The 72,089-nt window shown below is 30.7% G+C and overlaps 4 protein-coding genes across 4 annotated transcripts; 1 reads left to right on the forward strand and 3 right to left on the reverse strand.

Annotated features, from left to right (window-relative positions):
* Nucleotides 1-15,185: 15,185 nt before the first annotated feature.
* On the reverse strand, nt 15,186-18,504 carry LOC139089146 (gamma-aminobutyric acid receptor subunit beta-like). Its single transcript, XM_070638587.1, has 7 exons — nt 18,371-18,504; nt 18,087-18,169; nt 17,111-17,399; nt 16,963-17,045; nt 15,887-16,024; nt 15,545-15,829; nt 15,186-15,485 (listed from the first exon to the last, which is right to left on the reverse strand). Exons 1-7 carry the CDS (start codon nt 18,433-18,435, stop codon nt 15,334-15,336), a joined length of 1,095 nt encoding a protein of 364 aa, XP_070494688.1. The 5' UTR covers nt 18,436-18,504; the 3' UTR covers nt 15,186-15,333.
* Nucleotides 18,505-18,907: 403 nt separating this feature from the next.
* On the reverse strand, nt 18,908-21,289 carry LOC139089101 (sodium channel protein Nach-like). The gene is made up of 7 exons (XM_070638535.1): nt 21,170-21,289; nt 20,879-21,110; nt 20,666-20,813; nt 20,068-20,457; nt 19,601-19,718; nt 19,432-19,541; nt 18,908-19,083 (listed from the first exon to the last, which is right to left on the reverse strand). The coding sequence occupies exons 1-7, from the start codon at nt 21,259-21,261 to the stop codon at nt 18,923-18,925; spliced, it is 1,251 nt and encodes a 416-aa protein (XP_070494636.1). The 5' UTR covers nt 21,262-21,289; the 3' UTR covers nt 18,908-18,922.
* Nucleotides 21,290-36,971: 15,682 nt separating this feature from the next.
* On the forward strand, nt 36,972-48,691 carry LOC139089127 (uncharacterized). Its single transcript, XM_070638566.1, has 4 exons — nt 36,972-37,158; nt 40,445-40,692; nt 47,355-47,528; nt 47,646-48,691. The coding sequence occupies exons 1-4, from the start codon at nt 36,972-36,974 to the stop codon at nt 48,009-48,011; spliced, it is 975 nt and encodes a 324-aa protein (XP_070494667.1). The 3' UTR covers nt 48,012-48,691.
* A 16,792-nt stretch (nt 48,692-65,483) lies between these two features.
* Nucleotides 65,484-67,640, reverse strand: LOC139089158 (cationic amino acid transporter 3). The gene is made up of 4 exons (XM_070638606.1): nt 67,171-67,640; nt 66,999-67,046; nt 66,302-66,930; nt 65,484-66,136 (listed from the first exon to the last, which is right to left on the reverse strand). Exons 1-4 carry the CDS (start codon nt 67,634-67,636, stop codon nt 65,585-65,587), a joined length of 1,695 nt encoding a protein of 564 aa, XP_070494707.1. The 5' UTR covers nt 67,637-67,640; the 3' UTR covers nt 65,484-65,584.
* Between the last annotated feature and the right edge of the window lie 4,449 nt (nt 67,641-72,089).

The following is a 72,089-nucleotide window of genomic DNA, read 5'->3' on the forward strand; positions in this document are numbered from 1 at the left end:
AACGGATTTTTATTTCTTTTTTAATTTTTTCGGCATAGAAATCTTTCTTTGATCAATTTTTACGACAAATTATTATTTCGGAAAGCTACAAAATTGAATAAATGGGTTAGGAGTGAACAATTGGATATACAATTTAACAAAAAAAAAAGCTAAATGTCATCATCAAATGGATTTGTATAAAACGAGATGAAAATTTCTGAAATTATAAATTTCATGACTTAGAAATATTTTGAAAATTCAAATTTTTAACAATATTTTTCAATCGTCATTTAAAAATTTGAAATTTTGTAATATGTCGAATAGCACAAATCACCAAATGGATCAAAAATTCGGAATTAGGCTGGTATGACTCTGACTCTGATTCGGTTTTAATTCGGTCTTATATCAGGACCATGTCGGCCTAGTTCGAATTTTTGGATTTATTAATTGACTTGTGCTATTCATGTATTTCTAACTTATTTGCAGTGTTTAGTAAAATTTCATTTTATGGTGACATGAAGCTTATTCCTCTCGAGTTAAATAGATTGCAATTATTCGAACATAAATCAAGGTATGAACTTGGATTTTTACGAAAGATAATGATCAATTTGATGACTTTTAATCACTTTGATCATCTTTCCCCAAGCAATACAAATGAAGAAGGCTTCGCAAAAGGTATTTCCATTGAGAAGGTTTCCTCATTTTTGTTGTTCGGAAATTCAAAATCAAAAAATCAAAATTAAAAGAAACAAATTTGAGATGTGAGAGAAAGAAAAAATTATTTTTGTGGCATAAAAGTGGAGATAAAGAATGAAACAAAATTTTTTAATGAAATTATGAAATAAAAAATATTAAATGAAAAATGGAAACATGTTGTACAAATTTAGAGCAAGGACGAGTATAAAGTTGAAAATGGATTACAATTTTGGAGAATGTAAATTTAAGGAATTTTGATTTGAGAGATTTTAGGAAAATGTTTTGGCGATAATTGGGGTTGTTTGATATCTGCTAAAAAATAAAAAATTAAAAAATAAACTTTATCCTTGAAGATGCTCAGAGAATTCCAAATTCGTGTCGGTAATTCAAAAAAAGCAACTAATTTGTCTTGAGCTCATCCAAAATTAGAGTCGAATTCAAGGTTCAAAATTCATATATTTTAAATCAAGTTTAATCCTATAAATTGATATAGAAAGTAGTTTAAGGTCCGTCGGTCGATTGAAACATACCTACCTAAGTCAAAACCTTGTATTTAAAATCTTAAAGATCAAAAATCTTCAATCTACATCCTTCAAAATTGTAACGCAGAACAAAACAAAAAGTAAAAATTAGGATATAGAATGAATGGAAATGGAAGTTTAAACGAAAGAGATTTTTTTCTATAGACAATAAGAAGAACATTTAAAAAAAAAGTTTAATACACTAAATCAATGTTTTTTGGATGTTTTGTATAAAAAAATGAAGTTAAATATCAAAAAAGTAATAATAATAGTAATACTATTAATAAATAATAAAAAAAAAAACATTAATTAAACTCACGATGTGCTTATTTTTTCAAATCAAACGTGAAAACTTGTGTAAATCGTCCAGTTTTTTTACAAAATGGAAAAAATTAAAAAACGAATCGAATGAACTATTATTGATGATATGAAATGAAATGCGTTGAGTGAATGAATCGAGTCCTTATACCTTTTTAAACTAAATAAAATATAGATGTCTACATGTCTTTCAAATATTTTATTATTTATACACGTGATGAAGATAAGAATTAAGTGAAAAAAAAAAATGATAAAAACTTTTTATTTATGATGAATTTGTAAATAAACTTCGAAATGTGAGAAAAATAAAAAATTTCTAAAGATTACCATTAATGATGAAAATCAAACGTGTGATATGCTAGAAACGACTTTTTATTAAAAATTATGATAAGTAAGAAATTTAAGAAATTTTTAATCAAAAAAAAATATTTGTTTTCATCTAATTAAAATGAAATTCGATCGATAATTCCTTATTCTATAAAAATTCAAATATTTTTGACATATATTTGGGCTTAGACGAAAAAACAGTTCCATTTTCTAAAATCACTCAAAAGTTTAAAAAACGACTTCTGTTAATTAATCTGAGTATCAAAACACAAAAAAGCAACATAAATACAGCCAATTCCAGTTCATTAATTAACAAATTAAGCTATTAATTTTAATTTTTTTCGAATTTTTGTGAATATTTTTGTTGTTGTAAACACAGAAAAATTTGTATGGAAAAATTCAAAATTTTCTTAACGTTTTTACAAAAAATCATTAATTTAACTATTTTAAACCAGTTTTTGATTAACTTTTGACATTTTACATTGTAGAGCATTGAAAAATGAACAAGTACAACTAATTTTTGTACCATAGAACTCGTTATTCATAAAATTAAAAGCATTTTTGTCCAAAAATTCAGATTAAGTAACAAATTTTCAGTGTCAGAAATCGAGTTTGTTTTTCAAATTTTGGCTTAATTATAGTGTTTTATTTAACATATTATACATCAAAATGTTTGTTTTTTTGGAACTATACAAGATAGACTATTTAAATATTACTTTAAATATCCAGGAAAAGAGAAAAAAGCCAATTACATCACATTTCTGACACTGAATTTGCGAACGACTAAGCCCATTTAAATCAAAATTCTTACATTCTCAAATACTTAATTGTTCCTGAATCGAAATTTTGAATTAAAAATAGCAATTTTCTTCTTTTTGCGATTTTAGGTCCACAATTCCTTTTTTGTCCTGAAATAAGCAATGATTTTGATAGATTTTTAATATTTTTCTATAAATAGCTTAATTTTAAATTGCAGCTTGAAATCGACTTGAATTTCATATGGAGTCGAGTCAACTAAAGTCGAACTTCCATACAAAATCCGAGTCGAGTTCAAGCTCTGCTTTTTAGATATTTTTTAAAATTTCATAAAATTCTAATTTTAATTCCAAAAAATAAAAACTGCACAATGGATACTTAAAAATTGCACATTGACTTTTCCCACACATTTCTCTCATAAAACAACCTGTTTAAATTTTTCAATGTGGTCAATTTTTCCAATAAAAAAATCTAAAAAAAATCATTTCCCTACTTAAATTTAAATTTAAAATCTTTAAAAAATGCGAAGAAGAAAAAAAACTGTAAATCGTGAAAAAAAGATGAAAAATAATTTTCATTTCTCTTTTGTCTCTTGGAGGGTTGTAAGACTTAATAAATTTAAATTTAAATTCATTCAAAAATGATGAACAAAATTAATTAATTAAAAAAATTCAAAATTTAAGACAAAAATTTACGAAATATAAAAAATTGTAAAAGAACGAAAAAATTTAATGTAAAATTGTAGAAATTATTTATTCGAAATTTGAAAAAGAACAAAATTCATTAAAAAATTATGAGAACTAAAAATATATATAATTTGATGTTGTGGCCCGCAAAAAAATTATAAAAAAATTAATTAGAAAATCTTATAGTGTTGATCCAGTAAAAAAAAAATTAATTCTATTCATTGGTATCACAAGCATAAAATGAAAATTTGAAATCATAAGTTTCACACAAAAAAAAAGATGTTGGCAAAAAAAATATTTATAAATATTAATAAAAAATTGCTTTCAGTGTTGTTTAGGTGAACTTAAATGAAGAAAAAAATATTTAAAATATTTAGGAATATTTGAAAAAAAAAATCACACATACACACTTAATAAAAAATTAAGAAAAAAAATTACAAAAAAATAAAAAATTTAACGAAAACAAAAATGAGATGAGAAAATGAAAAGAGCCATATTGATGGAAAATTATTTTAATTTCTTTTGTTTTCTTCAGAGTTGGTGATGTGAAAAGTGGTTGAAATTGTGAATTTATTGTTCTAGCATACAATCAATTTGAAACAATTTTTTCAAAAAGAAAAATTCTTAAAAAATTTAGATTTTTACAATTTTTGAGTTAAAAACTAAAAATTAAAATTTTCTAAGATTTTTACGATAATTTTGAACTCTGGCTTTCGTATTTTATTTACATGTCCCTAGTCTTGATTTTAATTTGAGATTTATTAAGAATTTTTAAAAATTGAATTATTAAAATTTAAAAAAAAAAAAGATTTTTATTTATTATGGATTTTAATAATTTGAATTAAGTTTTCCAAAAATAACTTTTCAATGCTTTGTCATTTCTTAATCCCAATTTACACAATCAAATCCTCTAAAATCACCATCAACCAACTCTGACCCTCTGTTCTGTACATACAGTAACTTGTTAACTAAATCTTTGTTACTCAAAAAAATAAAGTTTTATTTAAAATGGTAAAAATCTTAATTTTAAAGCCTTCAACTCAATCAAAAACTAAGAAAAAACTTGCAATATGCCTGCCAATTATTAAGTAAAAAACATGAACAGATATACCGAAACCATAAAGCCGTACCAAAATAAACAAAGATACAATAGACAAAAACTACATAAGTGGAAATTTAAGTTTAAGATGAATTTAAAAAATCGATTGATGAAAATTATATTTTGCATATTTTCGATGAGAGATTTTTGGGGTTTTTGTAGAGATATTTAAGGATATATAGTAAATTTGAATTAATATGATTCAAGTTTAATGTCTGAGCTTGATGCTCTGGTTTTAGAAGAGTACATGCATTTGTTTGTCGTTATTAACACTCTGGAAACCCAAGGAAAATAGAAATGGTCAAATATTTACCTCCAGACCGACTTAAATAAGGCCCAGAGAGTTACCTAGAAATTTTTGAACGGAGATTTTGAGATTTTTGTCTCGAAAAACTCAAGCAAATTGAATAGTTTTGTCCAAAAAAAGGTTAACAATTCCTGCTCTATTTTTAGGTCGAATTCCATCGAATCTGGTCAGTAGCTAGAGTAATGCTGGCCTGGATATTTATTTATCATTTGGACATTTCAATCAACTTTCATCCAAACAGGGATCTGGATATATCACAAGTCAAATATTCCTTGACAGAGTCACATTCATTGAAAATCATCCATGACTTGAAAACCACTTTTATAAAAATTAGTATTTCTTAAGGTGGGAACTCTTATAATTAAGAGAAATAAAAATTCAGCAACTGCTAAAAATCCTTAAAAATCTCTATAAAAGCTTACAAAAATCATATTCACACCAAATTTTCAATTTGGGTGAATATATTGTTTTTGGTCTACCATGGAAACCACTTTTTTTGATTTGCTGGATTACCCTTGGGGAATTGCCCCATATAGTTCCTAGCCAAAAATCTGTGCCTGAGAATACCAATCCAACAGTGAAAACCGCATCTCGATTGGTGCTTCCAGTGCCGAGAAATCGCAAAAAAACGCTTTCTGTCCTTTAGTTAGCAAGTTAGTTAGCAAGTTAGTTAGCAAGTTAGTTAGCAAGTTAGTTAGCAAGTTAGTTAGCAAGTTAATCGGCTGGATAACTCGCTTCAAACTCAATATTAAGACTTCGGGTTTTTTGCATCTGATAGATATCGGTTATGGCAAGAACTGATTAGTTTTTGGAACCATAAGATGCTTCCAGTGAGGTACATGATGCAAATAACTGTCATTTTTTGCAAAATTATAGCCGATTATTCCAAAACACATTTCGAAAAAATCATATTTTTTGATCATTTTTTCGATGTTACACTGTGTAACAGTGAAAAAATGACCGAAAAAATATTTTTTCAGCACTTGTTACACAGTGTAACATCACTAAAATTACCAACAACCACTTTCATATTGCACCAAATTTTCAATTTCGTATTTTTTGACCATTTTTTCGATGTTACACTGTGTAACAGTGAAAAATTTACCAAAAAAATACGTTTTCAGCTCCGGTTACATAGTGTAACATCAAAAAAATCACAACAAGCACTTTCATATTCACACCAAATTTTCAATTTGGGTGAATATATTGTTTTTGGTCTATCACTGAAACCACTTTTTTTGATTTGCTGGATTACCCTTAGGGAATTGCCCCATATAGTTGCTAGTTAAAAATCTGTGCCTGAGAATACCAATCCAACAGTGAAAACCGCATCTCAATTCGTGCTTCTAGTGCCGAGAAATCGCCAAAAAACGCTTTCTGTCATTAAGTTAGCAAGTTAGCAAGTTAATCGGTGCGATAACTCGTTTCAAACTTAATATTAAGACTTGGGGTTTTTTGCATCTGATAGATATTGTTTGTCGCAAGAGCTGTATTGTTTTTGGAGCCATAAGATGCTTCCACTGAGGCACACGATGCAAAAATCTGTCATTTTTTTGCGATTTATAGCCGATTATTCCAAAACACATTTTAATTTCTTCATAAAACCGAGAGTTTTCGGTTTTTTTGAATAATTCCGAAAACGTCTAGAGATATTAGCACATAGTTTATGTATGCAAAATTTCAACTCATAATAGTGAAACCACTGACCACCAGGGCTATATGAATGTTTTTGTTCGATTCTCCTATTGGTGCACATATAATGAAATTTTTTCTGCATAGGTAATCTTCTATAGCCTATAAAAATCCAACTGCAAAATTTTTAAGATCTAACTCACTTTATCATATTCACACCAAATTTTCAATTTGGGTGAATATATTGTTTTTGGTCTACCATGGAAACCACTTTTTTTGATTTGCTGGATTACCCTTGGGGAATTGCCCCATATAGTTCCTAGCCAAAAATCTGTGCCTGAGAATACCAATCCAACAGTGAAAACCGCATCTCGATTGGTGCTTCCAGTGCCGAGAAATCGCAAAAAAACGCTTTCTGTCCTTTAGTTAGCAAGTTAGTTAGCAAGTTAGTTAGCAAGTTAGTTAGCAAGTTAGTTAGCAAGTTAATCGGCTGGATAACTCGCTTCAAACTCAATATTAAGACTTCGGGTTTTTTGCATCTGATAGATATCGGTTATGGCAAGAACTGATTAGTTTTTGGAACCATAAGATGCTTCCAGTGAGGTACATGATGCAAATAACTGTCATTTTTTGCAAAATTATAGCCGATTATTCCAAAACACATTTCGAAAAAATCATATTTTTTGATCATTTTTTCGATGTTACACTGTGTAACAGTGAAAAAATGACCGAAAAAATATTTTTTCAGCACTTGTTACACAGTGTAACATCACTAAAATTACCAACAACCACTTTCATATTGCACCAAATTTTCAATTTCGTATTTTTTGACCATTTTTTCGATGTTACACTGTGTAACAGTGAAAAATTTACCAAAAAAATACGTTTTCAGCTCCGGTTACATAGTGTAACATCAAAAAAATCACAACAAGCACTTTCATATTCACACCAAATTTTCAATTTGGGTGAATATATTGTTTTTGGTCTATCACTGAAACCACTTTTTTTGATTTGCTGGATTACCCTTGGGGAATTGCCCCATATAGTTCCTAGCCAAAAATCTGTGCCTGAGAATACCAATCCAACAGTGAAAACCGCATCTCGATTGGTGCTTCCAGTGCCGAGAAATCGCAAAAAAACGCTTTCTGTCCTTTAGTTAGCAAGTTAGTTAGCAAGTTAGTTAGCAAGTTAGTTAGCAAGTTAGTTAGCAAGTTAATCGGCTGGATAACTCGCTTCAAACTCAATATTAAGACTTCGGGTTTTTTGCATCTGATAGATATCGGTTATGGCAAGAACTGATTAGTTTTTGGAACCATAAGATGCTTCCAGTGAGGTACATGATGCAAATAACTGTCATTTTTTGCAAAATTATAGCCGATTATTCCAAAACACATTTCGAAAAAATCGCGGCCTCGCTTCGCTCAGCCGCAGACAGTTAAGATTATTTCTTATCATCATTTTCTTTAAGTAAAAAATTAATCATTTATATATGTGTTTTATCCGTAATATTATTATAAGTTTATAATATGATATGGCGGAATGTACTCGTAGGAGAGTAAAAGTATTTCGCCCTTAGGTCATGTGTTCAAATCCTACAAGATTTTTTTAAATTTTTTTTTTTGAGGTTTTTTTATTGTACGCATAAACTTTGCCCAAAATATAAATAATAAATCAAGTAATTAAAGATATCATAAATAGAAATTTATGCCAAATTTTAGTTAGCAAAAACTATAGAAAAACTGACCGTTAATTTTGTACGGTTTTACATGAATTTGTATGGTTTTCAGCACTCGAAATTTGAATAAAAATTTAACGGTAAAAACACAAAATTTTCATTGTTAATGAATCAATTGATATTTACTGAATTAATCATATATATTGATATAATACCTAAAATTTATTAACTAATTAACTGTTAAAATCAAATTGTATCTTTAAAATTCATGAAGAAATCATTTTTTTGTGATAATTTTAAACAGTTTTTGGAATTTCAAGCATAAGTGCTAAAACGAATTCTCGATCCGTTTACGTTGGACTAAAACATGTGATAAAATGGACTCTCTTTGGAATCAACTAACAATGAAATTTTGAGATTCAGATCCCTTCTTTTTCACGCATAGCAGACATATGTATGAGTCTATCGAGCAAACTTTCGTACAGATTCTAATGTGATCTACATTAGTACTGTAATCTACCCAAGTCAGGCGCGCGAAGCTCAGCCCGGCTCGTATAGTGATCTATATAAGGACTGTAATCTACCCAAGTCGGGCGAGCGAAGCTCAGCCCGGCTCGTATAGTGATCTACATAAGGACTGTAATCTACCCAAGTCGGGCGAGCGAAGCTCAGCCCGGCTCGTATAGTGATCTATATAAGGATTGTAATCTACCCAAGTCGGGCGAGCGGAGCTCAGCCCGGCTCGTATAGTGATCTATATAAGGACTGTAATCTACCCAAGTCGGGCGAGCGAAGCTCAGCCCGGCTCGTATAGTGATCTATATAAGGACTGTAATCTACCCAAGTCGGGCGAGCGGAGCTCAGCCCGGCTCGTATAGTGATCTATATAAGGACTGTAATCTACCCAAGTCGGGCGCAGAGCATTAGAAACTGCACTTGTATCAAAATATGTTGGCATGAGAAGAAAAATAGTTCGAGCGAAGCTCGAACTGAAGTAGTTCGAACGTAGTTCGGACTTGATTGAGCGAAGCTCACAAATTTTTGCGCCCTGAACGGAGCGAAGCGAGTGAAGGCGTGAAAATTTTCCCAAGCATTAGAAGCTGCACTTATATCAAAATATGTTGCCATGAGAAGAAAAAAAATTCGAGCGAAGCTCGAACTAGAGTAGTTCGAACGTAGTACCCAAGCATTAGAAACTGCGTCCAAGCGAGGCTCGAATTATCACATTTATTTGATAAATCTATTATTTTGTTCAAGTTTTTTTTTTAATTCTTACTTTTCTGATCTACGTATGGTGTGAATATTCCATGAAGCGTGATCCGCTTCATTACTAGTTTACCATTGAAAACAATATGCTCAATAATTTTTAATGCTTTAAACGTATGCCGTGCAACAACATAAAACTAAAAACAAAAATTCAAGCTAAAAATGTGAAAAAATCTTTGTTGATTAATTTTGAATTAAATAAAAAACGAAACTTTAAGTTACCAACTTCCTCTTCTATACACTATTACAACAATACCATTAAAAATGCTTAGTGAATTAAATGAATAATGAAAAAAATATTTGAACAACTCACACAACAAACAACAAAGCTCAGGAAGATTTTATTAATGAAAAAAAAATATACCGTGAATGAAAAATAAATAAAAATCTAAAGTAATGAAAAAAAATTAAGGAAATAAAAAAGTTTTTTCAAAACAGATGTAAAATTATTTTATCAGATGAAACATTTTAGAAAGTATTACAATTTTAATTCAATTTTTTTACAGAAAATATTTACAAAAATGATGAAATAAAACTTAAAACTTAAATAAACAAGCCACAAAAAAAATGCAATAAAATGGAATGATTTTGATGTTAATTTTAAATCTAAATTTACAAAAAAAAACAAAAACGAAAACAAAATTTCAAAATTGTAAATTGATTTGCAATACAAAATGTGAGAAAAATCTATTAAAAACTTCATTTCCTATTGAATTTGAATGAATAAAAAACATTCACAAAAAATCACAATGTTTGATGAAAAAATGAAAAATTATGAAAAATTGATTCAATTGAGAATAAAAAAATGAAAAACTTGGATGCAAAAAATTTAAGGAACGAAAAAAAAAACTATTGATGTAAATTTTTAATTATGAAAAATGATGAAATAAAGGTTATTAAAGCAAAAAAAAATTCTAAAAAAATCTAAAAAAATTCCTCTAATATTTCAGTTTCTAATCAAGAATCAAATTTATCACAAAAAAATCCTTCTTAAAAAGAAATCTGTTCAGTGTTTGTATATCATCCAAACTTACCATCAGCGCCATCTATGAAACGTTTTCTCAATTAAACTTCAACTTGCATGATTTTAATCAAGTTTGAGTAGAAAACAATAATAAAAAAAAAATTTCGCAATTAGCAACTTAAATTTAATTTCTGCCGAATACATTTTGTGCTTTTTGTAAACGGAGAACGCCTGTGTTGGTGAGTCTCAGAACGTTTGAGAATACAAAAAGTACATTTTTTTTCATTCATTTTTCTTGGGTTCGAATCCCGTCAAATCCAAAAAAAGTAAAAAGAAAATTTTTGTTTTCATACAAAATCACCATTTTTTGAGCATTTTTCACTTTTTCTCGGAGCAATTTGCATTAAAATATTTTTTCTCCGATGCACAAATGAACATGAAATCATTCTGCACATATTCTGCCTTCATGAAAAATTGTGTAACACTGCGTAATGCGTAGAAAAGAATAATAAAAAAAAATTTAGCAATTAGCAACTTAAATTTAATTTCTGCCGAATACATTTTGTGCTTTTTGTAAACGGAGAACGCCTGTGTTGGTGAGTCTCAGAACGTTTGAGAATACAAAAAGTACATTTTTTTTCATTCATTTTTCTTGGGTTCGAATCCCGTCAAATCCAAAAAAAGTAAAAAGAAAATTTTTGTTTTCATACAAAATCACCATTTTTTGTGCATTTTTCACTTTTTCCCGGAGCAATTTGCATTAAAATTTTTTTTCTTCGATGCACAAATGAACATGAAATCATTCTGCACATATTCTGCCTTCATGAAAAATTGTGTTACACTGCGTAATGCGTTGAAAAAAATAATAAAAAAAAAATTTCGCAATTAGCAACTTAAATTTAATTTCTGCCGACTACATTTTGTGCTTTTTGTAAACGGAGAACGCCTGTGTTGGTGAGTCTCAGAACGTTTGAGAATACAAAAAGTACATTTTTTTTCATTCATTTTTCTTAGGTTCGAATCCCGTCAAATCTAAAAAAAGTAAAAAGAAAATTTTTGTTTTCATACAAAATCACCATTTTTTGTGCATTTTTCACTTTTTGCCGGAGCAATTTGCATTAAAATTTTTTTTCTTCGATGCACAAATGAACATGAAATCATTCTGCACATATTCTGCCTTCATGAAAAATTGTGTTACACTGCGTAATGCGTAGAAAAGAATAATAAAAAAAAATTTCGCAATTAGCAAATTAAATTTAATTTCTGCCGACTACATTTTGTGCTTTTTGTAAACGGAGAACGCCTGTGTTGGTGAGTCTCAGAACGTTTGAGAATACAAAAAGTACATTTTTTTTCATTCATTTTTCTTGGGTTCGAATCCCGTCAAATCCAAAAAAAGTAAAAAGAAAATTTTTGTTTTCATACAAAATCACCATTTTTTGCGCATTTTTCACTTTATCCCGGAGCAATTTGCATTAAAATTTTTTTTCTTCGATGCACAAATGAACATGAAATCATTCTGCACATATTCTGCCTTCATGAAAAAATGTGTTACACTGCGTAATGCGTAGAAAAGAATAATAAAAAAAAAATTTCGCAATTAGCAACTTAAATTTAATTTCTGCCGAATACATTTTGTGCTTTTTGTAAACGGAGAACGCCTGTGTTGGTGAGTCTCAGAACGTTTGAGAATACAAAAAGTACATTTTTTTTCATTCATTTCTCTTGGGTTCGAATCCCGTCAAATCCAAAAAAAGTAAAAAGAAAATTTTTGTTTTCATACAAAATCACCATTTTTTGCGCATTTTTCACTTTTTCCCGGAGCAATTTGCATTAAAATTTTTTTTCTTCGATGCACAAATGAACATGAAATCATTCTGCACATATTCTACCTTCATGAAAAATTGTGTTACACTGCGTAATGCGTAGAAAAGAATAATAAAAAAAAAATTTCGCAATTAGCAACTTAAATTTAATTTCTGCCGAATACATTTTGTGCTTTTTGTAAACGGAGAACGCCTGTGTTGGTGAGTCTCAGAACGTTTGAGAATACAAAAAGTACATTTTTTTTCATTCATTTCTCTTGGGTTCGAATCCCGTCAAATCCAAAAAAAGTAAAAAGAAAATTTTTGTTTTCATACAAAATCACCATTTTTTGCGCATTTTTCACTTTTTCCCGGAGCAATTTGCATTAAAGTTTTTTTCTTCGATGCACAAATGAACATGAAATCATTCTGCACATATTCTGCCTTCATGAAAAAATGTGTTACACTGCGTAATGCGTAGAAAAGAATAATAAAAAAAAAATTTCGCAATTAGCAACTTAAATTTAATTTCTGCCGAATACATTTTGTGCTTTTTGTAAACGGAGAACGCCTGTGTTGGTGAGTCTCAGAACGTTTGAGAATACAAAAAGTACATTTTTTTCATTCATTTCTCTTGGGTTCGAATCCCGTCAAATCCAAAAAAAGTAAAAAGAAAATTTTTGTTTTCATACAAAATCACCATTTTTTGCGCATTTTTCACTTTTTCCCGGAGCAATTTGCATTAAAGTTTTTTTCTTCGATGCACAAATGAACATGAAATCATTCTGCACATATTCTGCCTTCATGAAAAAATGTGTTACACTGCGTAATGCGTAGAAAAGAATAATAAAAAAAAATTTCGCAATTAGCAACTTAAATTTAATTTCTGCCGAATACATTTTGTGCTTTTTGTAAACGGAGAACGCCTGTGTTGGTGAGTCTCAGAACGTTTGAGAATACAAAAAGTACATTTTTTTTCATTCATTTCTCTTGGGTTCGAATCCCGTCAAATCCAAAAAAAGTAAAAAGAAAATTTTTGTTTTCATACAAAATCACCATTTTTTGCGCATTTTTCACTTTTTCCCGGAGCAATTTGCATTAAAATTTTTTTTCTTCGATGCACAAATGAACATGAAATCATTCTGCACATATTCTACCTTCATGAAAAATTGTGTTACACTGCGTAATGCGTAGAAAAGAATAATAAAAAAAAAATTTCGCAATTAGCAACTTAAATTTAATTTCTGCCGAATACATTTTGTGCTTTTTGTAAACGGAGAACGCCTGTGTTGGTGAGTCTCAGAACGTTTGAGAATACAAAAAGTACATTTTTTTTCATTCATTTCTCTTGGGTTCGAATCCCGTCAAATCCAAAAAAAGTAAAAAGAAAATTTTTGTTTTCATACAAAATCACCATTTTTTGCGCATTTTTCACTTTTTCCCGGAGCAATTTGCATTAAAATTTTTTTTCTTCGATGCACAAATGAACATGAAATCATTCTGCACATATTCTGCCTTCATGAAAAAATGTGTTACACTGCGTAATGCGTAGAAAAGAATAATAAAAAAAAAATTTCGCAATTAGCAACTTAAATTTAATTTCTGCCGAATACATTTTGTGCTTTTTGTAAACGGAGAACGCCTGTGTTGGTGAGTCTCAGAACGTTTGAGAATACAAAAAGTACATTTTTTTTCATTCATTTCTCTTGGGTTCGAATCCCGTCAAATCCAAAAAAAGTAAAAAGAAAATTTTTGTTTTCATACAAAATCACCATTTTTTGCGCATTTTTCACTTTTTCCCGGAGCAATTTGCATTAAAATTTTTTTTCTTCGATGCACAAATGAACATGAAATCATTCTGCACATATTCTACCTTCATGAAAAATTGTGTTACACTGCGTAATGCGTAGAAAAGAATAATAAAAAAAAATTTCGCAATTAGCAACTTAAATTTAATTTCTGCCGAATACATTTTGTGCTTTTTGTAAACGGAGAACGCCTGTGTTGGTGAGTCTCAGAACGTTTGAGAATACAAAAAGTACATTTTTTTTCATTCATTTCTCTTGGGTTCGAATCCCGTCAAATCCAAAAAAAGTAAAAAGAAAATTTTTGTTTTCATACAAAATCACCATTTTTTGCGCATTTTTCACTTTTTCCCGGAGCAATTTGCATTAAAATTTTTTTCTTCGATGCACAAATGAACATGAAATCATTCTGCACATATTCTGCCTTCATGAAAAAATGTGTTACACTGCGTAATGCGTAGAAAAGAATAATAAAAAAAAATTTCGCAATTAGCAACTTAAATTTAATTTCTGCCGAATACATTTTGTGCTTTTTGTAAACGGAGAACGCCTGTGTTGGTGAGTCTCAGAACGTTTGAGAATACAAAAAGTACATTTTTTTTCATTCATTTCTCTTGGGTTCGAATCCCGTCAAATCCAAAAAAAGTAAAAAGAAAATTTTTGTTTTCATACAAAATCACCATTTTTTGCGCATTTTTCACTTTTTCCCGGAGCAATTTGCATTAAAATTTTTTTCTTCGATGCACAAATGAACATGAAATCATTCTGCACATATTCTGCCTTCATGAAAAAATGTGTTACACTGCGTAATGCGTAGAAAAGAATAATAAAAAAAAAAATTTCGCAATTAGCAACTTAAATTTAATTTCTGCCGAATACATTTTGTGCTTTTTGTAAACGGAGAACGCCTGTGTTGGTGAGTCTCAGAACGTTTGAGAATACAAAAAGTACATTTTTTTTCATTCATTTCTCTTGGGTTCGAATCCCGTCAAATCCAAAAAAAGTAAAAAGAAAATTTTTGTTTTCATACAAAATCACCATTTTTTGCGCATTTTTCACTTTATCCCGGAGCAATTTGCATTAAAATTTTTTTTCTTCGATGCACAAATGAACATGAAATCATTCTGCACATATTCTGCCTTCATGAAAAAATGTGTTACACTGCGTAATGCGTAGAAAAGAATAATAAAAAAAAAAATTTCGCAATTAGCAACTTAAATTTAATTTCTGCCGGATACATTTTGTACTTACAAGGCTTAGTAATTAAAACATCAATTTTAAAGTAATTCATTATTAATCTTTATTAAAAATTAAATTGTCTATATTATTTAATAATTAGTGGGAAAAGTTATAACAAATTACAGATTTAACATTTCATAGCTTTAGTCTTTAACGATGTACTTTTCTCAAATTATATTATTTATGTGAATTTATATGCGATCAACTTTTATTTTGAGCTGTTTTTAAAATAACAAAGAAAATATATTTTAGGGTAAATCATACAATTTTAGATCCTGAACAGTAGAACATCCAATAAATTATGTTGAAAACAATAAAGAATATTGGATACAAAATGCGGAATATTTTATCAGCACATGGTGTTTTTGTGGCGTTCTTATAATTTTCAGTGTTCGCGACGAATGCAAATTCTAGAAAAAAAAATTCATTATTTAATTAAATCCTTAGACATCCTTAACACTATACTCACCAATGAGTGCCAAAAAGACAAGAGTCATGCAAATTCCAGTGTAAATATCCAAAGCTTTAGCATATGATGTTTTTGGGACATAAGTATTGAGACATTGAAGCTCAACAATCAATGACAAAAGTCCAACAATGCACATGACGAGACGAATATTCGAAGCATTTTTGTTTAAGAAGAAACTGATATAAGCCATAATTACGATCATGTTACATGGAATGTAGATTTGAACTAAATAATATTCAATTCCTCTTTGGAACTCCATTGCCAAGGAGATTCTTGAGTAATTTCCTAAAATTTCAATTTAAATTATTCAAAAATTTACTTCAAAACTCCAACAAATCTCACCATTGCTAAGCGAAATCAACTCATTTGAGGTATCAACATTGCTAACTGAGAACAACGGTAGAGTAATGTCACTGTTTACACTAACCGAGCTACTTCCATCGCGCCAATAAAAACTAACGTCATTCGCATTATGACCGTCTACAAAATAAGAAAAAATAAAGTTTTTGTAAACAACATTAACAATGAAAATATATTTTAATAAAATGAATGAAAAAAGTCATACAAAGATAATTTGTTAATTTAGTTAAAGTTCACGTAGATACGAAAAAAATAATATTGCATGCTGATGAATTTATTTGGTTGGGAATGTGAATATTGAGAAAAATATTTGTAATTATTCAAATGAGCTAAATGTATTTAGATTTAAACAGCATGAAATACACGAAAAATGGTGTCCCTGGATAGAAGTGACTCTAGCTAGGGTTCCTATTCCACGCTAGATTTACACTGGCCTGGTGCACTCATTGCAACCTTTTTAATGCCGTGTCTTTCAGGATGAATAATATCTAGTTTCCTAGTCTAGTGATCCTAAAAGATCACTTTGTAGCTGTTGTTTGAGCTTGATTTAGACAACATCAACGGATGGTATGGATCACAATTCTTATTTTCAGCCAGCCAAGTAAGAAAGCTTAAAGATTATATGTGTTTTATGGATTCAATTAGCACAAATGGGTTAATCAATTCCAAAATTGTCATTAGACCAACGTGACTATGTCATGGTCCAGCATTTCGAAATTAAGCCGGTTGCATCTCAGAGTCACGCCATCCTAGAGCCGGTTTATGATCGATTAACTAATTTGTGCTACTCAAATATTGTTGTAGATAAGGCCAAGTGTACACTCCGTTTTAGAACAATTTATTCTACTACACATACAGTTTAAAATTATTTCTCATGAATCCATTAAAAATATTTGAAGTACTGGGAAACTATCTTACTATTTAAACACCCACTTAAATTTTCATTACTTATGTAACATCACTAAACTGTGTAAATTGCTAATAAATTGCATTAACCATTTTGTTGTTTGTTTGTTCTTTTTTATATGATTTATCATGCTGCTTTGAATACTACTTACAGCTTTCCATTGGAATCGTGCAAGTTTGTTTGTCCATCGGATATTTAATGAAGTTCATTGAACATGAAAATGTGACACTTAACCTGCGAAAAATAATGATCATGACATTAAATTTCAAGTTTTTTGCCTGAAAATATCCAAAATTTACCTCAAACTTTTAACGACATTTCCATTATAATCGATCCTCACAAACTCATTCTTAGTTGTGATTGTATGCAAAAATGATTCCTTTTCGTTCACAAAAAATGTGTCAGGGAACCAAAGTCCTCTTCCATACTCATATCCAGGTGTAATTGACACAATAGATTTTCTAAATGCTAACCTTGGATCATTCCAATATTGTCGAAAATAAAAGTCCATTGTAAACTCCATATCAGATTCCGAAAATGAATGAATCGACAATATGTGCATTGAGACTCCAACATTGACAGCATTTTCTAAGCAATTTTAAAGAAGTTCATGAAAAAATAAATTTGTCTCAATAAAAGATAAAGTTGACAAAATTGTCTTTTAAGTCATAAAAGATGATGATGATAATGATGAAGAAGAAGAGTGAATAAGTATAAGGCATGGACGCTGTTTGAAGGCTGTGATGTGTCGGTTTGCTGATTGTGATTACATTATTTATTAAAGGGCAGGGGTGTAGCCAGAAGATGAGATAACAAGGAAGTTCGATCAGACTGAAGAATAGAGACCCTTCTTCTTAAATATACCCCTGCTAACGGACTTCACGAGCTAAAAAATTCAATTTGACACACTCCTATCAAGCAATGAACATGTTCACATTTTAGTAAATAATGCTCAATGTGAGTATGCTTATTGACTATTATAGTAATTGTTTGCTGTCAATTGCAACTTTTGGCTGGCTTGACTATGACATGGTACCGAATTAAATCTGAATCTATCTCCAATTTACTGTCTGAGACTTAAAGGTTGCACATTCTTTTACACATACCATTATGCTACCTAAAATATCACTTTTATGGCTACACACTCCCCAAAATTAATCACAAACCCGCTTTGCAACTCCAAACATTGAAAAATCATCAAAAACTCCAATATCTAGTGTCCATGCCTCATTCAAACATCTTCGTGATCAAAAAAATCTTTGTCATTATTCTTACTTCCATAATTTGGCCTTACTCGTTTATCATATCCTTCCATAAGCGAGTCTAATATACTTGATACATTTGAGTTTTGCTGTGCGCTAATAAAAACAATAGAAATTCACAAAAAAAAAATATTAATATGAATAAATAGTTTTAGTTGCTTCAATGAGATAATGAGCGATACGATTAAGTTTAAATGAAAGAGGGGAAATTTCAAATAAGTCATAAACATTATTAAATCTTATAATGGATAAATTGTGATTAAATTAAGCTCAATTAAATATTTATCATAAACTCACCTAGCATTGCTGAATAAAAAATTTGAAAACACAATTATTGCAATTATTATTTTAAAATCCAACATCCTGAAATGTAGTCTTAATTGATGATATGCTGAGAAGATGATCTATCGCGATGGAACTGTCACACTCAAATAAGCTTGTTACAGCTTATGATACTCAATTTTATATTTTATTTGATAGGAACAAATCACACTCACGCGTGAGAGATACGGTGCAACGTATCACATTATTTATTATGTATGTGAATATCTCAATTTGTATCGTTTAAATTGTTATGCTTAATATTATTTCTAATTTTTTATGAAAACCGTTCAACGTTTTTTAAAAACATTTGTGAGGTTTTTGTAAAGCTTTGGTGAATTTAAGCTGCAGATTTTATGATAAATCTTTAGATTTAAAATCCAGTTACATATAGCGAGCCAATATTAAGTCAATAAAATATAAAAATGCTGAGTAATGCTCGAAATAGAAAAGAAGCTATTCCTAAATAAATTGGTGTTTAAAAGCCAGTTATACACCCAGCTTTAGGCGCATGTAAGATTGAAGAAACTATTTTTTCTCATCATTCTTATTAAATTTTGGTATGACAGGTCCAACTTGAAAAATTCTCTTGTAGTGCTTGATCATCCGAACAAAGATGAAGAATAGAATTTCACACATGCTTAGGATGCTCATTCCTAGACAAAGAGAAAATGCACCACCAAGATTGGCTGCAAAAAAATTAATGAAAATAGTGAATTATTTAAATAAGTTTAAATATATATTATCTTCAACTGGGTTTAGTTTAGGTTCCGTCCAATACAGCGTGTTGGCTAGAGCAACGTTACATCGCTGTATTAACGGGAAGACTTGATGTGGCCCTAATGGTGTCGTGACGGATGATTTCGAAACATTTTTAAAGCAACTCGTGCGACATAAATGAAGAAGGATTAGTTACGAAGTTTTTAATGCTCGACTAATGCTCAAATCAAAGTAGTCTCTAGATCATCCATATAGCTCCATATTCCGGGCTTTCTTTCCGACTTCTTTTTTTGAGACGCTCGGATTCTTCTACTTACATAATAAGGATATCCATGACATAACAACAATCTTTTTGTTTGCAGCAACTCTTTGTCCACCAAAAAATATACGAACGACGAATTCAGTGTCCGTTATGTTAGTGTAAGTACTAAAATAAATTAATCCCTAGATTCGAATATCATTTGACATTAAAAATACCATACTTACTATAAATCATCAATTGCATGGTCTAACTGATCAATATTCATTTTGAATGATGTCGTTTTATAGACAACATCTGAGCATGATGGAAAGCAATGGTCACATTTTGCTGTTTTAAATTGAACTAGAAATATTGGCAAAAAAATTCAATTATTTTGATGACTTTAGGAAGATGTGCTCAAAAAATGTTTCTCTAAAGGCAATGCTCGAAGCAAGGATTCTCGAGATCAATACCAAGACTTCGAAGTATCAATCTCGAGCCTTTGAAGGATTTTTCTTCTTGTCTCGGTCTAGGTACCGGACTTAGTCTTGATCTCGATCTCGGTCTCAGTTCTGGTTTCTGTTCCGGTCCCCACTTCGATCTCGACTTTAGACTAGAAAAATCATCAAAGCCGAGACTTCGTGCAACATTAGCTCAAAGTCGACTGGGATTCAATATGGATCAGGCGGAATCAGGTCATATTTCAACTCACAATAATTATCCACCATACACAATATATCAACAGCTCGGCAATTCCTCAAAGTATTTGTTTGATTTGATGCTCTAGGTAAATGAAATGGATGACATTGACATCTCTGATGTATTTCATCTCTTAAGCATTCCAGCATACATTCTGGTTGTCGATAATTCAATTTTCCTTTGTCAGCAGGAATAATGCATTTCCGTTGTGCGAATGGCAACACCAAAACTTGGCTAGAACATGACGAATGAATTGGCTGAATGTCCACAAATGTCTCCTTTTTCAGGTCAATGTATGTAGTTGGTGCACTTTCAACAGCAAAATCATTTGGATGATGAACAATCACAACAAATCCTTCAGAATAAATAGCACCTGAACGACCGTCACTTGCTTGTGGACGTCCTGTAAAGGATAAAGAATTGATGCTTATTAAAATGCATGAAATTCCTGGAATGGATTCATTCAAACGAAATTAATGGAAGTAGGATAAATTCTTAAAATAATTGGATAGATCATAGATACATGAACGTAGTTCCATTCACAATTAGCAACAAAAAAGTATTTCACCATTGTCGTAATGGATTAGCAATTAATCTACAGATCAACCCACCAGTGCCAACAACGCTCAATCCTCCATCAATTCCAAATGTATTTGCTTTAAAAAAGTCAGCTGTTGCTACTGTATTCGGATGATAATTGAACGAGCAACAAGCACCTAAATATGAATAGGATTCCTCGAACTTCATGTATGGATGTTGCTACAGTAAAAATGATAGACGTAGACACAAAAAATTAATTAGGAGACTAAAAATAACTTTCGTACCTGAAAACATGGAAACTTTTTTCCAGCAAATACACAAACAAGCAAAAAGTCAGCACAAACAGTTCCAAGTTTATCGATTGCTCCCTTAACAGTCAAATTATTTGCGTCAAGGATTGCATCAATCATTTCCAAATCTTCTATTCGTGGGACGATCCATTGTCGTTCTGTGAATCCAGCTAATAATGGCAATATCTCTAATGTGTATTCAGGCGTTGCACCAAGTGGAAATTTTCTATGAAAAAATTGTGTTAATTATTAATGAAAATAAACATTCTAGAAGCAATAACCTACGCTGATCTCACAAATTCTCTTGACTTATATTCCATAACATTTTGTGGATGACAGATTGTTATCCCTGGAAATGGAATCTCATGAATGGACATTGGGGATGCAATTGTAACTCGTGTAGGTGAATCGAGAAATCGTCGATATAATAAGTAGATTAATACAGCAGCAAATGACAATAATGATAGTATAATGCAACTCCATAAAATTCGTTGAAATCCATGAGTTATGAAACGGCGTAAATAATACATTCCATTTACTTTTGTTATTGCTGCAAACTCATAAAATGTGTCAATGATTACATTCATTAATTTTTTAATTATTGTTTCTTTGTGATACTTTTTAGGATCAACGAGGAGGACATTGCCAGGCTTTTTTGGCTTCTTTAACTTTTTATCCTTTGGAATTAAAATCTTTTGCTTTTTCTTGATGAGTCGTTCTTCGGACCAATTGCGAAGGAAGTCGAAAGGTAGTTGTCGCTTTTTTGTGAGTAGTGACTGCGATGTTTTCTGTTTTTGGATTGCTGATTGCTCATTAATTTGAACTTTTGAAGTTTTAGTGTGCTGGGACTGTTGAGGGTTCTAAAATGTTAATTATATTAATGCCTAGTATTGAACTAATTGAGCAGATAATTGGGCAAATGATGATTGTGTAGTTAACTATTGATTTTCAAGCTAATCCTACAATATTCTAATTAATACAGTATGATGATGATTAGTAGATATTGATCCACTTTGAATCGAAGGGAGTTACTAAAGCAATTGAACTGGCTTTTGTTTCTGACTGAAACAGCTGCTTCCGGTAATTTCTTTTTTGTTGCTTTGACTCCTACATATATAACATTCTCTGTTATTTTAGTCTGTACGCATTTTCTAATTTTTAGCTCTGTTGCTATGTTTTACGCAACTTCAGGATGAGATAACAAAAAAATTATAAAATGGAAATTTGAGCCATTAATCCAGTAAAATTAGTGTTAAACTTTCTTCCAATAAGAATTGATTTATTCAGACTAAAGTCACAAAATTTGTATTAAACCACAAAATATTTAAAATTATTTACAATTATTCTAAATTTTCAGTGTTAAAAATCAGTGCTTAATTACCTGAACAATAGAGTTCGAATTTTGATCTAAATTTGTATTGCCATTTCCAGTTGAATCTAAAGTTTCTTGAGGATTAACAGCATTCTGAGCTCCACTTACATCTCCAATTATCCCAGGATTGTCTATTTTAGAAACTTCAATCCTCTTCTGCTCTTCCACCTTAGATAATTTTGCCTTGATGACTCCAAACATGTCGATTTAAGACTTTTCAACATTTTCGGAATGTCCGGTCTTTTATACGCCAAGAAACTATTGCCATTTGCGGTAATTATGCTCATAAATGATCGTTAAAATAAATTGCATATGATTTGTGTTTTCTCTGAAGCTTTTGAAATATTAATGTGAAATGTAATAGTCTACAAGGGCTTAAACATTGTATTAATTTTAGTTGTATAGAATTTTTTGAATTGGGAGGTTCACATGATGAAATATCGAAACAAAATGTGCTTAAACTTATCAAGTCAGCGCTTGTAAATATCTAAAGTCGTGACTTACAACAAGGGAATCAACAAGGTGATTTGCAATAGACACCGTTAAAGTATTGGAATTTCCGTTTTTTTGATGTGAATTTCAATTTCTTGTGATTTTTTATGAAATCTATTCATGCAAGTTGAGATAAGACATAACTTAAGTGAGAGTGGATTTTTCATTTTTGTTATTCAGTACCAGTCTTTATGACTCGAATTGTCATGGATGTAGATCAACCAAAAGTTCCAAGTACTAAACCTCAATGTCAAACGCCGGAAATTCTTGAGACTTTGTGCGGAAAATCCAAAATTTATTTTGGCTGTGTTACAAAACATGTATAAAAAGTATAAGAATCTGTGAGATGCATTCGAATTCAGATTTCTCTTTCATTAACTGTACACATGGATTTCGTTTTTAGTTTATTTTTGGATCAGACATATGTGAAATTGAACGCATATAAATTCGAAGAATCTTGGAGATATAAAATTTCTGTGATCTGCATTATCAAAATTGTATTTATATTCTTTTCTTGAATGTTTTCATCACATGCACTGTTGCTCAACTTGATTAATTAATTAATTAAATCATAAACTATTTTATTTTTATGGAACTAAGACTAATAGACTTTATTAATTTATTTTCATGCAATTTTTATAAAATTAATAATTTTTATTATTTTCAATTATTTCTATCAAATTTATAAATTGATTGATTTTAGCTTTAAAAAATCAGAGTGTATGTCACATTTTTTTGTAATCATTAAAAATATAATTTTTAAAGATTTTTCAAGAATTTTCTAAATTTTTGAAGAAAAGATTTTTAGATATTAACTAAATATTGAAATGGAAATTAGTTTTTAAATTCTAGAATGTATTTAAATTTGAGCTGTGTGAAAATTTAAGGATTCTACTCCGATCGACATTTAAATGCATACATGGAGGCTTCCATTAGCATAAATAAAAGAGTTTTACTGGACCTTCAAAAATTGAAGTCTTTTTTATTTGTGCCGCTTGTGTGAAGATTATAAATACAAAAATATATTTTAAAATTTGTAAGACTTTTGTAAGACATGTGATCATTCTTGAGTCAAAATTCTCCTAAGTTTTTTATTTTTTGAAATTTTTGTTCATTTATTCCTGGCGAATTCATTATAAGTTCTATAAATCGAGACCAAAAATTCCCAGTCAATATTATTCTCAGTCTCGTTCTTGATCTTAAAAATTTGTCGAAATCGAGATTTTGGGAAATTTGGCTTCAATACAAATTAATTTATAATTCTAAGAAAGTGGCAAGAACCCAAGCTATACAGAATCTTCACGACTGAGAATTAACTCTCTCTAACAGGCAAATAGATTGCACAGAAAGACCACTACGGAAACTAAAAGCGATCTATTTCTCTGTTGTCTGCCAGGTTTTACGAAAAATTTATTAAATTAATCATAAAAACCCAACTTCTAAAATGTTTGAGATATTCCAAAACCTGAAAAGAACCATCTGAGAATCAGAAAAAATTAGTCGCAAACAAATTTTTACCGCCTGTCAATTTTTTTTAACATATTCAAGCAACTCAATTGACAAGCACACAGAAAAATAACAAATTTGTAAAACAAATAGAAAATAGACTTAAAAGTGCTAAATGTCTGTAAGTGTACAATTCATAATAAATGTCACAGTTTTTAAAACAACTCTTAAAATAAGATTCTATACTGTCTTTTAAGTTCTTCAATTTTATTGTCAGTTTTGCTGAAATTGAGCATGTTTTAAGGTCCATTTCGGGTAATACGCTTGGTTCATTTGCCATGCCATATGATATTTTTGCTAGCTATTACATCAGCTGAATATTGAGTCAAATAATTAAAAGTAACTCTAGGAAATCCAATACAAGCTATAGCAATACAAGCAACAAGTTCTTAAAAATACCATACATATCCATATCCACTCATTCTCCATATCAAACCTGATAATGAGAGATTTTTTACCACATGTTACATCACTTCTGCATCACGAGATATGTAAATGAGCTCTCAAAATAAAAATAACAAAAGAAAGAAAAAAATCCCAATTCGAGCTGTATATTGAAGAGTCATAAGACAAACGTGTTTTTGCTGAGAGTGAGACAGTAACTCTATCCCATAGACATCTCGAAAATATATTCTCTTTGACTGTGTAGAAACTTTTTTTCATTTTTTTGAGAAAAATTCGTGTATATTGTATTAATTTAGTTCAGTTTTGTTTTCAGCTACAAACTGAAGCGGTGAAAAAAAAAATTTATTTCGTTGATTTACGGCGAGAAATTTTTGTGAGGAAATTTAAAAATACTTTTGTTTAATTTAGTGTCGTACACGGAGTGAAATTTTAAAGTAAAGTTTTGAGAAAGGAATTTTCAGACATATTTGGAAGTGTGATAAAATTTTGGAGAGGATTGAAGGCAGTCCAGCAGCAACAGCAGCTGTTTGTTTAAGTTTACTTCAAGTTAAGGAGCAATTCATAAGGTGAGTCCCCAAAAATTCATAAAAACTCTTGAAATTTTTCAAAAAATCCCAATCAAACTCATTAAGCAACTTAAAATTCTCGATCAGATTCCAAGGTCAATGATTTTTTTATTCAAGCACGCTTCAAGACTCCCAAATAATTTTGCATACGCTTTGTTGGAGAGAAGTTAAATTAAAAAAAAAGAGAAGAAAAAAATCCACAATGACGTCAAAAATTGACGTAGTTATTTCTCGCGTATAATGCGCAACCGGCGTATTGTATTTGTATTTCAACACTGAAATGAATATTTCAATCATATGAGCAATTAAGTCTAATTAAAACCAATAAAATTAAGTACTCACAATTGTGAATAACTTTTTTTGTGGAATGAATGAATGAAAATTAAATAAGTTTTGAATAAACTTGAATTATTTATTTGATGAGCTGGCAATATTTTCATTGATTTGAATAAACTTAAAGGTGTCTCTCACAGATTTTTAAAGTTGAATCACCTAAAACAAATGAATGAATTTTTGAATAAATTAAACAATTTTTGGGTATGAATTGGAGAAATATTTACGGATAGTCTATTGATTAATATTGACATAATGTTTAAATATTAAAATCTTCTCTTTTTGTGGATCCAATTAAAGTTTAGTATCATTTACAATGTGTTTGGGATTGTTCGAAACTTATGTAACGTCTAGGGGGAAAAGGGTTTGTAATTTTGTTGCGGAGACCAAATTTTGGAACCATGCAGTTAGTAACTGAGTATCGTGAAATCAAAATTGATAGAACTTTGGGTATCCGAACTACTCATAGTTAGTTACGAAGGTCAGATCGTGTGTTGGGTACAATTTCATAATATTGGGTTCTTCAAGGATTATATATGATATTGTCTTTCTGATAATAACAAAAGATTAAAAGACGAGTTAAAAGACCTTACCAGACTGAGTAACAAAACGAATCATTTAAAGAAAACCCCGATGAATATCAAATGGTTTTTCAGTAATTCTTAAGGAATTTTTCAGTTAATTGTTCACCTTAGTCAGTCAAAGTATTTAAGGCCTTTTATGGGTTTCTAAGTTAATATGGAGTATTTTTTTGATATACTTTGTCAATTTTTTGGTTTACAGAATCAACTTGACTTTTAAAAATTATCCAGAAATTTAAATAAGCAATTAAATACAAACTATGCATTTAAAATTTTAATTACCATATAATCTATATCGGCAGTAAACGTGATACAATAGATTATTATCTATAATTCTATAAAACATTCACATTGAAATAGAATTTCACTTTGACCGTCAAACATAATACCACATATTTTGGTTTTTACATTATTGAAAATTACATCATATTAAAAGCGTGCACAAATCTCGTTCACATGTAGATAAGAGAACGAAGAGAAAATAATCTCTAGAGCGTCATGTGAACAATTTTGTGGGTGATTACACCAGATTCTCAGTTGACCAATCAGAAATATTTTAATAATACCGAGCAACACGATACAGGAAATTTAGTTTTTTGCCTCAAAAATGGGCTGAAACTAGCTTTTTTAATCAGAGCAGTTTTTTTATGTTTCATCATTGACATAGTGATGTAGTGATGCCCTAATGCACTCTCATGCCGCCAAGAATATCATGAACCGTATGCCGTGTGTGGTTTCAATCGAGGCTTACAGTTTTTTGAAATTAATTATTTTTTATTTTATTAAAAATTTTTCGTTCAACTACTCATAAACATGTGAAAAATACTCCAATGGTGAAATAGAGAGAATAAAAAATAAAAAATATTTTAATGATGATAAGAAATTTTAATGTTTTATATAGCGTTTATAAAAACGATTGCATCGTATGGTTTTTTATGGGAGTCTCCAAATTATGTTGAAATTTTTTGTTATCAGTCAGCTGAATTTCACTTGTATTTGATACACTTTTCTCAGAAATGGAGTTTGAGAGGAATTCCTCAATGTTTTTGAATGTGATTTTATAAATTTGAATGTTTATGTGTATGCATGCTCGACTATATTGTCCATTTGCATATTACAATATTTTGATTTACAATGTTTATGAATCTATATTTCTATGCAGAATCGGGCAGATTCAAGAATTCGTTCTATCAATATTCTATTGGTAAGATAATCTTGTAGCTCTCGTTTCAAACTTTAAGTACTAACTTTAATTTTTTTTTCTTGTCCATAATTCTCCTTAACCTCCATTAAATGATCGAAACTTAAGTAGTCATCGTCCATTAACACTATCAAAACTTCTGAAAAGGCACAAATATAGAAATGGTAGGATTTTAGTCAACGAATTTCGAGTTATCACACCAAATTTTAGTCTTATCGATTGCTCCATAAGGCATCTAAATGGTTTGCTAATGAAGTCTTCACTCATAATATGTCAAAATTTTGATTAGAGGGTACAAATAATAGCAACAAGTTTTAGATTGTATGGACTCCGAACATCATTTCAAATGTTTGATAGAGGTGCAGTCGTAATCTTTGTGCACATCATTATCGCTAAAATCTATTATTCTAATTACTTAAATTCATTTAAAATCATCCATGGCAGCTAATCCTAAAAAAAAACAACAAATCTACCTCCACTTGTTTTGTGCAATGAATTCAAAAATAACAACTTTTCTGACGCACGTTGGTTTTAACGAGAATTCATTGATGATTTATCCAAATTTTCCAAACAATTGCTCTTCACTAAAGTCAATACCTCAGTCAATACAATATTACATAAATCAATAGAACCAGCATACTTCATGAATCATTACATAGCGTATTATACACTAGCTATTTCAGGTGAACATAATACATTGTGTGAAATATAAAAAAAAACGTGAGCGCAATAACACATTTGCATTTCATTCATTAACTCAAATCCCCCTCATTCATGCGGATACGAGAAACCAGAAAGAAATCAAGTTCACGAACAAGTGACGCTTAAATGAGAGAGAAAATGAGAAGAAAAAAAAATCCCCAGCTGTTGGTATTGTATAGCAATTACTGTTCAAACCATCAACAACAGCTATGAGTCATACGATTACAGCACTAACAACCTGTAAAGCTTATTTTTATTTCCACTACGCCAAACTCGACAGACAAGCCTCTTCGAACGCATGTTGAGACGTTTCAAATCTCACGTTTTTGACGTCATTTTAAAATTTCATTCATAAAAAAAATATTGAAAATGTTTGTGTTTCATTGGAAATATGTGTGGCTATAAATAGATTTTAGTTAGCACGTGAGCGATTGAGTGTTAAATATGCGAGATGAATACTGACCTAGGCGAATATTTTTGGCGTTTGAAAATATGATAAGAATTTATTTTGAATTTCAATGTGGATTAAGATGAAAAAAAAAATAAGAACTGACTCAACATTTTAAAGAGCTTAGTCAGAAATCAGCTTAACAATGAGGATGGGAAGGGTATGCGTGGGTCGCCAAGATGTAGGAAGGGTTTTTGGGATTTTTTCATGTAAACCCCAAACAACTTGAGGAACCTTCCCCAAAAAAAGGAATTTGGTGTGTAGGTTGACCCCCAAAATCCCCCCGACCTTGAATTCGTCCCTGCCACTTAGTGTATCTTCATTTCTTAAAGATGAATCAGTTCTGTTTACTGCACAACGATGATGTAAGAATCATAAATTCTCCCGATTAAATAATCCACGATCTTCAAGTATCTATGGCTCACAGAAATATTTTAAGCAACAATTTCCTTAGAATTTTTTCTTCATCATCCGTCCAAAATGAAAATATTTAGCCATGAAATTTTTCTCTGGTGAGAAATAAACAAAAACAAATCCGTAACGTGAAAGAAATTGTTCAGATTTCAATCGACTATGATTCATTTTTTTGGCGCAATGTTGTAGCAGTAAACAAGTCATCATTAAATGCATTCTCTCAGCTTGATTGAGTCGACTTATAAAGTGATTCATTATGCTTAGTCTATGACTATCATGAAAAGCTTAATTAATAAGGAAAACCGCATATAATTTAGATAATAAAATCACATTTTCTAATGATTATTTTGGAAAAATGTTTCTGATTGTCATGTAGCATATTTGATGAGTTAATTATCTCTTACTTGCTTGCTAAATTCGCTGGCCGTATCATCTGTATCATCTGTGATACATGGTCTCTCTCAGTTGAGGTTTAAAACGGACTCTATTGTTGCATATTCTTTGCCAATTGCCAATCCCAAATGCTTCCCTGGCAGTGAATTATCAATCATCTCTAAACCAAGATAGTTCAAAATACTAAAAGACAAAGCTAATGCTTCCATATTACAGAAAGATTACTAAGGTACCTTAAAGAGGTCACTTTACGTGTTAAGGAAATTTCCAGCAGAAATGACAAATTTCCCAAAAATATGGAGAAACCTAATTCCTTTCAATGCTACTTTTTGTATGTTCGTACGATTAAGAAGTTCTTGAAGGATAGAGCCAGCTTTAGACGCTCTCAATGGTCTTTCGAGAGTCTCAGTCAAGGGAATAAGTAAAGTACGTCAATATTCAAAGCAGAAGACATATTAGTAAAAATGAAATATTCAAGATTTTCCTTAAAGTTCATACTCATCCCTTTGGTGACTAAGTACATCAAAGAAATTATTTACTTTTTAATAGATGGTTTTTTGGAATTATGAATATGTGTCATTCAAATTCATCAGCATTACCTTAACCACAGTAAAAAATTAACTAGTTTTCTAATAAATCCAAGATTCCTTAACATCAATACTCAATTTAAACATCAATAATGAGTCACCTGCAATAGACACATAAATGCATTATTTAGTAAATACCTCAGTGAGCTAATTTTAAGGTCATAAATTTTTTCACCTCACATGAGCTGCACATGATACTTTAATGAACGTAAATTGTTTTTCATTACACGTTTATTCCGATTTTGTAATAATTTTAATCGATACTAATTAAATTTGAGGTGTCATATGGATATTAATGAGTAATACGTTAATTGTCTGTCTGTTTTCATTCATAAATTGTGAATTTGTTGAAAAATGGCATAACAGTATGGACATTTTTTAAAATGTATAATGACAGTTAAAAAGGAACTCACATGAAGCTCCTAAAAGTTCCTGTAATGAACAAGCAAAAATTTTCTAAATTTGTGATTTCACATACTGGAATTTCCGTTTTTTATGATGAGAATCTTCCATTAACTTTGAACTTGAATTACGTAATTTACTACACAGTTGTAAATTATTGAGCTTAGAAAAAAATGATTGGACAACTACCGTATTGTTAAACATTATTGAACAATAAACAGCCGTAATCATCGATTAAGAAACATTTTAATAAAGTTAAATAATTTCATTAAGTTTATCTTTTATTCCTTAGAAATTTTCACTTTTTAAACTCATTGATGAGATAATCAGATTGGAATCATTCTTCGAAATAATAATATGATGATGCACGAATGTTTTAACCCAAATACCAACGTATGCTCTTTACTTTCTTCACCGTAATATATTCGTTTATGGGAATTTAGGTCATAAGAATTAGGATGTATTTCATAATGTGTTAAATTGGCTAGATGGACAATTCTTGTATTGAAAATTTGATTTATTAGAATTTCGAAAAAAGATTAATTAAGAACCCAAATAGCACAACTAGTGTTCACTAGGGAACCGCCTAACAGACAGAGAGGCAGCTTTTAGGTACTGTAGTAGTCTTTCTGTACTAAGAAAGGATGAACTTTGTCTATTAGGATGATCCAAGAGTTGATAAAGTTTATTATGGCAACATTGTTCGTACCATAAAAAGTCTCACTGGTAGGCCAAGCTTCGCCTTACTTTGTAGAAATTATTCTTGGCAAAATGATTTTGCCCCATATAAAATTCTCAGCAAAACGTTTTTGCCCCATAGGATCAAGATCTATGTCTGTCAATGTGTTCTTTAACCATTTGCAAAGTCAGATTTAAAACCATATTTAACAGAGCTTCTACAAGTCTTCTAACTATGATTCTATATGACTTGGTTTTAAAATACTAAAACTACAAGTGCTGTTGAAACATCCTCTAAAATCCCCAGCCAAAAATAAGCTTATTAAGCTTCCACATTTGAAACATTCTTATTAAGTCATAAAAATTTTGGCACTTCTTAGACAAATTGATATTTATCATCAATGATCCATTGACAAATACATACTTGAATTGGGATTTCCTCTCTCAAAATATAAACTATGACTTTATTACGTTAAGGAATGAGATATGATTCGATCAAATTACGTATTCATGTGACAGTCCCAAAATTGTGTATAAAAACCGGTTTTTTGGAGCATCTTAAATCTTTGAATGGAATCGTCCAGAAGAAAATATCGTAAAATTGACATTTCCAATAACGTAGATGGAATTCCATTACGGTGTTTAAGCTTTATACTATAAAGGCTTTACGTTTGTCTTTTTGGTTCCTAATCCCATGACAATGAATGTCTGAAACTTAAACATTTATGTAATTTTGTCAGCAAATTCATCCTAAAATTAAAATTTTCACATTTTTTCGAATTTCACCATCAACTGCAATAGATTTGGTAAGTCAGCGCCAAACGTCATTCATCATTTCAATGGTAACCACTTCACTTTTTCAATGCAATTTTTCCTCTCTTTTTTTGTGCAATTTTTATTTTTTTTTCTATTTGCACTTTACGTGGTCATTATCGACCCAGAAACAGTAATCCGTTTGCGATCATTTAGGAAATACCTGAAATTCCTCTCACATAACGTGGATTTTATTTGCTTTCTTTCTCTGCATTTTTATGAATGGCTCACATGATTTGTCACTGAATTGACGTCCTTAATAACCTGAGCTGCAAGAAAAATGACGTCAAAATATTATGGTCGATTGGCCTTTCACATGCTCATTCATTTGTAATTTGTTGGTGTAGAGAGCCTTGTAAATAATCAATTGATAATTAAAGCATTAAAAATAAAATTTTATTACGGCTGATGCAGCGTTGTGTAGTGTGGAACTACACGTACGATTATGGCTTATTTGGTTTTACTATTGTGGTCAATGTTCGGTTAGCAACAGCGTATTTACAGTATTGATCCAATGTATTCTCTCTTCTGTACGCAATTTAATAAAATTCCAAATTGATGCGTCTCTTCTAAAGAATTTTGACTTCAAATTCAATGCGTAAATTCGGTCAGTCTTCTTCTAAATCAATGATGCGCATTCTCGACGCTGAGACACATAGGTGTGCCCCAAAATAACCTCAAGCATCCCATTAATAATGTCAAAAATTGAAAGATTCATGTTTAAAATTCAGAATTATTTTCACCTTAGTTTGAGCGTCATACCTGACGTGATAAATCCTAAACACGTCCTTAATACGTCTTTAGAAAGAAGCTACTTTCACAGATTGTGTCACGAGCTACGTTATAATAATCTTGGCACATAAAACACATGACTTTATAGGATGACGACAAATTTTGCGCAAGCATCTTCAATAGATTGACCGTCATGGATCTGTGGTTGAGTCATAGAAATTCAGACGTTATCCTGACTAGCACAATGAAGTGCCGATGGGTTCTGATGAAGACATATAAAGGTGCTATTTAGGAATGTTATTCAATTCACAAAAAGTTAAATTTCGAAAACTTCCTTAAAAAATATTTAAAAAATTCACAAGAAAGGAATTTGTTCCTGTCCATATCATATTTAAATTTTTAAAAATGCAAGACCCGATTTTGCCGGCACTATATTTAATGAAGACTTTGTAAGACAATAATTTGTGACAGTAATTGCTACTTAATTAAAAACTTAAATTGTTAATCGTGCATTACAAACGAAATTTTTATGTTCATTTAAAAATTAAGTTTAATGCTGTAGTTGGGTGTCTGATTCAGTATTTAGTTATGAACAATCCCGAATAGCACAAATTGGTTTATCGATACAAAATTTTTTCATGGTGCCAGATTTAAGACACTGTGTCTAAATTCTGGTCTTGGTGCCGGATTTGGGATCGAGTACCGGATTTGTGAGAATAAGCTAGTGTGGGGAACGGTCAGCTTCAATTCTTAGATTTTTGGAAAAAGAAGATAATAAATTTTCATTTGATATATTTGCTTTGAAAACGATGAGTTTCTGTCCTTATCAGTCATTTGATTCTTCGATGTTTTATATTTACGACTATTTATTTTGATAAGATATTTCATCAAATCATGCCAAAATAAAAGATATTTCATCAAATGATATCAAATTAAAACAAAGCAATAATATGCTGACGTATTATGTTGGGCAAAATTCAGTACTGTGATTTATTTAATTTTTTTTTAATGATAAGAAAATGTCGTGTAATTAAAAAAATGTGATAACAATTTTTAATATTTTATTGGGAGTTGTTCATGAGACCGACCGAAATTCGGCCAGATTCATCATATTTTGATCGAAATTTAGCCAAATTTTAGGAAAGTCGGGGCAGGAATGATCTTAATTTATTCGAAACCTTGTTGTGAAAATTATGTTCCTTGTTATCAATACCCGATGGACACAAGAGAAGAAAGCTCCACCACGGAGCTGTTAAGGCTTCAATAAGCCTCCGTTTGGCAATAATGAAAGGGGTTTACTGGAGCTTTTTAAAGTTCCGTGGCAATGCTTCTAAAGTTCCATGACGGAACCGTCTCCATTTGTTTTGCTCGGGACAGTCGATATGAAAATCCATTGTTAATTATTATCACTTTTTTAAAAAAAGAGAGACCTGCTCAAGAGTTGCTAAAAATAAACTCTTGAGACTTTAATATTAAACTTAATTTCTTAAATATTACATAAATATTATTAAAAGTTAATAATTTATATCATGAATTGCTCTTGAGGCGTTTCCATCTGACGTAGAAATTCACACGAAAGAGCCTAAAATTCTCAGGAAATAAGGCCAATGATATGCATAATATCTCGTCATTACACGATACTTACTTTATTAAGTGAGTTTATGAGACAACTTACTGCACATTTAAATCGAATAGGAAATATCACGTATGGAGATGATTATTGCTCTTTTACATGGTTGCAGATGCGTAAAGCTGCACGTTTTATTTTATTGTTAACGACTGTGAGAAAATTTTGGTTAAAGTTACATATTCGTTTTGAAAATTATTCAAAATTTGAGGAGTCGTTAACTTATTGCAGGCAAAAGTAGGAAATCGTATGATCTATTATATATATTAGAGCTTGGAGCTTATTCAGACATAATGGGGAAAGGGTGGTTTGGGAGGATCCAAAATCCTACCAAAGTGATCTCCATTTGATTCACGGTGAACTGTGAAATGTGATATTTCATTATGAATTTTTGCTCTAAATTGAATTAATAAAATCAAAAAACACAATTAATTAAAATGTTTTTGATTTGATTTGATTGCTCAATAATGATAAAATCAAATTTTATGGTTGCCTAGAAAATAAATTACCAAGTATGCACTAATAGATATCACATGCCAAATGGATGTAATGTTATTTTCGCAAAAAAGTCACGGATATATTGAATGAAACAAGTTAAGAGATGGTAATGAAATTCTGCATTAGAAATTTTTGAGGTGAATTAGGAAATTTTTAAATGATTTTTTAAATGTTGTGTTGAGAACTGTAAATTTTGTAAAGTGTGCATCATTTAAAAAGCTTTAAAAATATTCTTAAATTTGTTGGAATTCAAAAAAGTTTTTTAAACTGTATTTTTATGAACTTTTGAAATTTTCTTGTATTTTTAATTTTTTTTAAATTTAAAATTTTTTGCAAAAAATTAACTTTCATTTTTTTCAACTTATTGAATTAGTTATAAAAATTTAAAATTTAAGAAAATAGTCGCCCGGGAAGAGAACTAAAGCCATGACATCTTGCTCTAGTTAGAGCACCGAAACATGTCGAGACATGAAATAAATTTAGAAAATGAATTGAAAAATCTAAAAAACGCAATTAAAATTTTTAAAAAACGATTTATTAAATTTTTAAAATAAATTAAATGTTTTATTTTAAATTAAATTTTTGTCATAAGTATGTAAAATAATGTTTAATGAATTGAATTTACGAAAGTTTTGTACAAATTGCGACGGAATTTTCGCTCTGATAATAAATTCACCCATGTTATTACTATTGACGGGTCATCGGCGCTAAGATGCTTCGACGGTGATGAGAATAAGAATTACAAATGTTGAAACCATTCTGTATTGATTAATTTGAATTTTTTGGACGTATGCAGATTTAATTCAAATTTTTAAAATTTGCCTAAATCAATATATATTTATCAGCGTTATTTATTTGAATTACCATTTTAAGTAACAAGTTGACTTCTTGAAGATGAATTTCATAATGCACTGTAATTGTTAGTTACGAAGAAAATTAGTGGAATGACTTTCTTCAAAAGTTTTTATCAACATAAATATTTGATTGATTATTAATCATAATATTTTTAAAAAAGTCAAAATATTTCTATATCAAATCAATTAAAAATTGACTCCATTAAGGTAAAATTTTTGTCAATTAATTTTTGTTACCTACACGACTATTCCATTCATAATAAAAGGACATGAGACATAAGATAGAAACTAGAACAGACAAAAAGTGAAAGGAATTAAGAAAGAGAGAAGCAATTTCATTGATTAATGTATTTGTGAATCAATTTTTAATTTTTTTTTTTAAATTTCCCACTTTACAAATAATTATTTTTCTACCTAACCATATCTCATATTGATACCTAACATCTCTCTTATTGCCAAAGGCAAAAGTGTTAAGGCAGAGAAAGAGAGACACACGATGCACGTGTGTATGTGTAAACGAAGATGCGACGATTATTAATAAGATATCAAAATAGATAATTAAATAAAACTCGCATATTGAACACGATGTGATTTGCTAATCGCATAAATAAGACATGTGTGTAAAAGACATAAAGAGAGTTTGATGAGAGTATGGACAGCAATTATATCTCTCAAAACTGGACATATCGACGTCATTCATAAAAAGAGACGAATGCTAGCATATCGACTGGTTAGAAATACTATAATACATCACAAAATCATAAAAAAAAAATAAGACAGAGAAATGCGATGCTTACAACAACAACAATACTGTCAACAGCATTTAAAACGTCAAGTACATTGATTACAAGCAGTGTGAAAAGAAAAGAGAATATCTGCGCAAAAAATTGTGTGTCTCTCACTTATTTTAGAGTATATATGGCTTCAGTGGGATTATTATGATGTTATTATAAATAAATATCGCAAGCCAAAGAGAGAGAAGTATAAGAGGCGAACAAAAAAAAAAAGAAAAATCATATTGGAAGTCAGTTGAAAAAAAAAAGGCATCAAATAGTTGTACTTTACAATACTTGTGTACATATATATAAAGGCTTGAGCATTCGAATGTGCGGATATATATATTTTTTTTCCTACCCTAAGTAAGACTACGACGACAACGTTTGTAGTTTTAAAAAAGGCAAAACAGATAACACTTTTTCGTCAGTCACATTCAAATCATCAAACGATCAAGACATAACTAGTATAATAAATAATAAATTTTTTTTTGTGTGGTGGAGTAATGTAAAAAATTGTGAATGGAAATTATTGTGATTAATTTAATGAAAAATTAGAATTTTTAAAAGAAATTTTGCAAAAAAAATAATTTAATTTTTGCCGTCGAATAAAAAAAAGACTTTTTAAGAGGACTTAAAAGTTTTGTGTGTGATATTAACTAAAAAAAAATATTAATTAACTTAAGTGAATAAGACTATTTGCATAAATAATGGATACCAATATGATGGAGATTATTAATCGTGACTCAAGAACGGCAGTATCACTGCTTAAAATCAAGACAAAATCATCGAATTTAGAGTTTAATGAGATTGAGGAAATTTGTGATAAGAATCAAATTAAATTCACAAAACGATCGACACTACGGAGTGTACAAATCCATAGAAATTGTTCGAAAAGTAAGTAAGGATTGTTATGCAAAATTTCATCACGGGCTATACAACAACAATGTAACATCATTATGTGTTATATTCAGCAATTCTTATCGCGACCGCAACTGAATTTCGCGATGAGAAATATGTTGCATTTACGGAAGCTGTACGCAAAATAATAAAAAAAAAATCGTTTGGTAAATTGTAAGAAGATATTATTTGGCGCTGGCCGCACGCGATTTTTTCTAAGAAAATTAAATTGATGACGAATCACTTGACGATCGCCGCTCAAAAAAAAAAGTGGAAAATACACCTTTTGCGAGTAAAACTTTTTTTTTACTCTCTTATGGCATTGGCTTTAGTTTTTTTTTTCTTCAGCTCCACATCGATGAATCATATTTCTTTAAATTGGTTCTATTGCTTTTTAGTTGATTTGTAGAAACGGGGGAAGTTTTCTCTGCTTACAAATATTTTCTATAATGTCAAGAATTCGTCAAGAATGTTAACTATAAATAAATATTAAATTACGTCTGTAAATATTTATGAATTTTATGAGATTATGCTACAATGTAGTTAATAGTATGCAATATTTTCAATGTTAAAGATCGACGAACTTATTTCATTTTTGTGGGAAGATTTGTTGGTTTTTGGGAGGTCTTGAGTGAGAACTTTTAAACTTGTTTTGCAATTTTTAATTCATATGTTGTGAAAGAATTTTGAATTTGAGAAATGCCGTCGTACATTTTCTACTTTTGTAATTTTTTGATATTTCTTTCAATTTAATTTGATTTCTAAAGTTCGAAAAAGTTACAATTTCAAATTTTCTAAATTTTTTCAATATTAGACCAATATTTAATATTCAATGTTAGACAAATATCTAAAGCTATTAAAAAGCAGCAAAATATTCAATTAAATTCAGTCTAAATTGCCACAGAGTTCTAAGTCAACTAGAATTTTTTATGAAAAAATCAACTAAAGTCGCCTTAACCAGAATTTGATTAAAATTCAAATTGACTTTAAATTATGCTTCATCTCTTTATTATTTAGTATAAAACTTAAATATTAATGAATAAAATTATGTAAACTATTAAAAATTGAAGTTACCAAAACTCATTTCATCATTACGTTTATTTTCAATTGATAATTGCACTAACTGCATTTATTGAGGCAGAATCATTCACATGACTTAGGTCTGTTCAAAATATTGACTTAAAATAGTTCAACTCCATCAAAATATCAAAAAAATCATCAAAATCAATCAAAATCACTTAATAAGTCACTCTTAATTTATATCAAATTCAAACCAAAAATCCAAAATCTCCAGCTCACCAGAATTGCATGCCACCGAACACCCCCAACCAAAATATTTACAAAATTCTATTACACAATTCATAATTTGCAACAAACTTTAAATTCCTGGAATGTTACATAAATTGATAAAACAATTTAATTTCATTAATAAACAAATTTTACATCACAAAGTCAAATAACATACATAATAGAACATATATTTATTCACAAAATCAATTTCTCAGAATTGTCAATCCTACCTGAACTTCAAAAAATTGTTGACTCTAAATTCTGCTCCTCCCACCCACACAAATGAAAATTTCATTAACGAATCTCTTTATTTTTTGGGTGACTTTTTTTGATTTGTGAATAAGAAGATGAGAGACATTAAATTTTTGTTAATGAATTTTAACTGACTTTTGACTTTGTGGGCGTTATGAATAAATTTTATACCTGATAAGGACTTTCCATCAATTTGATGCATTCATTTTTCATGTCTCTATTAATCCATTTCATAAAGTTTTAAATTTTAAATGTTTGATAATAATTGCAATTTCATTAACAAGATCAAAATGTCATATTCAATAGCAATTTTAATTATAATTCGTGACATTTTATCATTATGTGATTTAATATGTTAAGAATTTTTTCACAATTCACTGAAAATCGCTTTTTATTGTCATCTCTATGACGACAATATCCCATAATATCGTTATCATTATCGTCATAACAATTATGATTTCTGTTTTTTTCATCATAATAAGTATATACGTGACAACTAAGCTCATGTATAAATATAAAATCAGTTGTCCTGGTGTAAACTACATCCGATATATGATTTTATGTAGGCACAATATAATTAGAATTGACTTTTTGCCTGATGCATCCACTAATTAATATAATAATCGATTGAATATCTAAAATTATTATTTTTTCTATAATTGCTTATATTTTGTTGATGGGGTTGCAATGGAGATTTGTGCGTCGGCTGGTCATGGATATGGCGATGGAGTATGAAATTGTCTATTTTTGGGTATTTTATGGATGTTATATTAATGAACTGAATTTATTGAAATGTAATTAATGTTATATCTGCTTTACGATTGGGATTGCAAGGACTTGGCAAAAACATATGAATGATATGCAGCTTAATGTGCGAATATAAAATAAGTTCGACAAATTTTGACATATTTTTGTGATATGTCACATAATTTGACATAATAAGCGATTTGATGCTTTAAATTGGCATGCTGTAAAGCAAGTCTTAACGAAGGAAGCCATAGATCAAAATTGATCTTTACGAACAGCAAAGTAATTTGCGAAAATATATGGCAAATCACACCAAACAAGTCAATTATATTTTTCAAATCAGGAAAATGCTCTTTTTATGCAACCTTGCATACGATAAACGATAAGAAATTAATCACCGTCCACGAGGATTGCAAAGCCTTGCAAAATTATTTAATTGACATGTGGAAATTTTTAATTTTGCAAGTCTTTATTTCTTGCGTCAATGAAATATTAGAGATAATAAAATTTCGCTCGTCACCTTTAGAACTTTAATTAAAATTCGATTAGGATTAATAAAGATGGATGGGATAATGACATCTACATGTCGGTAGCTTCTATAATGTGTTATCAAATGCGATTTAGTTGAGTCTTGAAAGCTCTGTTGTGGAGCCTTCTTTATTTGTGTTGCTAGGGATATAATATCACTTATAACTGGTCTATTACGAGAACTTTATAAAAAACGTTGATAATGAGTCTTAAAATTAGGATTTTGCCTAGAACCGCAGACTTGTATCTTCAAGGTTTGAAGCTTTTGGCTTTTCCATAAAGCTCATCCAAGGCTGCAGACGTGCAGTTTGGGACAAACGTTTCTAAAAATACATTCATATTTAAGTCCAATCTTTTATCAAACAAGCAGACTAGAATAAAATAGTCTGAAGATAACAAAATCTTTTATAATCAACTTTGAACTTATCGTAAGACTAAATATATTTTTTATCTTGTATCTTTTCAGGACTTTTAAATTACTTAACAGTAGTACTAAGTATTTATTTTATATTATCAATAAATCAAAGTGAGGCTAATCCAATCATTTCAAGAAAGAGATTTGAAAACGGAAAGATTTTTAATCATAAGTGTGGATCGGATCTCGGTGATAGAATTACAAAAATGAATGATCGTAATTTAAAAGAAAGACTGAAATCAATTTTGCTCTCATGTGAAGACACGCTGGTTCAAACTAAGGCACTAAGTGAAGAATATGTAAGTACAAAGAAAATGCTTTTAATTATCATACATAATGACAAATCATCAAAATTGTACAAAAGTTGTTGACAAAATTATTATTTTGCCAACTATCATGATTTATGCATCACACTGCGGTAGTTTATGTACAGTTATAGTACCTCAAACATATTTATTTTGTAAATATTTGCTTAGATTCTCCTGACACATGCTGATATTATTTAGTTTTCATTGCTTTCACCTAAACTTGACTTATTTATAAATATAAAGCTTTTAATGACGCCAGAACAAAGAATTAACGTATTGAAGGGCTTTTTGACTTTCCAAGATGATGTCACACAAACTGGTTTCGTTAAGGGATTTTTCAATGAATTTTTACATGCCATCCAAGAAAATACGTTCATACGAGCAGACAATGTTCGTCATTTCAGAATATCAATTTACGTCTAACGAATAAAAAAAATCTACACGTGAATCCATTTGATAAAATTTTATCTTTATGATACATTTGAACTCATAGATCTTATTTCCAAAGCCATAATGAAGTCAATTCTCGGAAAGCTTATTTTTGGTATATGCTTATCAGATAAATAAGAATTAAATAGATTATAAAAGTTGATTATCATTTTATTTTAAGATAATGTTTCTCTAAATATAATTAAGTGATAACATGTGTGTTGAGTACATGAAGTAGATGGCAAAATGAGACTGCTTAGTCTTATGAATCCGCAGATTAAATCTTATGAATTGCTCAAAGACAAAGCGGGTTACAGTAACAGATACTCATTTACAGGGGGATATTCCAAGTGTATTCAATGAGGTTGAGTGGACATGGCTAGTTTGACTTCAATTGATCCCTATTTGAGATTTTTCTAGAATTTTTCAAGTCAAAAATTGAAAAACCCTCTAAAAGTTTGCGTTCAACACTGCTACGCCCCAGTACCTTCATATCCACTAATAATGGAATAATACGTTGAATCTGCAAATGACATTATTCCGTAAAATATTAACCATAAATTATCATTGTCCTCAACTGATGTAATTTGCACATTTAATGGAAATCTTAAAAAGACTGAATTTTATGTGATATTTAACCTTATAGGCGGTCTTCGTACTGATGTTGAATACAACTGGTTTCCAGCATCATCCAATCATGGTTTGAGATGAAATTTAAAAATATTGAGATTTGAGGCAGAATTTGATTTGAATATTCAGTGACAATCGCTTAATATAAAATCATCGAATTTGGTTCTATATTAGCATTCAACTGAATAGCACAAATTGTTCAATTGATCAAAAATCTGACTTCAAATTTGCATGACTTTGATTTGTTGCATGATTCGATTTTCGATCCATTTATCGACTTGTGCTAGTCGAATCATCTATATTAATTTCAAAAAGAACTTAATTCTATATCAAGCTCAAAACCATTCTATTTCCAAGTGCCAATCAACTCAATGAGCTTCATATCCACTTGGGAAGTCACAGAATTATTACAAAATCTATACAAAAATAACCAATTTGTCACTTAAAAACTTGCACACGTTTTTCAGTAGAACGTTAGACTTATCACGTTACGTTATGTCTATCCATATTACTAACAAAATTGTTTGTGTGTAACATACATGGAAATTTTTTCTATAAAACTTGCAACACATTCACAAAATAAATATTAATGCACACATATTTTTCAATAAAATTGAATTCCGCGAGACTTTCCGTCGCCAAAGATTTTTTTTTCTCCTCGCTGATCAAGTCTCTAAATGTTGTTTATGTTTGGACATTAAATATTATAGCGATAATTTCAATGGTAAATTATAGACTTATAAGTGCTAATTGACTGATATTTAAGCATTAAACACAGTAATTAAGAGTAATTTAGAGCAACATCTTAAATGTCTGGCAAAGAATTGAGTCCAGAATCGGGAAACCCCCTGAAATACCCAAACAGATTATCTTGGCCAATGAACTTTAAAATTGTTCATCAGAAGTCCACTTGAGACACTTATTCAAGTGATATTTGGCGAGTTTTAAGCAGGTCATTCAAGAGTTGCTTGCAAAAATTGAGAACTTATAGGAAAAACAGATTAATAATTGCAGTGACTAGTAAACAACACTCTAATTGAGTTCAGTTCCTCAAAATTCAAGTGAAACAATCTAAAAATGCGTTCAAAAATCCCCACACAAATTTCCATACCAGAAGCCATCAACATCCTTCTTATTTGCACTGATCGAGTAGCAAAACAAAAATACATTTCAACACCTGTCCATTGAATTGCACTCATTAGTCATATTATTACATCATTTTCATTTTCGGTTTCACTCTCTTTGCTCTCTTTTTTTGTCGTGCCGTACGTCTTTGACAAACAAACCAATTTAACAGCATAACATGCTCCGATTTCTCACTTGTTTCTCAGCGCCGCGCCATGCGACATTCAAAAAAATTCAGGTCACGACGTCAATACGTTAATGATTAATTGCAAAGTTCAATTGAAAAAAAAATCAATGCAGTATTGCAGTTCCTTGTTGAAGGTAAACAAAACAAGAAGGAATGTCGGTGTATATCTAAATTGGCTATTTTTCTATGCAAAAAATAATATCTCGCGTGTATGAACTTGCGACAAAAAAAATTATAATGAAATGCCACTTATTTTGCCGTTCTTCTCAACTCTTTTGTCTTTCTACACACAAAATGCTTTTCGTTTTCGTCAGCATTAACAAGCGATACAAAACGGAAACAAATACAAAAAATTCTGCTATATTCCAAAGAAGCAATAACAACATTGTCAGATGGACTTCATGGGTGTGAAAGGGAAAGAGAGATGGTAATAACCGGATATAAAACAAATAAATTATGAAATTTTTTTTATATATTTGCTGTTAGTTGAAGATTTTTTTTTTTTTGTAATGATTACTCAGCACTTTTTGGTCTTAGGACAATAATCGCATTAATTTCACTTAGATACTTTAAATATTGTGCAAAGTTATAAATTAGACATCATTCTCGCAACAAAACATCATCAAAATTAATGATAATGTATAAGAATGGCACACATGACGCTATGAATTAATTAATGATTTGAAAATTATGTAAATTTTTCTTTCCTTCTGTTTTTGTTTCCATTCTTAAGTCCATTTTTATTGCTTTTTATTACTTTTCCTCTTCTATACACTTAACTGTGAGTTCTGGTCGTAAAAATTGACTGAATAAGTTTGGAAATTTTATGGGGTTATGGGGGTCAAAGTGCATCTATAAAAGAAAGCAGCACAAATCAGCTAATCAATCAGAAAACCAACACTAAGCCTGCATGACTCTGACTTGGTGTCGGATTTTAACCGATTTGAGCTTCTCTGTAATTTAGCGCCATTCTTGCTATATAAAATACTGTCAAAACTACCGTTAACTACTCATCAATTATTTATACTGTTTGCATGAAAATACACATTATATTTATTGGTCCTATATGCTTGTAAATTATAATTGCATCACTCAAGAAATCTTCGCCCGAACAACACACAGTGCTCGTTAGCTTACCGTTACACCATCATATTAACGGTAAAGTGCAAAGTTGCCCTGACGACACTGTGACGGCTGATTTTGAAATTATATGAAAATCAGACATTCACTTAAACTCGAGTGGTCAAACATAGACACTAGGATTTAAAATTGACGAAGGGATGATTTCCTTGATGGCACCATGACGTTCATTTTGGTCATACTTTGTAATATTGAACCTGATTTGCCACAATATCCTACTCAGGACTACCTTTTAAGCTCATATAATCAAAAAATATATTCCATAAAACTATATAAATTACTAAATACTTCACAAAACTCATCAAATGTATATTCAATTCATTTCTCATATGCTATGCTGTAAAATACGCTCGGGAATAAAATTCTGCATGTCAAACTTAATAATTTAAACATCAGAATTTTTCAAGTCAAGGTTTTACAATTTCAGGAAACAATTTTAACAACACTGAGCAAAAAACATGAAAAACTATCTTGGGATAGGAAATGTGCTTCAAAACCCTCATTAGAGTGTTTCTTTATGAAAGAAAAGGTAACTATAGACATTTTTCAACGAGCAAGAACCAAATGGGGTTAATATGCGTTCTATATTCATCCTTATGATGAGAAGAATTCTTGAATTTCCCAGCATAATTAGTAATTTTACTTCAATTAAGCAGAAAAGTTTTGATTTTATGAATCTCAAGAAACTGGCTTTATCGCTGAATACAGCATATCTATTTTCCATTGAGTTGGTGACCTTAAATCGCCATTTTTTATTTAAATTGATAAAAACCACCGCACTTCCTTCAGTAAGTTCAAAACATTAAAAACTTCAATTATGACCAAAAAGATAAGTAATCAGGAAACTAAATACTGTAGCTTGAATACGCATAGCTACATATATACGCGAAAATGAATTTAACAGTAAATATAAGTCAAATAGAGTTGCTGTCATCTTGCTGAATATTCAAATCTCGAAAAACACCAATAGGGCATGCCGTAGAAATGGTGAAAAATCTGACTTGTTGACCTGCACAATTCTGAGTTAAAGACTCTGATTCTGTGAAATCTGGCCTCACGCTAGACTCACGCTGACCTGGAGTGCCATATGCACAAAGCGCCATACTCCTAGGTCACCATGTGTTCCCACCATTCTACTTCATGTGTCTTTCGGGACCACCACATAATGACATCCATTAAAAACTCGCCCAAAACATTAGAATCCCTTTAGAAAACACAAAAGAACAATTATTCCAACCAATTTTAGTCATAATGGCAAGTCAACCAAAGCGATAATAGCAACTTACATTGTCCATAAAAACATTCACTTTAACTATCAAACAAGACATGTATTGATTGACTGAATCATATCAAAAATGAAAAATCTTCTATACGTATGTCTGTCTTTATGGCAATAAATAAATTAATTTGTCACTTCATTCGAATTTTAATTTTTTTTTTGTCATACAATAAAATGTGCTTTATTGTTGACTGTTTGCTGTTGTTGATGAGATTCTTATTGACCGCCTCTGGGACAGGATGTTCCGACACGCACAAGAATCAATGTCGGATGAAAAAAAAAAACGAGAAGAAGAGTAAAGAAAACAGATATGCGGCACGACGCGCAGCATTAAAAAGGTGCAATAAAAGAATGCACACAACTTGACAAGTGTTTTGCGAGGCCTCATAATGGTGACAAATTAACTTCTCATAATTGCACTTATCATATGTCATTTTATAAACTTCTTCTTCATTCCTTTATTTCACATTCACACAAGTCCGTACTAGTAAGAATGTTCAATTCATGTTTAATTGGCATTGATGACTGACTGAAGAAGCTAAATGAGCAAGCAGAAGAATTGCGTACAACTAAATATAGATGAGAATGAATGAATGAAACGCAAAGAATCATTTCACTATTTTGATAAACAATATCAATACTTTTATCGGTGTCAAATATTTTGCGCATTCAAAGAACTTCCTTTCGGAAGCCAAGCAGACGTGTTAGGTCTTTATTTTTTTTATTCATTCACTTATTTATGCTTAATTTGTAGGCTAACTTATGAAGTGAAAGAAATATATAAAAAAAATTGTTGAGAAGTAGAAGGTTCTTCAATGAAATGAAAACGACATTTTCGTCGATGCGATTGTTGTGTGCATTATTTGGTTCTTTTCCTCTTTTGTCGCTTAACTTTGTGACGGAATTTCTGTTTTATTTCGGTTTGGTTTTTTTATTACTAATGTTGTGGAGTTTTTGATGATTATCTTTTGGTGTTTGACTAATATTATTTAATCTTGATGTTAAAAAATTAGAATTTGAAGTCGAATCGAATATACAAGGAGCATACTCATCGGTTTGCTATCAAAATTAAGCTCACCACTTGCTATGATTGCATATCCTAATTAGCGTTCTCATTTATGTAATTAAGTGAGAATGCTCAATGTCTGTGAAGGCGATTTGACTTTTTTTCAGAGAAGTTGACTCAAATTCATATAAAATTACAGTCCAAATCTAGCTTTGAATATTAAGAATCCAGCTTAAACTCTCTAATTTTAAAATGTGCAACTTTTAAATGATAGAATTCAGAATTGTGAATCAAGTTTGTGTGTTTGGCAGATTCATAGTACCCTGTGTCACTTATATTCTCACAATATTCTATCTTAAATACTAACTTTATTTAAATCAAATTTGAAAGTAAAATCTAATAAGAATAGAAAAATCTCTTTCAAAATTATTATAAAACCTTCCAATAGTAAAGCTAATTCTAGTAAGAAGCTTCTGTTTTAAATAACTTTTGAATCCTATTTGAGTACAAGCTTATTGAAAAAGTGTTTATTCCTATTTGAGTACAAGCAATATGATTCAAAATCTAATTAGATTTAACTAGATTCCAATTGATTTGAGCAGTAAGTTATGTGGAAATCACTAATCCAAGCATCCCAATGTGTTAGAAGAAATTATTAAAATTTTATGAAATATTAGAAATTATAGTTAATGCAATCAAACACACACAAGCAATTACACATGAACACAGAAACTCAAACTGCACGTTCTCTTAAACACAAAAATCTCAGTCAATTTTGATGAAAACAATTTAATAAAATATTATAAATTTCAACAAAAACTCACACTAACCAAATCTTCAATTCTTCTCAATTCCAGATAAAAGTAATGTGGAACACAACAGTCCAAGAACATCATGAATCATGGAAGCATCACAAAGTTCCGGAATGGATTCACCCAGAAGGTGTGCCATTAAAAAAACAGTATTCCGAAAAAATTCCTGTCGAACATCGAATTGAACTTGAGGCTGTTCATTGGAAAGATCATAAGAAGGTAGGTGTTGTTGTGGATTGTCTTATTGATGCTAATAATTCAAAAACTTTTTCAAAAATTAGCTAAAATTAAAAAAGATTAAAATGTCTAACAAATATCAAACTTTGTCAATTTTAGGTATTTGAATATCTCGGAAAAATCTATCAACGACTCGAAAGAATTTACGTCGGTGTTGAAATTGTCAACAAGTGGATTGAAATGGCAAGAACAAAGGATGGAATGTTGAAAGAACAAGAATTACAAAACAGTGAAATTTTATTCAAAAATGTCACGGAAGGAATCAAGACAGTCTTATGTAACATTCAGGAACTCTTTTTGGATGTCGACATTAATCCCACAACAGATTTGGACATAACGCCATTCAAAATGGACGATTTAATTAAAATTAATCATTGGCTCATTTATCGTGAATATGAAAATTTGATGGAATATTCAAATGAACTTTTGAGTTTAATAGTTGCAAGATACAGCAACGTTAATTAAAAAACTTTATCAATCGATGTTTAAATGTCGCTTTTAGATAGACTTTTGCTTGGTTTAATGCATGATAGCATCCTAAATTATATTCAGCATTTCATGCACAAAATTGATTTTTCAACCAGCTGAATACCAGTGATTATTATCGTTTTTTTTTCTATATATTTTAAGCAGGATTCTTAAATATAATTTGCATCACAATTTCTCTCTTAATGCTACGCTTATGTCTATTTATTGTATTATAATTGTATGATTTAAAAAGGAAAACTTTAAAGTAAATTGAATCAAAATTGAGAAAGGATTATTGAATTTTTAAAAAGCAAACCTCAATCATTACTATTTGATATAGTTGTGATTCTAAAAAAATTAAAATAGAAGACCAAAAATTCATTTTAAAAAATTTAAAAATTGCAAAAATTCAAATTGAAAATTCAAAAAAAATCCTCGAAATTTGATTTAATCTTCCACAAAATTATTCTTAACAAATTCGCTATCTCAAATAAATTTAATAATATTCTTTATAATCTAATGTATATATAAGAAAAAGCACTTTAAATGTAATGTAAATGTTAGAAACACAAATTAATTTATTAATCAAAAATTAAAAAAATTGTTGTATATTAAGATACAAAAACAATCCCAACGCATGTTCAATTAGATATCATAATATAATATCCAACATAGTTATTGCCATTATATTAAAAAAAATTAATTTTATGATATTATCTTGGAAGAATTTTGTCAGATTTTGTTGAAATTATTAATTGAAAAATATTGAAATAAGTTGAAAAAAAATTGAGAATTGTGGACAAAAAATTCTAATTTTATGTGCTGGAAACTAAGTTAAAATTAGATAATTTTAAATTATTTTGTGAAAACATCCAAAAATTTAAAAAGTAGAATAATTAAAAAATGTCATAATTTTGAATGCCTAGCCCCGCTCAAAATATGATTTAAAAATTTATTCTCAAATTTTGACAAATAATTTTTGAAATTCTAAAATTTTTTGTCCATAATTCTAACTTAAAATCCTTAAATTAATTTTAATTTTCAATCTTAAATTTCATTTAAAATTTTTTGACAAAATTTTTCAAAGTATTTACATGAAAAAAAAATTCTTTGCCTTTAAAATGAGAATTTAAAATTCCTAAAACTTGTGTAAAAATGACAAAAATTATGAGAGCTGTTAGATTTATTTAAATATTATTGTGTACAATTTAAAATAAAATACAAACATTAAATTATTTATTGGAACTGTATCAACTGTCGTTTATGTAGTTTAGAGAATTTAAATTGGATTTTTCAGATTTGAGGATTTTAAAAATATTTTGAACATTTTTTTTTTCAGATTAGAAATTTTAATTTTAAAATAAATAGATTGAAATGTTTCAAAAATATTAGATTAGGTTTAAAAATTTTTGAAATTTGAAAACTAAAAATTTAAATTGAACTTAAAGTTTAAATCTTAATTTTTATTTCAACTTAAAATTGACTTTTAGTTAAAATCTAAATTTTAAAGAATCTGAAAAATTTAATTTAAATCACACAAGAAATCAAAAATTCAAAAATTTACTAATTTAAAAATTCAAAAAACTCAGAAACACCCAATTTCAAAAATTTAAAATTTTAAAAAATTCAAGAATACAAAAATTTAAAAATCTTAAAATTTAAAAAAAAAATCAAGAATTCAAACATTCAAAAATCTTAAAATTTTAAATTTCAAAAAATTAAAATCCTAACAATTTAAATTTTTAAAAATTTAAAAATTGATGAAAGATTCAAAAACTCTAAAATTCAAAAATCAAATTATAAAATTGCTATAAATGTTTATCTAATCCTAAAAAATGAATAGAAATAAATGTTTTAAAATGCAATTCATGCTGATCTTCTCTTTTTTCTCCTTTCTATTTGAACAATTTTCATTAGTATTTGTGGACCAAAGCTTTTGCAATTCGGGTAAAGAGAGTCACTTTCGTTGTAATCCATCCGCTCACTCTCCGAAAGCTCCTCAAACCTTTACATGTATTTGTGTCTCTTTTTCTTCATTCTCATAAATTTATTTTTATTCTCAGTGACTCAAAAAATATTTTTTTTTATTTTTATCAACACACAAACAATCTCTTTAATTAACAAAGAAGTCTCACCGTGGATGAAAAATTGTCACAGACTTATCATGTAACGAAATTAAATTCGACAATGCCTTCAACGAGAAATTCGAGTAAATATTGGATGAGATGGAAAAATCAGCAGGGAGTCCATCAATAACTTCACAATTATTTTCAAGGTGGCGGCATAAGAAGCCAAAAACAACGTTCTTGAATAACACTTGAATATAGCATAGCGCTGAAGCACCTCCAGTGAGATCTCACTCATGTCGATACGTATATACCACTGTCTTGATATTTAATAATGATTGAGGAGACGAAGAGATGGAGAAGAAGGAGAGAATGCAGAGTGAATGGATGGGATTTATTTAATTTATCTGTCCATCAAACAAAAAAAAAAAAAAAAGAGGAATATTAAACAAGAGCACATACTCGTGTGCTTAGGGATTCTTAATATCGAAACATATTTTGGACTTTTTATGCTAATGAACTCGTGAAAATGTTTGGAAAATGGTTAAAAATTTACATTTTGTAAAAATAATTTTTGATTTTTTTAGGATCAAAAATTTTAATACTTAAACTTGTCTCTGCAACTCTTGTAATTTGTAAGGCTAATGGAGAGTCTAATATAGATGAATAATAACAGACATCAATTAAGTTTAACTGTTGATTAAAATGAGAATACTTACATAATTCGAGAACGTTAAATCGACTCTTGGCAGAAACTTTAGTTTAATCAATGCATTGAATGAATGTTGCCGATTTGATGAGAAATTATTGATGATCTGATAAAATTTCATGATTTCACATCTGGGATAGTCGATTGATTTGAACTCAAATTGACTGAATTTAACTTTAAATATGCTGACTTACAATTAAAATGATGGGAACACGGACCATCGTCATTATGTTTCAAAAATACGAAAGGAAACGAGAATTTGAAATTTAACAAAAATTTTTACAAAGTTGAAAAAATATATATCTAAATTCATGGATCAACTAACTATGTGAACTGACTTTGAATTTTAATTTGTTTCAAACTTTAACAAAATATTTAATTTGGTGATGACAAAAATTCATATTTTCTATTTTTATAAAATTTATTTACATAAAATATCCACAAAAATTTCTAATTTTGTCATTAAACTGTAAATATTAATTTGAGTATTTTAAAATTAATTTCTAAAAAAATTAAATTTTGGAAAAAAATTAATTTAGTTTTTAAATTTCTCAAATTTAGTATTCTTAATTTCGTATTTGGCTATGCAATAAGATGAATTCCTCTTTTGTAACTCTACAATATTCAAATAATTACAATCAATCATCCATCTAACTGAATTAAACCAAGAATTAATATTTGACTTTTTTGTATTTTTACCTCCATTCTTCTCTACCTCCATTTTCCGAAACCCGAGCATAACGCAACAAAACCACTATAATACACCAACAAGGTGGCAAAATGCGTTCTGACATGTGTTTATGAAAACATGAAAGACTTCATTCTGAGTCTCAAGTTTCTCTCTCTTCTATTATGATAGAATAGAATTGAAAAGAAAAATTTAAAGTGCAAAAAAATAAAAATTGTATTTATAAATGGGTGGCGCTGATTAATGCCACATCACATTTTAATAAAATAAAGTATCCATCTGTAAATAGCCGGTGCTTTACAAAAGAACACATATTTTTGTTATTTTTTTTTGAATATTTCTGAATGGTCAAACTTGAGAAGATGTTGGACTAAAAAAAATGAAAGCAATAAGAACTGTAAAGTGTAAGTCATTATGAGGAATAATCTGATGTGTAATCCATAAGAATAATAATTCTTAAATTCCATTTCTTTCACATTTCTGTTGTTGTCGAAAGATGCTTTAATTACAAGTGGGTATTAATCTTTTAAGTAAATAACTTTACATCTCTTCAAATGTGCATTGTCCTCCTTTTCTGTCTTCCTTATTTTTAGTTCTTATCTTGTGAGATTTATTTTTTTACATTGTACCAACTGGCAGTGACATGGCGATAATTTTTTTCTTTTTGTTCTGTTTTTGTGTCTCTTCCTTGACAAGAGCCAAAAAAATAATAAATATTTTATTTCATCAGCTTGCAGAATCATCTAGGCTTTTATCTAAAATTACACGTGTTAAAGGTGTCAAAAATTTATTTGCTTTCCCTTTTTTGTCACTCCATAAATCCCATCCACAAAAGAGGGTATAAAATGTACTTCTGTTACAGTCCCTCTGATTTGATCATAAATTGATTTGCTTTCACTTCCAATTATCTCTCTATTTTGTACTTATTTTCGAGCATCATCATTATTATTATTATTATTGTTGTTGCTATGCAAAACGAAGGAGAAATGGAATGAATGTGTTAATTAAAACATTATGGTTTGGAGTGTGATTTATGGCTGCACATTTATTTTAATGGGAATTGAATATGAAGCGATGGAATGAGCTATGGGTTCAGGAGTTATTGTAAAAGAATTTAGGGAGTACAAATTGAGATGTTGATGCTGGATGGACAATGCTACTTGATCAGTACATATTTGAATGTTGTTAACATGGCGCCAAATTTGAGTTCTCGTGTGTTTCTATATTTCAGCTAAATTATGTTGCTTGGCTCTTTTATAGTTTAAGTTTATTACTGATTCGGTGTTGAAAGGGCATCTATTGAATGTGTGTTGTTCTGGCTATGTTAAAATTTGTGTAAATTTCTAAAAAATTAATATTAATTTCTAAAAGTGACTTCCTAGTCTTGATCTCAATCTAGAGATTTTGTCGAGACCGAGACTTTAGACTACCATTAGTTACTGATTCAGATGTCTCTCCGGGAAGCACATGGTGTAGAATTGGTCGAAAATTAGATCCAAAGCTGACTTGACTCTTGCTCGATGCCGTTATTCATCAAATCTGGCTTGAATCCAAAGTCACACTAGTCTGGATCCGAATTTTTTGTCATTTTAACGCCGTTTGCATTCCGAGACTGAACGACAAAGCGTCATCACATGACTTTTTTGAAAAAATAATTCTCATGAGCTGTAAACTAATTAAGTCATTCTAACAAATCAATATTAATGTTTGTAATACACAAAAATCAAGATTACACTCACAAATTGCAATACTCTCATTTTCAGAAAATTTCCCAATTTTTAAAAAAGTCTACGTCCTAAAAAGTATTTCCCAAATCCCCGACATTAAAAAATTCATACGATAATTAGGAAAATTTAACTAATAATGAGTAACAAATTTTCCAAAATCATAAATCAAATGCATTAAAAATGCAATCTCATTGTAAACACATCGTGAGAGTATTAACGAACTATTACACAATGTTGAGATCATCAGGTCTATCCGAATGCATGGATTTGCTTATAATTACTCTCATTGCATCCCACACACCTGTTGCAGTCACTAGACTTTAAAAATGGAATTTCCGATTTAAGCACATGAGTGGAAATTGCATTCGCGATTTTATTACTGTGCTTTTTGTTGTTGTAATTTATTGATTTGTTTATGCATTAAAATATTTTAAGCATTCTTACTTGTTAAGTACTTGTTTGTTTCATTCTTGCTACAATTATTCACTTTTATTTATTTATTTTTAGACAGAAAATCCATTTGGTATTTTAAATTCACCGTGATTCAATAGGATTTCTTCAATTATTATTATTGGGAACATAAGGAACCATTGTTACCGTACTTGTCTTACATTATGTCTTTTATTGGGTTTCTTTCGGGTGATTCACTTGAGAATTATATGTTAAATGTTTTCAGGATGTATCAATTTGGAAAGCGTAAATCACCGAGTTGGAAATGACTAAGAATGTATACATTTTTGGGGTTCTTGATGATGAATGTCTAGGATTGTTGGTAGAATATTGTATTTTCTTGTGTGGAAAGGACTTTGGGGGTTTAAAGAACTAACTGTTCAGAGCTAATATATTGTCACGTGATTCATATTCATGTTATATAAGGAAGCTGTTAATATAGACAGTGTAGCACTTAGTATTGACAATTGGCTAAGAGCAGACAGTTTTAGTTTACAATTGAGAAAGGCCATGAATCACAGGTGATGTGTACAGCTAACAGAGTAATAAAAATGGATTATTATGATTGAAATTGTCAAGTCTTAGCACTTCTGGTAAAAATGCAAATTTCTCAAGTACAAAATAATTTCCGGGGCAAGACAACGATCATCATGGAGCTATATTGGAATGTGCGCATATTGACTACTTTGTTGTTTCCTAGGAACTACTTTACGGATCCTTCTCAGCTTCAAGATGATTGTTGTGTAAACATTTTATAAAGGCAATTTTCTGCGATAGAGTATATGTCACAAAATGGGTTCTTTTTCAATATAATCGACGGATTTACATTCAAACTACATATTTCGACAATATCAATTACTAAAATGCAGTCTAAACACGCTAAATTGAGTATGACATAAAATTCTGAATTTCCCCCAATTTTTCCTCAAAATTAAAATTATTATTTTTTCCTTTCAGGTTCTTTTACTATTCCCATCGCTAAAAGCCCTACCTTACATGTAAATCCACTCCTAACCCTTTAAATCACTCCAATTCCATTCATCCATACCCATGTAAATAAATAAATTATTACTGTAAATTGAATATCATCCCAGAAAAATAAAGTAAGCTATAAAATTACCTTCAAATGTCCCGAAAGAAGAGGAGAAATTCATGCGATAAACTCATCAAGCGAGCGTATGCCAACATCATCATTGCAATTATCATCATCATCAATAAGTCAAAAAAAAATAAAGGTGATGAAAAAGCATAAAATCATAAAATTGAAAAAAATATGTCGAAATAAAGGCAAAAAGAGAGAGAAAGAAACAAATGAGAGTGTAAAGAGAGGATAGAAAAAAGGAAATTTGCATTTTACAGCCGTAGATTAATCTTTTAACAATTTTTTTGGAGATTATTTTCATTGTTAAACAACAGTTAAAGAAGAAACATTGTAAACAGAGTTAAAAATCTCTTTTTATATGCCTTAATCCCGTCTACGGATGATGGGGGCGGATATTGATGATGCATTTCAAACATTTTCCATCTTTTTCTATTCCACTCGCATATTTGCAGGTCGAAAAAAAATAAATAAGTAATATTTGAACACAAATTATGTACGATGAATGTACGAAGGACATACATAGAACAAAAATGTGTATTTTTTTGGCTTTCAAATTGAGGTGCTATAAAGTAATAAAGCAATTGACAACATAAACAATTTAAAGGCTGATGCTCAACAAACCACCGAAATTCCAAGAATTTTTTCGCACCCTTAGTTCTTTTACTTAGCCTGTTAAGGATATTTATTCTCAATTTTTATTTATTTCGTCTTTTTTTTTTGTTGCTTGATGAATACTTTTGCCTTGAATTTAACATTTTTTTTCTTCTCTCACTGTGTGACTGCTACCTAACAGCATTCAAATTATCTACTGCAATTTATGTGATTTATGAAAGACAGAAGATGAAAAGAAGATAAAAAGTAATGATTTTTGTTCTATTGGAGATCTTTTTGGTGTGGACAACAAGTGCAACTTTTTTGAGCTACTTTAAGTGATAAAGTTGCCTTGAAAATTATGATCGGTAACCGTTTGCTGAGAAGATATGAAATTATGTACGAAAATTTACACTCTTTGGAGATTTATTTGAGTTTTTTGAAGATACTAGGATTTTGGGTGTCTTAATGCTTGCATTTTACAGATGAATCTTGATTTTGATTTTATTCCATTTTGTCAACTTTGAAACAGCTTATGTCAAGTGAGCATCGAATTTATATTACTCAAATATTACTACAGGTATACAGAACACAATCTTCTGCACCATTTTTGTGTGTCCGGCAGTCATTTAAAAACTCTAAATATTTGAATTTGTGAATCCATATCAAGTCTCGTTTCAACTATCATACATAGTCAGAAAGTATCCAAATTTGTTCTAGTAAAAGTCTTTACGTAGTGAATTCTTTATTAAAGAAGATTAGGCTAGAAACTACAAGCCTTCATTTATTGAATTTTCGTTGCGTGGGTCAGTAATTTTCAGGTGTACCTTATAGCATGTCCAAAGTTGCAATCTTGCGTTTTTTTGATTTCAGGCTTGCAGATTTTGACGAGCCCTACTGTGAAATAATTAGAGTAGATGAGAATCTTAGCAGAAAGTTAACAGAATGTCTTAACCAGATTTGAATAGTATTTTATAGAGTATAGATAAAGATGCAAAGGAAATGCTGATAGATGTTTAATTAATAGAAATAATTAAAATAATTTTATTGATGTCTTTTTATATGCCTAAAAAATTTGTCATACAAAATCTTACACACTTTGATTCAAATATCTAACGAATTAACCAAGCGACTACTCATAACTTTAACCGATGATGACATTGTAAAAGCATTCCTTAAAATGATCGTCATTTAATGATATATCGAAACCCCGTTAACGTCATCGTCATGATTCGTCGCTCGGGTAAATACATTGAATTCCAGAATCACTTGATCAGAATGTCTTAATTTTCAGAGCTGATTTAGGCATTGCATACATTTCAATCCCGGGATTGAAATCCCTATTTCAGACTATAAATTAAAAGACAGCTGATAATTAATAACAAACTTTGTCATCTTGACTTCTGCATTAATTCTTCAATATATTCGCCTCTTCATTATTGCCATAGAAGTAACGAATCTCTAAACTTATTTATCATACCTCCATACATTTCACACCCAATCACGCTGAATATCTATAAATAATATTAAAGTTAAGTAAATTAGAACATCAAGTAGCAATGTTTGCCTCCTTCAAGTCTAGTTTTCAGCTACTTACTTGAAAAAAGGACAAACAACATAAATTGGACAACATCAATGCACAATTATCGAAAGGGGCTGCAATGTTTACCTAAAGCGGTGCATTTCTCTAACTGCCTAATGTCATAAAAAAAGAAGACTTTTTAAAGGAACATAAAACAGATAAACAGCATAGGCAATATGCTAAGAAAAAAAAATTACCTTTATGCTCCTTTTGTTATCCGCAGATAATAAAAATATTCTCGTTCCCGTAAAAAGGTGATGCCCATAAAAATTTCACATAAAACCACCGATAATTCCTAGAAATCATTGACTTTTTTTTTTAAACATTTTTATGACTTCTCCTTTTCTTCATTTCTTTTAATTACTTTATTACTCACTGTAGATGAAGAAGATGAGAACTTTTTAGGCATTTGTGCCTAGTTTTTTTGGATGTTTTTTCATTTTCAATAAATTTTTAGCCTGTTTTGTGGAGTAATTGAGGTTTGAGTATGTACACTTTGGGTAGATTGCAGTTATTAGTGCTGACAAATTGCATAGGGGTATCTGGAAGGGTTTATTGGGAAGTTGGCTATGCTACTGCAGGCAATTATGATTTACAGACCATTTGAAACTAGCACAGCCCTCACTACAGCATGATTTAATGATCCTATATAGATTTGGACCTCAAATCCCTACCACACAATTTCTATGCATCAATAAATACTCATACGTAATGTCGTGAGCATTGTGCGAATCTTAGTCATATCTACAGGACTAATAATAGATAGAGAGACCAATCTCTGGTGAAAATCGAGTCTGCCGTGCTCACAGAAGAGTATCCGATTTCGATACCTAACCTCTTGACCACAGAGGCCTTACTAACGCTTTGGTAGATTCGCTTACAAATGAATAGATATCCCAGATTTCACTATGCACAAACTCCAACAAGCTTCTACCTGAGCTTCCACAAAAAAATGCGCTCCAACCATAAACTTCCAACTTATCCCCAAAAATTATCTTCAAAAAAGAATCCCGTCAAAGCTAATAAAAAGCATAAAAAACATTCCGTATGCTTATAAATTGCACCCCTTTTTACAATACACAAGCTCCATTATCCTTTAACTGTTTGCTCAACAGCTTGTCATGGAAGTGATGAGAATACAAAAGAGGAATATTTAAAATAAAAAACTAACATATTTTTCAAAGACTAATCAAACATCAGTTTATTGTGTGTATTTATTATGTTATACAACATCATTGCATATTTGGTCTCGTGAACGTGTTAAGATCCCCAATTCTTATGCTCCATCAACTTTTTTTCTCAAAGAATGGTCATATCGGCATACATTAATCGGTTCCACTCAGGTCTTGTTTACCAGTATTTATGTATTTTATGACAATGTAACAATTTGTATATGCATAATGGATTGTAAAGAAATGGATGGGATCTTAATTTCTATCTAAACACATAAAACAAGAACAATATATGCATATTGCATGCAGAAACGCATATCGTTATGGTACATTAATCGAGAATCCTCGAGGCGCCCGTTTTTCATCACTTAAATGGTAGAGAAACTGAATTGTGCATGCAAAGTGAATGTATGATGGATTTTTTTGGGGTTGTGGGTGGATTAGGCGCATTTTTTATGGAAATTAGGATGAGGAGCAGTTGACATAGAGTGATAGATCGTTAGAAGATGGGAAAATGTCACGAGAAGGAGCAATGAGCTATTGCAAGCATCCTATTGATAGTAACACATGATATTCGATGTTGACAAGCGATAGCAAGCTGCAGACGTCATATAAGAGAGGCAATGGGTCAAAATTGATCTATCAGGCCATCAACTCATCAAAGCTATTAAGTATAGCAATGCAAATCGAAAGATTTGAGAATTTCGGCCTACCTGCGTAGTCCACATGTTACTTTCCAATAAACGATAACAATGAGACTAATGACATTTTTGGAACGTTCCATTTAACTAGACATATGTACAGTCAAAATTCCAAAATCCAACAGAAAAATCAAATTGACCAAAATAACATCCATTTCCTTAAATCATGCTAAATGATATTATGCATTGAAGAATATGATATGATGAATTATGATGGATAGAAGTTTAAGTATACGAAAGAAGTTTAAAAAAGAAGGTGAGATTTTGTGTAAAGCAGATCATATCATAAGCTTTACATTTTTTTTTCACCAGTCCATTGTCTTATCACGACCGACTTTGAAGGATGAGTTATTTAATAAATAAAAAAAAAAGTGCGGCAAATGTTGAGGCGAATGAGCTATAATAATATACATTCATTCGATCGACAATACGTAAAAAAATAAAAGGGAAAAATAAGAAGCAATGAGAAACGTGTTTTGATTCATTTCTCTCTTCTTTTTATGCCTTTCGCGCAGTTGCACATTAGCATTATGTATATAATTTTAAATTCATGGAATTTCGATGGAATTTACGCGAATCATGAAGAAATTTCTTGGAAATTTATGTGTATCTCCTGATTCTCTTATGGTACGTACAGATAATAATATTATTTTTATTTGAGATGATGACGTTGAATAATGATTCTTTGGGGAATACATTGGACAGTTTTGAAAATTATGGTTTTGAATTTTGGGTATGCTTCTCAAGGGGGTTCATTGGATGGTGATCAGGTTTAAGAGGAATATCAGCAGAATTTTCTGTTAATTGGCCCCAATTGATCTAATTTTACAGCATTATTTGCATCAATTAGTCAGAATTAACTTCCTGAGTGGACGAGGTACGTTATAACTAATCAATAGCAAGGTAATGTCCAGATGATGTCTAGTTCTATTGCATTTATGTCCATTCTGGCTTCTTAAGACACTATAAGGACACATACATCTGAATTACGTCCTTAAATAGCCATAACATCTCAAATCCACCAACAACTTCAAGCATCATTTAACTTACAGCGGCAACAAGTTACTTTGTTGTCGCGAAGAAATAAATAAGACAAAAAAAAATCATTCAAAAATGATTCTTGTGTTATTTTTTAAGACTCTCAAATAGTTCTAAATAAATATTTTTTAAAACTCAAGAATGTCCAAAAATATACTACATCTAATTGAATAGTTAAACAACATTGAGATGGGATGCATAACAAAAATAGATGTGAAAGTAGATGATGAGAATATAATAACAAAAGCTAACAGGAAGATACTGTTGACAATTCATTGAGATGTCAAATGTTGGGTAAACTCTTTTTGTGGTGGATTTTTGATGCGTCAATAGATTTTTTTTTTGGGTATTGTCTGGCAGATGAATGGAATTTTTAAATGACCTCAGTGATGAGTTTTGGAGGAGCTTGAAGTTGACTTGATGTAACTCCAATCAGGTTGACTTAACTCTGTTAGAGTTCACTAATGAAATTGATTACGAGCCAACTAGAGTTGATTTGATGTTTTTATCCGTGTTGACTCGGGATTTGACTTAAATTTCTGAATTATTGAACCATTTTAGTTCAAACTTGTTCATTGCATCAACAGTTACATCAGTACTGTCCAAACTTTGATGGAAGGTCACTATCGAAATCACACACTGCATATACGGTTCATAGCAAGTTAATGGCATATTTAAAGAAATTTGTCGACAAACTAGTGTGCCGCGAGAGGAGTTATTGAGGCCGTCGATCTGACTCGGTAGCTGATTTAACGTCAAGTTTTTGATGTGCCGCAACACCCAGTTTGGACACCACTGAGTTACATTAGCACCAAAAACTATCTCATTCACAATTTCCTAATGTTTCTAAGCAGCAAAAAATTCCTGAAAAATTCCCACAAAAATCATAATGAGTTCAATATCTAAATGCACATCCCACATTATTCCAGTTAAATTCACACTAAATTCCTCTTCAACTCCCATAAATTTTATATTATATCATCATAATAATCATTAAAAAGCCCGGCGCTATAGCAATATTATAACAAATACCAATTATGATAGGACTTTGTTATCAAAAAATTCCCTAATGCAATTTTCCTGGAATTGTATTTTTAGTTGCACGTGCTTAATATCCCTGAATATCCACTTTGAATGTTAAAATCTCAATTAACTAAATTTTCATATCAAAATTTATTCCTCAAAATTTTATGACTATTTTCATTCTATTTTATAGACTTTCTTTTTGACTTTTACGACCACAAGAAGCAGCTTCATGAACTATCGTTAATTATTAAAAATTTAATATCAATCCAGAAGGTCGTAAAAATTGTTTTATGGTGGACCTCATAGAAGCTCTTAATTAAATTGTCATGAGAGACATTTTATGGCTTTTTTTGGAGGCTGTTACATTTTTTTAAGTTGATGACTTATTTTTGGGAGTTTAGACAAGAGCTGCAGGCCTGCATTTTTTGTATTTTAGATACATAAGGTCTGTAAATTCCGATTAGATCTTATAGCTCATGCAGACCTGCAATTTTGAATGAATGTTACTAGAAACGCGATTCGGGACAAGTGATCGAAAAGTGATATTATAGTCCCGAGCGCCACATCATGTCGAAGACGTGGTAAATGCATTCACCACGAAGACTTGACGACTTATTGATGCTTCATGAATTCATGACAATTTAATGACAATTTTTAATCACATGGCATCATCAAGACGTCATGATGAATGAACGTTTAATGTCATTAACTTAACGAGCTAGTCGGTTATCCTTGCAAAACCTTTCCAATCCAGACACCTCAACACATATCTCTTAAACACTCTTTATCAAGTCAATTTATTCATTAATGACTTCATTTTACACGACAGCTTCAGAGTCTGAAATAACCCATTAAATTAACATTTTGCATATCTCTTTAAGACCTGAGTTGAGCATTCACAAATTTTCAACCTCGTAAATTACCCACGAATGAAAACAAATTATCACAAAATTTTCCACATTTGTGTCTCGTCTCTTTTTTTTTTTGTCCCCTCTGTTTATCGTTCTTCTTCGTTTTTTTGTAAGCCGAGTTATACAAATATAAAAATTGTACACCAAAAAAATAAGAACTGAAATGAAATAAAAAGACATAAAATAACAACAAATGAGTGAAACATTTCATGGTAACGATTTAAATGAGTTTTACTTTTAAATGCCTTTTTGATACTTGGACTGTTTTAATACCACATTCGTTCGTACCACACACATTGTCACCAGAAAAATGCAAACGAAAAAAATAAGCATCTATAAAAAAGGTTAAAATAATTCGCAAAATGATGACAAAAAACGTATGACGAATATGTCCACTGAATGAGTGTATGAAAATCACGATAACTCTTCTTTTTCCTGCTTCTTTTTTTGTGCTTAACAAAAAAATTCCATTTTGGAGCAATTTTCATTTTCAAAAGGAGCGAGATGAGTGAGAAAGAGTTGAAAGAGATTGAAGCACACACAGATCGCAATTTATCATCATTCCTCATTTTTAGCTGATTTATGTGACACAATGTGTGGCTTTTGTATTCATTTTGATGGTTCATTTGATGACTGTTTGTGATTGGATGACAATAGCATCTGAGTTGATTGAATTTGTTGAAGAGATGGATGATTTTTAGGACTATTTATTTGAATTTATTGGAATGCGACAGAATTTAAGGTTCTTTTATTAACACAGAATGGAAGGGGGTTCCGTTGGGCATTCGTTGAGCAGCGATAGAGAATCTGTGTGCCACGGCACACTTGTTTGAAGACTTGTGGTCAATAAATATAATATTGAATTGATTCTAAGGCTGAAGTGGCACAAAAAAAAGTTGCCCACCACTGGTATAGAGCCTTCTTCACTTATATTGCACGGGTACCCTTCCTTTAGAAGCTCAACATCAACTAGAATCAACTGACAGACAACTGATGAGCATGCATGTTTTCATATTACTGAAAGACCAACTACGGTAACTAAAAGCGTTGTCTATGCCTGTTAGGTGGTGTCCAAAGAATTTTTGGAAAGAAGCTGTCGATAGAGACATTATTGCACTTGGTACTGGAAATTGACAGACGGAAGCCAATGTAAGAGCTTTAGGCGCCATCTGAGGAGGGATAATGGTTAAGTAAGTAAGTTGCTAGAATCTAGTATAAAATTCAAAATTTTGATCGCATTCAAGATCTGCTTCGTTTCCTATTAGGCAATGAGCATGCTCACCTAAACTAACATGTTCATAACTTAATAGAATTCAGTATAAATATTCGAATGCTCTTAATCGTTCAGGGTTCTTAGTCTGACCCCATTAAGACACCCATTAAATGCTTTATAGTCATCAACGTCCACAATCTCTTAAATCTCAAACTTATTAATTCAATTGTTGTTGGGTTATAAAGTCATTTTGTTTTAATATACAAATATATTTTTTTGGGGTCTCATTGCATTCCTATATATGCCATTAATTTACTTTGATTTTGTTTCTTTGATTTCATCCAAACATCCTGTGTTAATCATTACTCCAAGTCAACATGAAAATGATACAAAAACTGAAATAAAAAGGTAATTTTTGAGTCAATCAACTCGAGGAAAGAATTCTCATTTTTTGAAATAAATATGATGCCTGGCATACGAGCATATATACACTATATTGAGATTATTATCAGAAAAAGTTTGTAATGATTACTCATCTCGTTCTTTTCGTGCGTCGCTTTATTTGTACAACATTTTTTTTAATTTCGTGTGTGACTTGATCAAGAATTATGAATGAGTTCCTCTCAAAACTGCCTCTATTTGTCTCATTTCGTATTCAATTGAGCGCCAAATAATAAATTTTAATTTTATTCTACCTTTTTTTTATATTTTCTATTTCATCTAATGGCATTATAGACTTTATGAATCAGATGTGAATGAAACACAAGATGAGGACTAATAAATTAACATAAGATCACGTTCACTGAAAAAGTATTCTGATGAGGTTGCGTATTTATCTATCAATAATATATTCAAGTGATGGTAATTCGAGTTTGTTTTTTTGATGCTGGATTAATATTTTTTTTTTGATTTCTCGTATTTCATTGAGAATCGTGAACGATTTATATGCAACAAATACGAAATTGGATCATGATTTGGATATATAATATGAAAAATTTAAGTCATGTGAATGACCTCGTCTAGGGAAGATTTGTTGATGAAGGTCTTTATTTGCTGATTTTTCCATATTATTGATGCAATAAATTCTCAATTTATTTGACCTCCTTAGAGTGCAAAAAAATATTTGTCATAACTTGATAATTAATTAGTAAAATCGCATCAATATGTCAATAGATTTGATCACTATAGCTACAAATACTAGCGCAATAGCTCGTCAAATTATAGATAGAATGTAAATTAAATGACCAATTCCATTACTGATACATGGAAGTATATTCTGTCTGCTCACATCTAATTTAAATGAAAGGACACGTCTGATGCAAACGGAACTGTGATTATTCATGCTTAAACAAAAATCTTATTTCCAAGAATAAAGGTTTAAGAAAGAATTTTATTTCTTCTCAACTTCCAAGAATAAAGGTTTAAGAAAGAATTTTATTTCTTCTCAACTTCCTTTGTGTCCGTTGTGATGTTAAGCCACTATGCTGTCAACAATTGCTTTACATTTCATTGCCTTGTTAAGTTTTTGATCGGATTCGTCTTTTTTGAGTGGAATTTTCTAGTCGACGAGGCTCGGTGGCGCAGTGAGCTCGTACTTTAGGATTTAATGATTGCACACCGACCCAGTGGTAATATGTTCCATAGGTTTCGAGTACTGTGCACTGGAAACGCGACATACAGCTTCTCTTTGTAGGCTCCAGGCACTAATGTCGCCAAATGAGCAGTTTGAGCCACTTTAAACTCTAGATCGAAGTTTTAGTGTGCTGGCCTGATGAACCCTCACAAGTTAGACACGATTAACGCTGAGTCACTTGTAGTGCAACGTTCTGGATCTTTCTGATGTTCTGTAATCTTGACTCAAGAATTTTCAGCAGCACAGCATCTAAAACCATGTCTCAGAACGATTTTAAGGTTGACAAACCACTAAACAGATACAAAAAACCAAAAACTTCTTAACTGATTCAAAAAACCAAAAACTTCCCAAATTCTGCCACAATTTGTGCCAAAAAAATCTGACAAAATTCCTCCAAGACTTTATACTACACATCCATGAAAATAAACCATTTAACCAGCAAATAAATATCTCACCATGAAGAAAAAGAGTCAAAAAACACACACCGATGATTATCAAAATTAATTAATGACTTTTTACGTTGCATATTGTTGTTGCTTGGACCTTCTTTTCGCGCAAACAATTTTTTGGTGCTTGTTCTTGGTCACTTTTTCGTATGTAAATCGTTCGCGATTCCTTTACCTCATTCATTCTTTTCAAGCCTCTCTTTTTCGTTCTTCTCGTTTTCTTGTCTTTTATGATGTTCCCATTACTGTTTAACATCGTGTTATGGCTTGTTATGGATATACAATTGTTATTTATATTGGAGTAGCCCCGAACGATATAAAGCACACGAGAAATGGTGCTGTTTTGTAGCATTTTGTTGTGCGAAGCCGGTTTTCTTGTTTAATTTATCAATACCGAAAATGAGGTGCGTCAGGTTAGAGCAGTGGAAAGAAAAATTAATTAATTGAAATGTTAAAAATGAGAATTGAACTTTTTGCGGTAGTTTTTTGAATTAAAATTAATAAAATATTGAAGATTATTCATTTAAAATTTCTTGAGATTGAGATTGAATTTTTCGATGTCTACGACCGTACACAAAATAAATAATTAATCCAATTCCGACCCATATTGCAAATCTAATCCATGTGGCTTTGTCAAGCTCTATGATGAGATGAATGTTGATCATAATTGAGAGTGCTGGAAACCATGGATTAAATGGAGCTTTGAATGACAATTCCTTTGATGATTTTGGCTGTCGACTTATTATTATCATCACTAAAATCATACCCAATATAGGAGTTATAAGCAGAATAACTGAAAGTACATCGCGTTGCAAAACTTTATCTCCAAAATGAGAAATCACCAAGGACATGCATGTGCTCAATATTGCATAAAGTGTCACTAGTAATGTGACTAAATTTGATGAAAATTTCGTCGGTTCAGTGAGTTTTGAACAATTACAGATCCTAGAAAGTGTGGAAATTTGGTTGTTTTCACTGCCTCTTAAAATCACCTCATCTTCTTCAGCATCATCAACATCAAACCTCAGAATCATAACGCATGCAGCAACAATTGAATAAGCCATGATCTAAAAATAAGTTTTGAATGTTTTGAATGTAAAGGATCCGGAAGCCTCGGTGTCGGAAAATTCCCGGGGCTGGGACCGAGACCGAGACCGAGATCAAGACTATTCGGGATGTCTCAATCTCGGTATCGCTATCGGGACCCCTTAGTAGAAAAAACTAAGACTCACCGTTCCAATACTCAACATACTAACAAGTTGATTCAAGCTAAAAAGCATTGATAACGTCCCCGTCAACAATCCAGCAATCAATGTGCCATAAAATGGTGTTCTATACTTAGGATGTATCCTCGAAAATATGTCAAAAATTAATCCATCATCAGCAAGTGCATAAATAATTCTAGGAAGTGGAAACATTGCACCATATAAGCATGAAAACATTCCAAAAATAGCACCAAACGTGACAATATACTGCGGTATAATCCATCCAATTTGATGAAATGCTGTTGGAAGCGGAGCAACTGTATCTTGATCAAAATATGGCACCATTAATGTCAATGCTGAAGAAATTCCAAAATATGAGGTAAAAATGACAATAAGTGAGACACAAATGGCAAATGGAATTGACGTTTTTGGATCTTTAGCTTCTTCGCCAGCCGTGGCAATGACATCAAATCCAACAAATGCAAAAAAGCACATTCCAGCACCCTTTATGACACCAATAATTCCATATGGTAAGAATCCACCCTTTCCATATCCATCTGGAACTGATTCCGCTGGAATCTTCCAATAATCAAAATTTGCATTCATACAGCCACAGACGGTGACGAAAACCACAAGTGATACATTGACCATAGTGACTAGAAATACATGACAAGTTATAATTAATTTTGGGTGATTACAGCTGATTCACGTATTATGAACTTACAAATGTTACTCACGCGAGATGATTCGCGAGCGCCAAAGGCTAATCCAACTGAAAATAATTAAATTATATTAAAATTCAGTATGATTTTGGATCTACTAGGTAATATCATAAGTGCATTATCTGTTATAGAGTATTAGGTAGATAACAAACAAATTCAAGGTCTTAAACTCACGTGTGATTACAAATATGATTCCAAATGCCATAAAGTCAGCATAAGCACCCAAAAATGACACATGTATGGGCAATAACTCAGTCATAAATTTACTAATTGTATTTCCAGTTATGGCATCAATATAATTTGAAATGCCTTTAGCAACACTAGCACTTCCGATTGCATATTCAAGAATTAAATTCCATCCGATTATGAAAGCCATGAATTCACCAATTGTTACATAGCAGTAGACGTAAGCTGATCCAGCTTTTGGAACTCGAGAGCCAAATTCAGCATAACAGAGTCCAGCAAGTAGGCTTGCAAATGCGGCAATAGCGAATGAGAGGATGATTCCTGGTCCCGCGTAATTTCTAGATACTTCCCCGGATATGACGTACACACCAACACCCATTGTAGCACCAATTCCAAGGATTGTCAGATCCCATTTTCCTAGATATTTTTCCAACAAACTTTCACCTACAACCATTGACTTCTTCCGCACCAAAGATTGATAGAATTTTTTAAAACTCATAATAAAAATGAAGCTCTCCTTCAACTGTGATAACTACTTGAATACTAAATCACAATTTTATATTTAGTTTGAAAATTATAATACAGCAAGTACTCATGATGATAATTATGAATTGTTTTTTTTACACATACTCAAGTATATTCCATACGTCAGTATTGCTACTCAAGGTATGAAAATAATAGTGAAATCACATTTTTTAATTGAATTTGTAGGCGGTGATGCTATGGATGGATTTAGACACATTTGATCGTAGGATTGAAAAATTGTTGATATGTCACACGTAGATGCGTAGTCTTATAAGGAACAATCTAGTAGTTCTTATGTTTCTAGAAAGGTACAAGGCGTGAAAATGCTGGAAAAAATTGTCACCAGCCCAGGTGTCACTATGACGTGGGGCTTGGCTATGACGTGGAGTTTGTTCAGACTATTTCAGGAATTTTCGCTTGAGATGGGCAGGTCATGTGAACAGATGACCACAGGATGGTCTAGTATATAGAGTAACCTTTGTAGTCTTTGTCGACGGCAAAAGGTCAAGAGGAAGACCGAGAATGTCCTGGATTAGTTGTGTTGATAAGGACGCTAGAGTTCTCATTATCCCAAATCGGCAGAATATCCCGTGCGCCCCAGCCAAGGAAGTAAGTAAGTAAGAATTTAAATCCAACAGTTCACCATTTGCCCCCTACAAAGTTGTAAATAAGTGCTCAACAATCACACATCAAACCCTGCCAGAATTTATGCGATAATTTCAAAAATGTATGTTCCTCAAGGAAATCAAAGACCAGCTCCCGACTTACCATACCATTTTTCACTTCTGATGAAATGTAAACAGTAAATGAGCTGTTGTTTACAACATTGTAATATGTGAGATGATAAATTGAATGAAATTTTGCGAGGCGAGAACAAGTTGAACAAGTTGTGGAACAAAAGGTATACTTAAGATACCGAATTGTTGATCATTTTTCATTTGATTCTTTAGATACTTACTTTGTTGCATGAATGTCTGGTGCTGATAATTTTTAGTTCCTTTTTTCAAAAAATTGTCTCAACGGACGTCGAACTAAATACAGATTCAGCATTTAACGAACTCTAAATTCGGCAATGAACCCTCATGCGTCTTCGCCAAGGAAGTAAATAACCATACGCAAAACAAGTTCATTGACCATCTAGTCGACTCAAGTCTGAACACGGCAATCAAAAACTCACGGCATTACTCATTCCAAAATCCCAGACACTTTAGCCTTGGATCAGATTACTTTCCTTGTCTAAAATCTATAGTTTCAGGCAATTAGAGGCAACAACATCATCATAATCACCAAAACCACAAAAAAAAAACACATCGCGTCTGATTTACAAATGTTTAATGGCTAGACAAAAATGCCCATACAGTCTTGATAGACATATCTCTAACCTTACCGTCGAAAAGACTTGAACATTCTATAACGCCGGCGTATAAAAAAAATCAGACCCAAATCAACATTGAAATTTCATTTGCAAAAATAGCACAAATCCGAGATGTTAAACCTATCATTTTAATATTTATATCTGTGTGCTTTATTCGCACGCATATTTATCATTGTGAATATATAAGCAGACAGTAGACGAAGTGGTATGCAGACATTATAAAAATTGTCCATTGTTCTCATGAAATCCACGAAGAAAATAAAAATAAAAATGAATTAAATGAAAAAATCTGCCAAAAATATCGATTATTATCAAGCGATAATATAAGCAGTCGTAAACAATCAAGAAGCGTCCATTAAATTGCCGCCACGTACAAGCTTTAGCACAGAGAGCCTAAATAAATACAATATAATGGTGAAGATGCGTTAAAAAAGAAGAGAAAATTGCAATTAATTTTTCACTCGAATTTATGGCTTCTTACGCGGTACTTGAAAGCACAAGTTGCAGAGACGATCTCCAAAAAATAAAAATCTTCTTTTTTGAAGTTAATTCATGTTTACCATGGTGTTTTAATAATTTTTTCATGCTTCTTAATGTATGGTCTTATTAGCGTGAGGATGGCTAGGGAATACCTCGTATATATTGTAATAACTGTATGATGAAATGCATTGTTGCTGATTTCTGAGGTATTCATCGGGTATGTATGCTTTTGTCAAGAGTACCAATTGAAAAGGTAACCAAAAATCTCAATCAGAGATTGCTATATGCTCAAACGTGTTCTAGCACGAAACTAACTTTTAGCTGGTTAAAAATACTTAAGTTTTGATGAGAAGCTGGTCAACAAGACATTAACAAGGAGATACAGATGAACAAGAACGAGTGGATTGGCCCTACAATTTGTGAGAAATGAATCTACATGGCGATGTAAACTTTAGCTGCAACATAGAAAGCTCCTTGACGTAAAACAGTCATAAAAAATGTCACCTTAATCTACAGACAGAAAATATGTTCAAACTAGGTGACAGAGTCAGCAATAGAGTCAAATGGAAAGCAATTTGCTGAGATCACATAAGAACATGATGACAGTAGGTAACTTAATATGTACATTATGATCGTACTGCAAGACTTTTGGGATTTTCGTCCTTAAAACTAAAGCAAACTGAAGAATTTTGGTACCAAGATTCCCTTTCGCTTCAATTTGGTCAATATATTAAAACGGTGGCTGTACAGCGCTTATCATCATTATAATACATATTAATTGATACAAATGGCACTCAAGCAGTTAGTGTACATGGATCAAAATTGGACTATATTCCTCAAGTGGCATTTACTTGGCTATAAGCACACTATCCGTATTGCCACCGTGTAGGCAACATCTTAACGTGCTTCATTCAAACACGACTTTAGTTACCCTACTCAGCACAATATCATCGATTATTCCTTACACTTCCATTATAACACAATATCCCACCGAAAAAAAAAATGAAGGAATAAAAAAGATTATAATTCATGAACGACTTTTTATGGTGAGTACTCCTTGATATTCTGTTACTCCTTTTAGTTTATTGTTCGCATTAATTTATCTTTAAGCTCTTCTGTTCGCTTCTTCTTTTCCGTTGCCTTCGCCCTCTATCTCTCTTTCATCCCATTGAGTGATAAAGACGCCGCGAAACAAGCTCAAGACAAACAATCTCTCTTCTTTATTTCTGCTTACCTTCGCTGCTTTTTTTTATTTTGTTGCTTCAGTTTCTCATTCATGAAAAATTTTTGTTAAAGAGATTTTTAAGATATAGAACATATATTATGTTGGTGCCTGTTGTCGTTGTCGCGATTTTTTTTTTGGACAAACATGTACAATATTGTAGTCTTGCGATGAAAAAAGAGATGGAAGAACTAAAAAAAAATATATAATAAAAATAACATAAGAAATCTTGTTAGTTTTCTGCTGTTTCTCGAACTTAATTTTTCTTTTAAAATTTTATTTTTTTGGCTGCTATTTTAAGTGGTAATGTCTTGAGGCAGTTGACTCTTCTTATTCGGCTTTTTTTTTTTTTTTTTTGGATGTTGATTGTTTCTCGGCTATAAATGGTTTTGTTGTCGACATGGGCACAAACAAGAAAACAACATAAGAAAATGTACCAAAAATGATAATGGACATGAGGGACTCTTTCATTCGATGCGACTTTTTTTGGAAGAATTAATGTAGTTTTGTGGATATTTGGATAGTTCTTTACTGACTGACTTGTGGTGTAAGTGGTGAGGTCAGAATATTATGGAAAAAAAGCTTCAATTTTGTGATTGATGTCTGTTCAATAAAGCATAATTTTGCTCCAATTCAGCTCTAATTTGTCTCAATTATCACAAATTGACCTCAATTTAACACAATTTTTGCTCAATTCAGCACAATTTTAACTCAATTTTGTTGTGCATTGATTAATGCTCAATTGATCGCAAATTGCCTCAATTCAGCATTAATTTGGTTCAATTTTGCACAACTTTGACTTAACTTAACACAAATTTGCCTCAATTCAGCACAACATCGCCTCAATTGATCGCAATTTTGCCTCAATTCAGCATCAATTTAGTTCAATTTTGCCTTAACTCAGCACAACTTTGCCTCAATTCAGCACAAAATTGCTTCAATTGATCCCAGATTTGCCTCAATTCAGCATTATGCTTATTAACTTCTACAACATTTTACTTTAATTCAGCATAACTTTGCCTTAATTCAGCACTTTTTTGCCTCAATTCAGAACACTGTTGTGTCAATTTAGCTTCATTTTACCTTAATTCAGTGCAATTTCCCCTAAATAATCGACATGCTGCCTAAAAGGCGCTCTAACAATCTTCCATCTTTTCCTCCTCACATTTTTTTAAATATTTTTTTGTTATTATTTTTATTTACTTTTTTGTGGTTTCATGCTTTTTTGTTTCGTTGCTTGCGGTTTCAGAATGGCCTACATCGTTGACAAAATTGTGAATAAATTAACAAACTAGTGCTGATAAT

Source organism: Chironomus tepperi, unplaced genomic scaffold (genome assembly GCF_022539635.2).
Source record: "Chironomus tepperi strain 1889 unplaced genomic scaffold, CSIRO-AGI_Ctep_v1 contig_175, whole genome shotgun sequence".
NCBI lineage: Eukaryota > Metazoa > Arthropoda > Insecta > Diptera > Chironomidae > Chironomus > Chironomus tepperi.

Bases quoted from the DNA above. Each gene is read 5' to 3' on its own strand.
- LOC139089146 (XM_070638587.1), bottom strand. From the start codon at position 18,435: ATGTTGGATTTTAAAATAATAATTGCAATAATTGTGTTTTCAAATTTT. The intron at 16,025-16,962 runs GTAAGTAGTATT...CTTATTTTGTAG, and splicing joins CACGATTCCAATGGAAAGCT to ACGGTCATAATGCGAATGAC. The intron at 15,486-15,544 runs GTGAGTATAGTG...TTTTTTTTCTAG, and splicing joins TGTCTTTTTGGCACTCATTG to AATTTGCATTCGTCGCGAAC.
- LOC139089101 (XM_070638535.1), bottom strand. From the start codon at position 21,261: ATGTCCATTCATGAGATTCCATTTCCAGGGATAACAATCTGTCATCCA. The intron at 20,814-20,878 runs GTACGAAAGTTA...TTTTTACTGTAG, and splicing joins AAAAGTTTCCATGTTTTCAG to CAACATCCATACATGAAGTT. The intron at 19,542-19,600 runs GTAAGTATGGTA...AATTTATTTTAG, and splicing joins CATGCAATTGATGATTTATA to TACTTACACTAACATAACGG.
- LOC139089127 (XM_070638566.1), top strand. From the start codon at position 36,972: ATGGATACCAATATGATGGAGATTATTAATCGTGACTCAAGAACGGCA. The intron at 37,159-40,444 runs GTAAGTAAGGAT...GTATCTTTTCAG, and splicing joins CCATAGAAATTGTTCGAAAA to GACTTTTAAATTACTTAACA. The intron at 47,529-47,645 runs GTAGGTGTTGTT...TGTCAATTTTAG, and splicing joins ATTGGAAAGATCATAAGAAG to GTATTTGAATATCTCGGAAA.
- LOC139089158 (XM_070638606.1), bottom strand. From the start codon at position 67,636: ATGGTTGTAGGTGAAAGTTTGTTGGAAAAATATCTAGGAAAATGGGAT. The intron at 67,047-67,170 runs GTGAGTTTAAGA...AATTATTTTCAG, and splicing joins AATCATATTTGTAATCACAC to TTGGATTAGCCTTTGGCGCT. The intron at 66,931-66,998 runs GTAAGTTCATAA...ATGTATTTCTAG, and splicing joins ATCTCGCGTGAGTAACATTT to TCACTATGGTCAATGTATCA.